General features: G+C 35.2%; 1 protein-coding gene across 1 annotated transcript; it reads right to left on the bottom strand.

The window, feature by feature from the left end:
• Nucleotides 1–40,337: 40,337 nt before the first annotated feature.
• LOC122585459 lies at nt 40,338–40,988 on the bottom strand. The gene has a single exon (XM_043757588.1). The coding sequence runs from the start codon at nt 40,809–40,811 to the stop codon at nt 40,605–40,607; it is 207 nt and encodes a 68-aa protein (XP_043613523.1). The 5' UTR covers nt 40,812–40,988; the 3' UTR covers nt 40,338–40,604.
• Between the last annotated feature and the right edge of the window lie 31,101 nt (nt 40,989–72,089).

Below are 72,089 nucleotides of genomic sequence, written 5' to 3'. Positions count from 1 at the left end.
TACAAGTTTAGATTTAAACTTAAATAAAATTACAAGTTCCTTACAAAAACAAAACCTAAAGTTGTTCAAATTTACAAGTCGCAAACTTGATTGACATAACCTAAATCAAAACCCAAATGAGTTTTCAAGTTCAAAATTAATACAAGTGACGACCTAAACTTGCCCAACTTTAAAAGTTTCGTTTTATTTTAGGTTAAAAAAAATAAACCTCTTATGCAAATCACAAACGGTTCAAAGGCACTAGCATATTTAACAATTTCATTATTAAGCCCCTTAAACTTCAATTTAACTTAGAAACCATTCAAAGGATACCTGCAACAGACTAAATCATGTGTATGCAACCAATTACCAATGACAATAAGACATATGCATATTAGTAACAAAACCAACCAAAGGTTTTTCGAATTCGTAATAATTTGACTATATACTCAAATATGCAGTTTCATATCCAATTCAATCCAAGTCACTGGTTTCAAGTGGGTTGATACAAGCAACGAAGGAGTCAACCTCGTGTGAGGTCAGTCTCGAATGAGTCGAGATCGAGTCATTTGACCCCTAATGAATCGAGTTAATCCTAAAAATACCCATGAGCCACTATGTGAAATAATTAACCCTAATAGGTCGAGCTCCATTAATCAAGATAATCAAGACAATGAAACATGAGTCAATCAAGAAGCTAGGAGGTCGAGCCCAATTATATTGTCAGCAAAATAGGTCGAGCTCGATTACAACAAAAACCCTAAAGAAATCAAGTAAAAGGAAAACCCTAAACAACGACCCAAGTACAAACTTATGGCCAACTGGGTCAAGTGCGAATAGGTCGAGCTCGAGTGAGAAAAAAATCCTAATCACAAGGGAGGTCAAGCTCGAGTGGAGACTAGGTCGAGCTAGGTTAAAGTAACCATTGCAATATTCAAACAAAAAAACCTAATCAAAAGGGTGGGGTTGGTCGAGCTCCATTGTTCAAGAGCTAGGTCGAGCCCTAATACATAAGCTAGGTCGAGCTAATAAACAAAAACCCTAAACAGAAGGAAGGGCTAGGTCGAGCTCGAGTTGCCCAATGAAGTCAGAAGGAGGTCGAGCTCAAAAGAAAAAAAAAATCCTAGGTCGAGCCTAGGGAGGTCTAGCTCAAGTCATCAGAATATAAAAAGGTCGAGGTCGAGCTCGAGTATATGACATTACACATTCCAGTGGTCGAGTTCGACCACACTTAACCCTAATGAAGGTCGAGCTTAGTAATCAGAAGAAGAAGGTCGAGCTCGAGCAAAAATATCCCTAGGTCGAGCCACTATTCATCATCTTCAACCTCAAATAACCTAACATTAATCAAAAGTAAAATAAAAAAGATACTTACTTGAGGATGGATCGAAAACAAGGCGAAACCAAAACAATTCCAAACCGAAATCAACCAATTCGTGTAGATTTAAACCCAAACCAAACAAAGTTCAAACCCTAAAACTCTTGTACTTCGATCTCTGATGTTTGTTGTGTGTGTGTTGTGTGTGATTTCGGTTTTGTGTGTGTGTGTGTGTGTGAGGTCGAGTTCCAGAAAGAAAGAAAAAGGTGTAATCTTTGAGTTTTGTGTGTGTATGAAGTCGAGTGTGTCTGTGTGAGAGGTCGACTGCGTGTGTGTGAGAGGTCGAGGTCGTGATCAAGAAGAAGGAGGGAGAGGTAAGGTGAGAATTTAAAAGGTTTTAGGTGAAGAGGTTTGTAGGTTTTAAAAGGTTTTATGGTTAATTGTATGGTAACTAGGTTAAATTGGCCCAATTAGGTCAAACCAGCCCATTTAATCCCAAAATCAGCCCAAACCTAGGTCGAGGTCAAGCTTGAGTCACTCGAGCTCCGGATTAATTCGTGATACCATTTTTTATGAAAAAAGTACATGTGCAAAACCCATTTAACAAAATTTCAAAACCTTTTAATTTTCCAAGTTTTTCGGAAATTAAAATAAATAATTTCAAAACTAATTAAAAAATTTAATTAAGAACCTTTTAATTATTCAAGTTTTTCAGAAAGTTAAAAAGAAAACCAATTTCAAAACTAATTAAAAAGTTTAATTAAAAACCTTTTAATTTGACAAGTTTTTTTCAGAAATTAAAGAAAAATTGTAATTTCAAAACTAATTAAAAAGTTTAATTAAAAACCTTTTAATTTGACAAGTTTTTCAGAAATCAATTTATTGCACCTTCATTTTTAGACAAGATCAGTCTTTCAACACCGATATAATATATCTTGCCTTTTGCTTAACACAGAATGATGTTCATCCGTAACGATCTTTTGCAGCATAAGAAACACCAAATGTACTTATTATTATCTAACGACAAATAAATAACCAAACACAAACAATTAAACGAATTTAGGTGAGAGTTACTACGAAAACAATCAGATTAGCACTTTAAACCAAGTTTGCACAGAGAAATACAATTCTCTTCATTATTATTCGTATGACCAATGATCCAAGACGATTACCGATATATTTGTCCTCTTAAACACTCGGCACTTCCAGCTCCTACGAACACTTTCGATATACCCGGGCCAAGGATCTACCCATGTAACCGAGGTAACTTACTAATGACCAAATTATTATCTGCGTAATCGTGTGTCCCACAACCAGATATACCCTTACAATTTAGGGATGAGTTTGAATTTCCATATTAAAAGAATATATGAGTATTACATCCTTGCAACATAAGACATCCTTAATAATTGAAGCACTTACTTTAATTAAGGTCAGAGTAGTACACCAACTTAGTCAAGTGCTGAAGCAGTGCTGGTTGCCAAAGACAGAGGTGAACAGGTCGAGGCATCACACCCCGCAAAGAGACATAACTTTGACAGTGCTCCTTTAGTGAAACCCAACACTACTCTAGAAGGATTGCACGAATGCTCACACATCACTACTTCTTCATAGATGTAAAGGCACAAGCCCTGATAGAGAGCATAGGCGAGTACACCCCCGGATGGCCCATATACCCAATTAACACAAAAATCAAACGCAATCTATTTCGTAAGAATTAAGGACCAGTCTCGCTTAATGAGCTGGCATTCTAGGCCATATACCTAGCATGTTTCCCACAAGTACATTGTTAAATTCGAACGATATTAATTAAGTGGAAAACCTTGGTGCTTTGTGCCTACCGATACATCATATGATGAAGTCATTGGTCAAATCAATTTAAAATTTAAATATTAAGGTGCAAACCAGCCGCTAATATCTCGTCATCTTGTTCTCACAAACAGTAGTAACTCCTTATTATATAAATTTTTTTTATTTTTTATTTTTTATATATTTTTTTTATTTTTTAAAATATATATGACTGAAAGTAAAAGACATAAAAGTAAAGAACAGAAAACTAAGACACATACAATACATGTTTCTTATGCAAGATCCGTTACTCGGGATTCCTCATTCCGTTCGCTTGAAGCAAAAAGTCAAAACGTGACCTGTCAAATGCCTTAGTGAAAAGATCAACATAGTTGTAATCAGAATGTACTTTAACCATATGAATCAAACGTTTTTCAGCACAATCACAAATAAAATGGTGTCTGATTTCAATATGTTTAGTCTTACTATGCTTAACCGGGTTATTAGTGATGGAGATTGTGAATTCATTATCAACCATAATAGGAGTGTCAGTAAAATTCAAACCGTAGTCCCGCAACTGTTGTTGAATCCAGAGAACCTGAGAACAACAATTGCCAGCAGCAACATATTCAGCTTCACACGTCGAATTAGCAACAGACGTTTGCTTCTTGCACTGCCAGGACATGATCCTTCCTTCTAAAAATTGACAACCTCCAGAAGTAGACTTTCTTGTCAGATTACAACCTCCATAGTCAGCATCAGAATAAGCTACAAAATCCAAATCATCCTCCGAAGGATACCAAATTCCCAGTTTTGGTCGTCCTTTGAGGTAACGAAAGATACGCTTCACCGCTGATAGGTGTGATGCTCGTGGATCAGCCTGAAATCGAGAACAAATACAAACAGCAAACATAATGTCAGGGCGAGAAGCTGTTAGATACATAAGAGAACCTATCGACTCTATAAAGAGTGGGATCAACAGGCTCATCACTATCTACAACAACTCCAAGTTGATGATTGACCGGTATAGGAGTAGCAATTGATTTTGCATCAGTCATCTTGAACCTTTCTAAGATATCATTCACATACTTAGTCTGATGGATAAAATTGCCATCCTTTTTCGGATCAACTTGCAACCCCAAGAAGAAACTTAATTCCCCCATTGCACTCATCTCAAACTCACTTTTCATTACCTTTTCAAAATCTTTGCGCATGTTTACATCAGATGAACCAAATATGATATCATCGACATATACTTGAACTAGCAGAAAATCCTTATTCTTCCACTTAATGAATAATGTGCTATCAATCTGCCCTTTCTTAAAACCATTCTCCAGAAGATGTTTTGACAACTTTTCATACCTTGCCCTAGGTGCCTGATGCAATCCATACAAAGCCTTAATAAATCGATAAACCCTATCCGAATATTCTGGATCAGCAAACCCTGGTGGTGGATCTACATACACTTGTTCTTGGACTTCACCATAAAGAAAAGCACTCTTTACGTCAAGTTGAAAAACCCTGAAGCCCTTATTCGATGCAAAAGCTAAAAACAAACGAATAGCTTCCAACCTAGCAACCAGTGCAAATACTTCATCATAATCAATCCTTGGTAATTGTGCACAACCTTTCACAACTAACCTTGTTTTATTTCTCACTACAACACCTCGGTCGTCTCTTTTACACTTAAAAACCCATTTAGTACCTATCGGATATTGGCCGTCATGCAAATCAACTAAATGCCACACACCTAATTTTTCAAATTGAGATAACTCTTCTTGCATAGCTTCCACCCACGAATTGTCTTTCAAAGCCATTTGTACATTCTTCGGCTCGACTTGTGAAATGAAACAACTATACATGCATTCACTGAAATCACCTTTCTCCTTAACTTCAGCAAACAAGCTAGTCTGCCTAGTTAGACTTGATTGAGTTTGCATTCCTCCGTCCAAACTACCAATTACATTGGAAAGTGGATGATCCTTATGTACACGAAAATTCCCATAATCCTCTAACGGAACCTTACCTTCAAATTCATCTTCATTCGCCATAGTTTCAACTGAAGGAGATCCAACATCATCAGAAGGTCCAGAAGTACCACTTGAAGATGAACCATCATGTACCGGCGGAGGAGATCCAATTTCAGAGGTGTCAGATACAGAACTCGGTATGCTTGATCTTGGTGTAACTCCATCATCTTCATTTTGCAAAAGACACTCTGGATCATTTCCTGTAGTACCTGCATCCACTGACATAGAACCAGTAAATGGGGTAAAGACAACATCATAATCAAATAATGCCTCGTGTCCTTCATGACCTTCAGGTTTATAACTTGAAACAACTATGTCAAAAACCCATTGAACCTCACGAACTCTTTTGTTCCAAGCTCGCTTTATCGGTGAACCAGACTTATAACCAAGAAAATAACCTTCATCAACTTTCTCGCCAAACTTAGGTTGATCTCTAGTTTTCAACAATGTACATGGGACGCCGAACGGTTCAAACCTTGTTAAATTTGGTTTACGGTTATTCAAGAGTTCATAACTAGTCTTATTAAAACGCTTAACCGTCAAAACAAGATTTAAGACATGACACGCAGTATTCACAGTCTCCCCCCAAAATATAGCAGGAAGTTTCGAATCTGCCAGTATCGTCCTTGCTGCCTCTATTAGTGTCCTATTCTTCCTTTCAGCAACTCCATTTTGTTGCGGTGTGTAGGGTGCACTAAACTGATGTTGAATTCCCTTACTCAAGCAATAAACTTCCAAAGCATGATTCTTAAATTCCGTACCATTATCACTCCTTATTCTCTTGATTTTTGTATTATACACATTCTCAGCTTCAGTGAAAAAGTTGATCAAAACACCTACCGTCTCACTTTTCAAAACTAAGAAAAATACCCAAGAGTATCGAGAATAATCATCTGTCACAACCAAGCAGTAATGTTTACCACCAATACTTTTCACATGGATAGGACCAAAGAGATCCATATGTAGAAGTTCAAACGTAGATTCAATTGAATTTACTGTCTTCAATTTATGAGGCTTCCTATGTTCCTTCCCTTTCAAACACGAAACACATTTATCCTCAGACACAAAATTCTTCAATGGCACACCTTGCACTAAACCATTTCTCGTTATGTAGTTCATTTTTCTATAATGCAAGTGAGCCATCCTACGATACCAAAGAACTGAATCAGACTCAGAAGCTTTAGATAACAAACATGTAGCATCCATATCTGGATCGTCAACACTCATATCCATGATGTAAGTGTCTTTTACTCGTGGTGCTCGCATAACTTTCCAATCTTCAGGTATCACAAATCCCGCTTTGAGTACCACTGCTTCAGTCACATTAAAATGTACCGCATTTCCTTTATCACAAATTTGAGAGACGCTCATTAAATTGTGATTGAGTTGCTCAACAAAGTTCACTTTTTCCAACGTAATCTTGCCATTAGAAACATTCCCTATCCCAGTAATGCTTCCACCATTTTCTCCGGCAAATTTCACATGGCCACCCTGAACTGTTACAAATTTACACAATAACCCCCTTTCCCCTGTCATGTGCCGAGAACAGCCACTATGTACATACCCCTTACTGATAGCCCTCCTTAGCTGTTCCTACACAATCAAACAAAGGATCACATCTTATTGGGGACCCAAGCCACTATGGTCTTGGGTCTTCCATCCTCCATTACAATAATCTCCCTCAGTTCCCCATCATATTGACTCGGAACAGAAGATCTTGTAACAGAATGTGTATTCGATCCTGAAGGCCTCCAAACTGAAGGATTTACTGGCCTTCATAATGGTGGACCGGTATCTATACGCAATTCAGGGACATAATTAGTAGAAGTTCTTAAATCACTAAGTTGACTTCTAATTTGATGAGGCAAAGGGGCACTTGTCACATAGTGATGTACGGGAGGTCGATTCTGAACCATTGTTGGAGGACGAACTTGTTGAGAAGTTCTCCCCCTTAACGGTGTTATAGATCTGCTTGTGCTAGGTCCAACTGGCACATTACCCTTAGTATAAACTTGCGGTTGATTTTTTATAGTGACTCCATGATTCAAATTTTTACCCAAACCATTAGTTAACCCATCAATTTTCTTTTTGGATTCAACTTTTGCAGAGTGTGAAACATTCACAGATTGGTCTGGTGGGTCACTACTTTTGAATAATCTTTGGCTCATCAGTTAAGCCAGACGATGAAGAGTTCGATGTCCCAAGATTTTCAATGTGTGCAACTTTGTTACTACTTTCATCAAAATGTACCTTTCTAGGTAACTTTGACGGCGGAGTTAAGTACAAAACATCATTTTCTTCAACACACCATACCTTATCAATTTTGTCAGGATTAAAACTATCCAAACTGAATTCTTTTTCAGTAAACACTTGAGACTTTCCTTTTAAAGTCAAAACTGTTATCATTTTAGGTTTTTCTAAATTTGAAAACGAACTCTTCACAGTTTCATGAATCTCACTTGGGATTGAGTTAGATTTAACCAGCTTATCATCTTCAGTTGACTTATCACTTATTGGATTTGTCTCTCCCATAACCACTGTCGTTGACTCATCAGACTTAACTTCCTTAGAAGTCGGAACCTCAGGAAGTTCAGTAGTTCTAATTATCTTAGAAAAATCATCAGGCTTAACTAGATTCAACTCTATTTCATCAGTTTTGAGAAAAGAATAATTGCTATTAAAAGGAGGTTCTACTTCTGTAAGGTGCCCTATTGTTGCGTGGATCGTAATAAGATGTGATTCGTTATGTCAAGAGTGCAGACTCCTCATGAGATAACTAGATTGCTATTGCCTTTTGTTGATTAATAAGCAATTAGCCAACCCAAGGAGATGCACAAGGCTTGTGGTTCGTGTAGGTGGTAACACGAAGGAACAAATAACCTTGATTCGTGTATAATCAAAACGATCTAAAATTATTAACCATGATTCAAAACGATTAACCTAATTCCGTAGATTAAGTTTTGTACTTATACTAGTTGATATTGGGTTGTGTGGGCTTCGGCCTTAATCGTGTAATTAAGCCCGAATTAACAATTAGTCAATCCACCTCGTGCTGACGTCAGCATGAGGGTAATCCTTCATGCTGATGACGTCAGCACGAGGGACGTGCCTTTGACTCTTTGTTTGGCTTCATTTGGCTCGTACATAACATCCAACCATCGTTTAAGCATCCTATAACACTTATAAACCTTGGTTCTATGTTCTTGTACCTGCAAAACAATATATAACACACAAACACAATACAAAACACAAACAGATATAATATTGAAGTTCAAACGTAATCATTAAATATCAACACAAGTTCTTATTTAAATGATTACAAACATAGTTCCTAAAACATAAACGATAATCAAATCTATGTTGCGATTGTCACAATGAATCTGCATCTACAGACTCCCCCTTGACGATTGCAACTAGATCTCTTTAAAGTCTTCAAAACTTGAACTTCAAAGCTATCCGTTAAATAAAAGTCTGGTGCTATTCGCATGAATTCTCTCTTGTAAACAATGTGCGAGAATGTTGCGATAGCGTCTTTCTTCAACTCTCCAAAAATCCAATGCTGAGCAAGGTGTATCCAAAAGTCTTCTCGGATCACCTCTTGACAAATTGACAACCTACATTGGATCATACATGCGTAGCAACATTTGTTTTTGTGAATCATCAACAAACATCTGTGCTTCGCCTGACTTGATATCTATCTGCCAAAATGTCATCTCTGTCAGCATATCTTGATCCCATCTAATAGCAGGAACCTTCTTAACACATTTAATCCTTCTCTGGACAAACCGAAATGTGCCATCTGGATTCTTAATCTTCTTCTTCGGTGTACGTTTAATCAACCTATCTTCAGGCTTCAAACCTCTATAGCTGAAATTCCAAATTTTTTCACTTTGGAATCTATTCCAATAGAAATCTGCAAGTCCATTGCTCTGAAGATTAACAAACCATCGTCTTCCCAATTCTATCACGTCTGAATCACTAAGAGAGTGGAAATGTCTTTGACTCATCGACATGTACTGACATCCCTCCTTTCTCTTGATAACAAAGAAATCGATTCTCTGATCATAAAACCAACTTTGTATCACTGAGAAATACTTGGATGCATCCTTGTCTGAGATAAACTCCCAAAACATCGACGGTTTATACGTATCACGTATTACCAAACCAGTATGTCCTCTATAACCTGGAATCAGTCTATTAACAATAAACTCATGATCTTGCTGCACCGGAGGTATATTAAATTTTCCAAAATCAACCTATCGCGTAGCATCTATATTCCAGTATAGATCAAAAATATTATCATGTCCTTCATCAACTATATTTGCATATACAACAAACCTCAAACTTACAGCATTCTTAGGTTCATCTGGACCGTCTCTGATTGGATTGAGATTGAGATGTTCCACTTCAGCTATTGGTTCAACTTGAATGACTTCATTTTCATTAAAGACACGATCAAAGTCATAAGGTATATCAAGCAACCTTTTTCTATCAGCTTCCGAAGTAATGAACTCTCCTTCTTCCATATCTTCATCATTGATACTTTCTAGATCTTCTTCAGCATCAAGATCGTCCAATGCACCTATCCTTTGAAGCTTATCTGCAATTCAAACGATTTACATATACAAAGATAAAGAACATAAATCATAAGTCAAGACATAATAAAATAGTATAAATACATAAAAGAAATTAAAATAAATAATACTATATCATAAATATAATGCAACAATTACATTAATATTTATCTTATAATCTTTATCTATTTTAACTTACAACAATAATATTATATCATAAATATAATGTAACAAATACATTCATATTTATCTAATAATTATTACAAAAACAAAAATCATTAGCACTAAGGTTCATAATCCGAATCTGAATCCGAATCTGACTCTGACTCTGTAGATGTATGAGTTAACCTTGACTGTTCTTTCATTTGATCCCTAAGTGATCCTGGATCATAATAATAATCATAATCCATAATCTCTGCTCTAGCTCTCATATGAGCTTGTGGATCATATCCCAATCTCTTTTCTAGTCTATGCACAATTAAAGGGTGCAAATCTGACTCTGTAGAGGCATTGGTAGTAGAATCAGTCTTAGTTGACTCACTATCCTGAGTAGATGTTCCTTTGCTAAGATTTTCTTTTTCTATATGATTATGAGGATCATTCACTAGCTTTTCTCGAATCTCCCTTTCTATTCTATTAGAATTAGAATCGGAGTTACCTGAATTGGAATCTTCCTTATCATCATTATTTGGATCATCGGGATCTGCATCTGGAGCGGCCATCACAGCTTTGCCTTTATCTTGAGTCCTAGAAGTACTAGCACCAGCTGTACCAGCAATCTTTGACTCAGTTTGTCTTGATGACTCCCCCTGAATATCTGCAGTCTCTGTATCCATAGCATCATCACCAGCATCTTGACCTTGACCTTGATCTCTATTCTCTGGCTCACCAACTGATGGTTGTGCTTGATTTAGACCTTGAGCTGGATCTTGATCTTCATGATCATCATCTCTTGACTTCCTTGCTAGCTCATCATCCTTACAACCACTCTTATCTCCCCCTTGAGCCAAGAATTGGTCAAGTCTAGATCCAAGAGAATGAACAAGAGTTGTCATTACGTCCATCTCTTCTTGATGCTTAGCAGCTTGGAGCTGTAGCTGATTCTCCAAAGCTGTAACCCTCAACTATAACATCTTCTTTTCAGAAAATAAATGACTCAGCCGCACTTGAACAGGAACAACTGGACGTGACGTAGAAGCAACATCAGATGTAGAGGCCTGAGGTGGCATCGTAGCTTCAAAAGAAGGCATACGAGCACCGAAAGTTCCTATGGGAGGCATCTGAGGTCTTAGCAGAGGAGTCAACAGACGTCCCATTATTGTCGAAACAGGAACTGTTGCCTGAATAGGAGTAGACGAAGGCCTAGGAGCAACAAGTGTCGGCTCTGGCTCTTGACGAACTGTAGACTCCGGAGCAGTAGGAATCGTAACAGTTTTAGCCTCGGTAACAACTTGTGCGCGAGAACCAATTCCTCTAATAATAAACTTTGGTCTCGACCTTCTCTCCCCAACAACAACACCAGCAGAGGTAGCAGACGCAGAAACAGGAATCTCAGAGACAGAAGCTCTTAAAGCAGCAACCATTGGAGTATCACCAACATCAGGTGCATGAGACCTCTCCATGGCTTCATTATAAGCAGCATATTCTCTATCAACTTCAGCTTGAGATCTTGCTTGTCTTCTTCTTCGCTTTGGCAATCTCTCTTCCTCTTTTTCATCTTCTGAATCCTCAACAACATTAACAGGGACTTCAGAAGGATCAACATCAACATCAACTGGAGCAGAGGTAGAAGAAGAAACTCCAGTAGATGGTGGTACAAGATTTGTAGGATCATCAATATCCTCCATAAGAGCATCCATATCTGGATCATCCTCCAGATTTCCAGCAAACAAAGGAAGATCATTAAGTCCCTCAAACTGATCAGCTCGCTCTTCCTGAGGATTATCTTGAGCCTGATCTTCCCAACCTTGTCTAGGGGCAACATAGTTAGGATCAATCAAATGTCCGAACAGAGGTGGATTATCAACCTCAATCGGAACATTTCTTCCCGACACGTGCTTCATACTTTCAACAAATGCCTTATATGTAAGACGACCTAAATAGAACGTAGGACCGTCAAATGGCAAATCAGCTGCAAAGTGACGAATTATGATCATCACAAATCTCGGAAACAAGTAAAACTTCTTGTCGGTTCCAAATGATCGCATTTGCCTCTCAAAATTATCAAATATGTATTAAGAAAAGCTGTATGGCTTGTTCAGCACCAAAGCAACCAACTAAGATGCATTCGGGATATTCATCTGATCGTGACCCGTACTCCGATGACTAATAGACCTCAACAAATAGTAAGCAAGTAGCTTCCATTTGCCGCGAAGATTCTTCCTAAAGTATGGGTGTCTAATGTTTCCAGCATAACCCATACGACGTAGAGCATCGTCACAGAATTCTTTTGTAAACTCAGTAGGACCTTGTTCCATGTCATCAACACCTAAGCGTAAAATAGTCCTTAAGTCTCCAGCTGAGAACGAAATAGAACGTCCTCCAATAGTAGTGCGAATGTACAAATGATCACCCATCTGCACTGATCGGGCTGAGTTCCAAAACTCCCGAATGAGACTTATTACCAACGGAGGGTTCTCGGTTAACGCAAAGTTAATGCGACAACGTGCAAGAAACTGGAGAACACCGTGAAACTCTGGAGTGCATCCCGTCTGCGTAATGCTGAGATCGAGTGCAGCATTGTGCTCTTTCGCGAACACACGAGCATTATCACTTTCTCTAGCCATACCTGCACAAAAACAGACAAAAACGACAAGAAAAACAATAAGTTAGAAATTGAAAAACAAAAATAAGGGTTTTGGTTTTTGTAGCAACACGATTTTATCATTTGAATTCACATCAACAATGGCGTTTGGTTAGTGTGTGTGTGTTCTTGGTGTTTGTGTGTGTTTTGAGAGAGAATTTGGATCAAGAGTGTGTAATTCAGGTGTAATGGTATGTGAAATTAAGTGTTAAGTGTTATGTGTTGTTGATTTCTAAGGGATTGAGGGCTATTTATAGTCTAAACAAACTAACAATACTAATTATCACAATTAGCCCCACAACCTTAGAAATCAACTCATGACTTAACAACAAGTAAGTCCATAACTTAAATTACAATGTATCACTACTTTTGGATTTCTAACATTCTCCCCCTTAGTGATATATTGTAAGGTCTGAAGTACGTGTTGTTTTGTCTTGTATGAATGAATTTGATGAGCCTGGTGATGAAGACAATTGGTGAGTTGAAACAAGCCTTCAAAGCTTTCTCATTGTCTTTGGAGAACTTGATTCAGTATTGGTCTTGGACTTCTTGATGTTAAATCATTTGTCGATTCTTTTTGAACAGAGAATGATGAGTGTGTGTGAATTAAATCTTCGAGGATTGTTGAATCAAAGATCAGAGTTGTCTTTTGAAATGCGGAAGGTATGAATTTGTCTTGAATTCTTCAATCTTCGAATCTTGAAGTCTTTTGAATGACTTTTCAGAAACATGTACTCTCCCCCTTGATGTGTGCAATGTAGTTTTTGGTAAAGTGTTGTTGTATGACTTGAAGATCTTTAATTTGATGAAGACTCTTTTTGAAGCTTTTCTTCTTTTGTCTTGAATCTTCAGCCTTTTGTCCTTTGAAGATTTGATCTTTGTCACATCGTCTTGAACACTTTTGAGAGTAAACATTTCAAAAAGGTTTTGGAAATTCTTTTATGAAAGTAATCATGCTCCTCCTCAATTCATGAGTAATCACAGTCTTTGATTGAAGCATTTTTGAACTTTTTGTAACATCTTGAGTGAGCATCCTTTCATTATTGATCTTGATCTTCTTATCCTTAAAATCATTCTAATTTCTTCCCCAATCAAAAATCAATCATACTATTTTCTCCCCCTCATAATGACAATTTTGGGAACCAATGTCATTATGCAAACATTGATTGAATAAAATGTAAAAAGAAATCAAAAGAACCATAGCTCAATGGTGTTTACACAAAGATATATGAACTAACAACTCATCAACCCAAACCATTAATCCAACCCAAATAATCCTATGGGTGACTAAAATGTAAGGTTGAAGTTGTTGATATAAGCATTTTATTATGGTGTTGGTGTTTTCTGTGTTGGGGTGATGAGAAAATAAACCGGATAAGAATGATCCGTTTGCATTCAAAAATCGAAAGGATTAATGAAATGACCGAAAGAAATGTATATCATTTATCGGATTTCCTATGTATCATTGAGAAATGCACAAAGCAAACCTCTAACATAGTTTGGTCTTTTTGCTTTCCAACCACATGATTGCTTCAAAGAATGTAAACCATGGTCAGTGTCACCTAAGCGTTCGATAACCATGTTCTACTATCCTTAAAGACTTTTTAAGAAAAATCCAAGGTCACAATAGACTTCTTGTTAACTCAAAAATTACAAAAATGCAATTATGAGACCTACGTTCAAAGCTGGAAATGATGTTAGGAATGGTAGGATTTCCATTTGATCATCGTGAAATATCAATTAAGATATCGCTACAAATGTTCCGGCTATATCACAAAGATAAGCATGTATATCACAAAGATATGACGCAAATGTGTCATAAAGAATGAATAACGATCAAATTAATGATCAATCATGAGAGCTCTAGACACAAAGTGATCAAATGAAGTCGGGGACCGGAGCAGAGTGTCACCCTTTTTCAATATTAACGTCTTCCTAATGAAGAGTCAATGGAAATGAGAAAATCTCCGTGAGAAGTAAAACAAGCATTTGCTAAGAAACACTTGAGTGGTTAGGCAAAGATGTGCATTGCTTCATTGGGTCCATGAAGGCTTCTTCAATACCGAGATATCAACAAATGACATCCGATAGAAATGTGTTTTACCCGGCGATTTAAGAATTTTAGGGAAGGGTATCAATTCTTTTAACCCTTTTTCTCACAACATTATCACCATAATCTCTCACTTTTCGACTTTACTCCCTCCAACTTAGTTGCACAAATTCATCATCACTCAAAAATACCCTCACTATCTAATGAAAGAAGTGAATACTCCGGGGTTAGAACTCATCGGCGATGATGAAATTCATGGAGTAGAATTTTTTGAAAAAAAAAACCTAGTCGCTCATGTGCAAACTAAACATCGAACTTCCTTTGAAAAAATCATCAAATGTGAAAAAAAAATGTTTAAACTACACATTTGAAGTTTGAAAGAGATTTGAAATCACAAACTCCCCCTTAATCTATGCAAAGATAGATCAAAAAAAATTTCCATAGAAAAGGTGGAGCAAAAATGATTTGTGGGAGATCACAACAAGTTTATGAAAAGTGAACTCAATCAATTGTTCAATATGAGGCAACTCAGGAGTACACAAAGGCGTTCAATCCTTTGCTTCTCATATCAACAATTGAGAGTTTTTTGAAACAGGTGTAACAAAGTTGCAATCAACATCTTGTACTACACATATACATTCATATAAGACCACTTGGAAGTACACAAAGGCGTTCAATTCCGCGTTATCTTATATCAATTTATATGTATAACAACATGAATTAATTAGAATTTTGAAACATAAATAATTTTTCTTTTTAAAACCAGGTTGCATACAGTGTATATGCAAGCCACTTTGAAATAAATAACACAAATAAGCACGGGTTATACACTGAGTGTGCATAAGCCACGAAGTAATCAATACATCATTTAAGTACGGGTTACATACATAGCATATGTAAGCTACTTTTAAAATAAATAGTTCAATGAAGAACGGGTTGCATACAGAATATATGCAAGCCACTTTCAAATAAAAGAAAAGAAAATTAAGAAAATCTTTTTGTTATTTTTCAAAAATTTTATTTTCATATTTGATTTTTGTTTTTCAACTTTTTATGATTTTTGAAAAATGAATCAAGAATTCCTTCCATGGTAAAGTGAATCAAGGATCAAGATTTAGCATACCAAGTTTAGAGATTAAGAAATTAAACCTCTTTTCGTCCAGTGGTTTTGTGAACAAATCAGCGAGTTGGTAGTCAGTTCCCACGAAGTAGAGTTCGATGTCACCTTTCTCAACATGATCTTTGAGAAAATGATATCTCACATCAATGTGCTTTGAGCGTGAGTGGTTGACTGAGTTGACAGCAATTGCAATGGCACTTTGAGAATAAAAATAGATAGGGACACGATCATATTTCAGACCATAATCGGTAAGTTGTGTTTTCATCCATAACACTTGAGCACAGCAACTAGCAGCAGCCACATATTCAGCTTCTGCTGTTGACAGTGATACACAATTTGGCTTCTTGGATGACCAACTGACAATCTTATCCCCTAAGAATTGTAAAGTACCAGATGTGCTCTTGCGATCAAGCTTACAACCTGCATGATCTGCATCTGAATAGGCAGTTAAATTGAATCCAGTATCCCTTGGATACCAGAGACCAAGATTGGGTGTACCCTTCAGATAACGAAAAATTCGTTTCACAGCTTGGTAATGTAAATCAGTCAGAGCGGCTTGATACCTAGCACACATACATGTTGCAAACATTATATCTGGGCGAGATGCTGTAAGGTACAACAACGAACCAATCATGCTTCTATACCTCTTTTGGTCAAATGGTTTCCCATTTTTATCAGTATTAATGTTTGTACGAGCAGCCATTGGGGTTGAAATTGAAGAACATGTAGTCATATCAAACTTTTTCAACATATCCTTTATGTACTTACCTTGTGATATAAAGATACCAGTTGGTAATTGTTTGATTTGTAATCCCAAAAAGTAATTCATTTCCCCAATCATGCTCATTTCAAAATGATTAACCATTAGAGATGAAAGATTTCGGCAAAAAGTTTGACTGCTTGACCCAAAAATAATGTCATCAACATATATTTGGACAGGGTAGGGTCAATAGTACCTTTGGTAAAGCCTCCTTTGAGTAAGAAAGTAGATAAGGAATCATACCATGCTCGGGGTGCCTGCTTTAAACCATAGAGAGCTTTGTCTAAACTGTAGACATGGTTTGGCCTTTTAGGATCAACAAAACCTTCAGGTTGCTCCACATAAACTTCTTCTTTGAGTTCTCCATTCAAGAATGCTGTCTTCACATCCATTTGAAACACAGTGAAGTTTCTGAATGCGGCATAAGCTAAGAATATACGAATGGCCTCCATTCTTGCAACAGGAGCGAAAGTTTCGTCGAAATCCACACCAGGTTGTTGGCAGTAACCCTTTGCAACCAATCTAGCTTTGTTCCTTACTACAACTCCATTTTCATCCTTCTTGTTCTTGAAAATCCACTTAGTGCGAATTGGTTCTTCTTTCCTTGGATTTGGAACCAATCTCCATACCTTCAGTCTCTCAAACTGAGCTAATTCATCTTGCATTGCTTTAACCCACTCTGGATCACAAAGAGCTTCAGAGACAGTTTTGGGTTCGATGTTACTCAGTGAAAGTGCAACAAGACACTAATTAACTGTAGTACGGGTAGAAACACCAGCTTGTGGATCTCCGATGATCTGTTCTGTAGGATGATCTTTGCGCATACGTGACCACTTGTTGTCATGAGGAAGAGGATCTTGTTGATGAATGTCAACATTATCATCATTAAATCCAGAGTTCTGTTGAGAAATGGAATCATAGCTTGGAATAACTCTTTCCTCAAAATTTGGATGATCAAAATCCAGTGGTACATACACATTTGGAGTATTTGATGGATTTGTTGTTTGGGTGATTTGAGAAGGTTGTTCTTGAACATTCTTTTGAGAATAAATATCACTTGAAGATGAATCTTCTTGCTCTTCAGAATTTGAAGATGATTCATGATTGTTGTCAGGAACTGATTCATTTGTTTGAATAGGGTCATTGTTCGGAATTGGTTCATTGATGACTTGAGGTTCCTTTTCTTGAATCGGTTTTGAGTTGTAGAATTCTTCGAAAAGAATATCTAGCTCTTCACTTGTTGGAGTTGGATATTTCTTGAATTTTGAAGCTAAGGTAGACGTCTTTGAGGAAGCACTTGAAGTACTTGGATCACTAATTGTTGGTAGCAAACTTTCTTGTTCAAATATCATGCAAGACATCTCGTCAAACCAAGCATTCATGGTTTCTTGAATCGTGTTTGTTCGACGATTAAAGATGCGATATGCAATTGATGTCTTTGAGTAACCAACAAAGTAACCTTCGTCACCTTTCCTTTCAAACTTTCCAACATTTTCCCGATCATTCAAGGTATAACAGACACACCCAAAAATATGGAAGTAATTGATGTTGGGTTTGCGTTTGTTAATAACCTCATAAGGAGTCTTCTCATGACGCTGATTGATGATGGACCGATTTTGAGTGTGACAGGCAGTGTCAACAGCTTCAGCCCACATGTTTGATGGTAACTTGGAATAAGCAAGCATTGTTCTTGCTGCTTCCACCAGCGTACGGTTTCTCCTTTCAACGATACCATTTTGTTGAGGGGTACGAACAGCAGAGAATTGGTGAGTAATGCCTTTTGATTTGCAAAATTCATTGAAGATGGCATTTTTGAACTTAGTACCGTTATCTGAACGGATATAACGGACTGGAAGTTCAAGATTCACTTGAGTGGAAGTGATGAAGTCTATCAAAATTTGAGTTTTTTCATCTTTTGAAGCAAGAAACTTGACCCAAGTGTATCTTGAATAATCATCAACGATAACCAGAATATATCTCTTCCCGTTTCTACTTTGTACTTTCATAGGCCCACAAAGATCCATGTGAAGCAAATGAAGAGGTGCCAAAGTATGTGGAATTTTCTTTGGTTTATGAGAAGTTCTCTTGATCTTCCCGACTGCACAAGAAGGACAGACATGCTCACTCTCATACTTGTAGTCAGTCAAGCCTACAACAAATTGCTTGTTGACTAAAGCATTGATGGTTTGATAATTCAAGTGAGACAGCCTTCTATGCCACAACCAAGAATTCTTCGAAGTAGCTTTTGAAACAAGACAGATATTATCAATTGGTTAGTTATCATCAAGATTAACTGTGAAAAGATTGTCTTCACGGTCTCCGCATAGGATATCAATTCCATCTAGAGTTTGGACTTTGCACAGAGATTGTCGAAAAAGAACTTGAAGGTTGTTGTCACAGAACTGTCCGACACTGAACAAGTTATGACTCAGGCCTTCAACATAATGAACTTTCTTAATGACAATTCTGTTTCTTTCAATATCTCCATAACCTAGAATTGGAACGAAATTGTTGTTTTCGTGAACAGTTCCCATGAATCTTTCAACAAAATTCTTGAGCAATGATTTATTACCAGTCATGTGTTTTGAACACCCGGAATCGAGTATCCATACACAGATGGTTATTTCCTGCAATCAAACATTTAACCGACTTTAGGTACCCACTTAAAGACGGGTCCTTTGTGGTTAGTTATCACAGGCGGGGGGTAGAACTTAGGAGATGCATACAAACATGCTTTCGAATCAACATACTTATTAACAAGCACATTATCAACAAGCACATTTGGATTAAGCAAACGAATATTAATACACAAATCAAAAGTAACATGTCTACCATCATTCAAACCATACAAATAAAAGCGAGAATTAACATTGTTTACACCATCACAAGGCATTGCCTTGGCATCATTAACATTTGTTTTCAAACATGACTTAAAAGATAAATTGTTTGAAACATCAGAAACAAGCTTCTTCTTACTACCCGCTTTTCTCCTTTGCCTTTTCTTCTTTTTCTCAACTTTAGTGATCTTAGGTACTAATGACTTAGCTACCCATTTAGACTCACTAATCAAGCTCTTTCCACCTGTTGGATTGACACTAAGAAGATTAGAACGAGAGTTTTGAAGCACTTTTATCTTTTTTGACTCTTTTGAAGGTGCAGAAACTTCTTGTTTCTTAGGTTTATCGTGAGAAAACCAGCCATATCTATCCCTATATCTAGTTGCACCATTTGTAGTATCCCTAGTTAGCAAAACAGAGCTAGACCTAGACACTTTAGAAATTGAACTAGAATGAGAGCTAGACAAAGAAACATTTGAATTGATTTCTAGAAGTTTCACTTTGTTGTATTTGATTTTGGGAGTGGTCTCATCTTATTTGGTTTTAACATGCTTTTCCGGGGTAGGACACTTTATTTTTAACTTATTGATTCTTGGTTTGGTGATAGTCTTTGGTTCAGTCTTGATGAGTTTGGAAATAACCGGTTTCTTTGAATAATATGAAGTTGGAGCTTTGAAAAACGATTTTGGAGATTCCTCTTTTGATTCAACTTTGATTTTGGTAGATTCAATCTTTTTCTCAGTTTCAGAATCAAAAACATATTCTCCCTCCATGAATTTATCAAAATCATTTTTGGTGAATGGTGAAACGGGAGAGATTTTTGAAAAATCAGGAGTCTTGTTTTCCAACTTCACACTATTGGTAATCTCAGGAATGTAATCAACTTGAACTGAAACATCCTTGGTTTCACAAGAAAATTGAGTAGAAGTATCAACACCTATACTAGCACAAAGCTTAGGGTGAACAACTAACTCTTCAAGAAACTCACAAGTGAAAAACCTAAAGTAGTACCATATCAAAACTAAACTATGCGCAAGTTCGTCATAAGATAAATCAGATTGCACATAATCATCAGCTATTACAGTAGCAGCATTTTGACATGAACACTCAAAAGAATCAGTCAAGGTTTGGGTGGAGGAAACAGTAGATGAAACACAAGTAGTCTGAGTGGAATGGTCTACTAAAAGACTGAAATCAGTTTGGGTAGAAACATTCACACAGACCGTCTCAAATTAGACGCAATCTCTTCTAATTTAAAAATTGATGACTTTTTCGTCGTAAGAAGTATTGATGGCATCATAATTAACCAAAAATTTATTGTTTTGAATTTTCTCAACTTCATCAGTCTCAAATTCGTCATCCAATGGACGAATGAATTGTTGAACCATACCAAGTCTCAAAAACTTTTCATCATACAAGGGTTCGATCTTATTTTTGGCTTTTTGCAATGGAGTGATATTCTCAAATCCCAACCCAAGAAGAAGTTCTGATTTATCAATCTTTGACTTATTGAAATAGGCAGTGAAATCCAAAAGAGGGTTTTGTTCAACTTTGTATAACTTTTCTTGATAGAAAAGTATATTCTTTTTAAGTTCCTCAATTTGTCTTTCAAGATTTTCAATCTCAATGCCTTTTAAAAAACAGTTATGATTTAAATCAGAAACTTTTCTTTCAAGTTCAATTGTTTTTGGTGTAGCTTCTTGAAGCTTCTTATTCAGAATATCAACATCCATTTGTCTCGCATTTGCACGAAGCCATTCATTGGTCTTTTGAACTTCAAGATCTTGATTGGCTTTTTCAAGATCAAGAATGGTCTTTTCTAAATTATGACACTTTTCCAATAACTTAGAGTCAGGAGACGCATTCATTTCACATTCTTTAACCAACATATGTTCTTTATAGTTTTGAAATTCTTGTTTCATAGCATCATACTCAAAAAGTAGTTTAGAATTTTCTTCAAGAAGTTTTGTGTACTCCCTTTTTGAAAATAAAATGCTATTTTTCAATTTCTTGTTTTTGTTGGCTAAAGAAGTGTAATGATTCGTCAAGTTTGATTAGGCAATTCTACAAGACTCTTTATCCTTAATTGATGAAAAAGTAGAGTCGAGATTTATCTCATCATCGGGATATTCCTCGTCACTGTTGTCAGCCTCCAATGCTTTGTCTTTGCTCAACCTTGCCATGAAACATACATTTGCAGACAGATCTTCATCTTCATCATCAGTCAGTAAAAGCCACTTGTCATCTTCAGCAATCAAGGCTTGACCGGCTTCAACTTGCTTTGCCAAGAGCATCTTCTGCTTGTAGTATTCATAATTCTTCTTGCGAGGCAGCTTGCAATCCATAGCAAAATGACCAGGAATTCTCCACGATTTGTTTCTCAGTTTCTGCTTTCTTATCTCCTTTCTTGGAACCAGTTGTTTCACCTTGTTCAAAACTCTTGTGATGATATTGTTCTTTCTTTGGAAATGCACTTGTTGATGAAGTTCGAAAATTGTTGTTAGTTGGCCTCGCTTTGAAATATTTTTTCTTGAAATGCTTAGTCACAGCGGCAAGAGCTTGGTAGAATTCATCAGGAACACCATCTCTTGGAGCCAAGTAATCTTCTCCCTCCTCATCAGACGAAGAAACAACAGTCATTTGTCTTTTAAGAGCCTCAGAAACCTTTCGTTCAACAATCAATGCCAAAGGATCAGTAGATACAACTTCTGGCACTTTGTTGAGTGAATAATTGCTTAGAACTTGTGGCTCATTCAACTTGAAAGATTCATAAAGAGCATGAATGGTGAATTTGGTCAGATCTTGATGTTGTTTGATTTGAGTTCCATAATCTTCCCATTGGGGACCAAGTGCTTTGATAAATTTGATGTTCAGCTCAATCTCATCTTTCTTGACCTTGTTCTTTCTTAGTTCATTGATCACATTGCAAAATCTGTAGTACACGGACTCAAGAGATTCATTTGGTGATTTCTGAAAATTGTCAAACTCAGTTAAGACATTTGTCAGTCGAATTGTTGAGGTTACATCAGAACCTTCCATTTGTCTAGCAACTTCATCCTAAATCTCCTTTGCTGTGTCATAAGAATCAACTGAGCCATAGATCTCATCAGGAAGTGCTTGATATAAGCATGATCTAGCTCTGTTGTCAGCAGCAGTACGATCTCTTTGTTCGGCATTCAAAAGATCAGGAGTCAAAATAGCACCGGTAGTAGGATGACGATGCATAGCAAGTCCATTCATGATTAAATCCTTAAGCATGTGACCATTAGTCTGACGTTCCACATAATCCATGAACCTTTTCTTCCAAAGTCCATAATTACCACGATAAAGAACTGGAGGTCTTGTATCAGTACCCAGAGACAATGCTTCACGAGTAGTCATTTGAAATTGATTTGAATTCAAAATTGAATTGATTTTTGAAGAAGAATTGAAATGATCTAATTTTGGAATGAAATCAAACGATCTGAATTGAAATGAAATGAAACGATCTGAATTGAAATTGTTTTAAGAAAGTGAAATGAAACAATTTAGAAGAAGTGATGATGAAACGATCTAATTTGTGCAGGAATGAAATGATCTCAATGTTCAGGAATGAAACGATCTAATTGAAACGATCTAATATTTAACTAGGAATGAAACGATTTAAAATTGAAATGATCTTGAGAAGAAGAAAAATTCTAAGTAATCTGAAATGATTTGGGCAGAGTTTTGTTATGAATTGGAATGAAATGAATTGAGCAAAACCAATCACGAAGATCAGTTACCCAAGAATATTATGATTCCCAAACACAACTCTTCACGGATTACTCAAATCAGATAATGTTCCAGTAAAACTTGAAACGATCTAAAAGAGATCGTTCTGGTTTCACAAAAACTGAAACGATCTAAAAGAGATCGTTTTGGTTTCTTATCAGGATTTCTCAACAACTTGATTAATTTCAAGAAATTGAATTGACCAGAACCAATCCAAAGGATCAGTTATCCACAATCAACTATTCTCACCACAACCACACTTGTCAAAACGATCAATTTTGAATCGTTTTACAACCCACAACACTGAAATGAACAACTCTGAACATGAACAACTCCATTGACGATTTTTAAAACTTCAATATCTTTTGATTTTCTGAGAATTGGAACATGAAACCACCGGCAAACAGTTTGTTTTCACCTCAGCAACGATCCTATTAACACAATTTAGCTTATAACACAACAGAATCAAATCCCAAATTTTAGCGCCAAAAACTTAAAATCTGAACTTTTGATCCAGATCGAATTAGAACACGAAACTTGAGAGGATTATGTTATTAACTATGAGAAATCGATCGGTGAACAAACATTTGTGATTTTATGTGATTTGAGAGGTTATTTCTGAATTTTCAGTGAGAAAAAAAAACGAACAGAAATAGGATTAAAAAAAACGAATTATAAGGTGATAGTTTGATGAATTTCGATTGAATTCAGTTATGGATCGAGATCAAAATGATGTTTTGCTCTGATACCACATGTAGCAACACGATTTTATCATTTGAATTCACATCAACAATGGCGTTTGGTTAGTGTATGTGTTCTTGATGTTTGTGTGTGTTTTGAGAGAGAATTTGGATCAAGAGTGTGTAATTCAGGTGTAATGGTATGTGAAATTAAGTGTTAAGTGTTATGTGTTGTTGATTTCTAAGGGATTGAGGGCTATTTATAGTCTAAACAAACTAACAATACTAATTATCACAATTAGCCCCTCAACCTTAGAAATCATCAACTCATGACTTAACAACAAGTAAGTCCATAACTTAAATTACAATGTATCACTACTTTTGGATTTCTAACAGTTTTCTGGTTCGTGATGACGTCATCACGAGGAGGATTTCCCTCGTCGTGATGTCAGCACGAGCCAACATGAAACCCAGATTTGTCAAACTATAAACAGCTTCATATCATGATTAAACGAATTAAAACATGATCTTGAACTTGTTTTATGTAATAACATGCCCCAAAACGAAACAAATTCGATTAAAGATCAACACGAAGTGAACATCCTTCGTGTTCTTCGTCTGGTTCGTGTGAATAGTGACCGAAACACATAATCTTCAATTAATCTTGATCTAACACTTATTAACTTAATTTTTTGTTAGATTTAACATGTTAAAACATTGATTAATCCAATTTTAAGTCCAATTTAAGTCCAAATCATCAAAAATCAAAGATTTAATGCATGGTTCGTTCGAGTTACTGTTCACGCGGGAGAATTCAAAAAATCAAGCATTATAACGACTTAAAATCGTTAATTTGCATAGTTAAAACATCAAATAATCATCCTAGATTATGAATATACCAACAAATCTGAATGATGAACACAAAAAGGTGGTGAAATCAATCGAATTAGAGGACGAATGAATAGTGGCACGAAGGAGAGGAAGTTCGTGTGGTGATTTAGGGTTTAATTTCGGTTAATGGTAATTAATGAATAGTAAAAACCCATATTTATATTCGAATCCTCATGGGCCGGGCCGAAGGACTAACTTCGTGGGCTTCGTGATGACGTTAGCGCGAGGCATGCTGACGTCAGCACGAGGTGATTTCGAATTTTCAGATTTTAAACCACATAAGCTGCATTCCTTAGTCAAATTTCGCGAATTTTCCGGAAATTTAAACAAGGAAATATTCCAGAAATTCCAGAAACATAAACCTGTAGATACTCGTTACTAAAAACCTGTATCAACTCGAATATGTAATCATAAATCATCCGTACTAACTTGTCATCACAATAATGTATCAAATAAATCTTACATTATTATCTTGACATAAAATCGATCATTTCTTCATTGATGTTTAACTCAACAAATGCAAACTTACATTAAAACATATTTAATGTATAATGCATTACAATACATCAAAATATCATATCAACAACCTATCACATTACATCTTCGGTTGTGATATTGATAAAATTATAACCTATCACACTAAGTCTTAGGTTAATAAATACAAGGCAATCCATCCTTGTAGCACAATTCTTTTAATTTCTGAGACACTTTTATTGTCCGTCGCAATGCAATTCTAATAAGCAAGCGAAAACAATTTTGCCTTCAATCACAATCTGAAATTTTGATGCCAATTTCATTTAAAATAAGTTTATTATCTGTAACCTGCACACTTAACAAATTTAATCGATGCATCAAAAACAATAAAAATATCATAAATATGCAAAACATTCAAAATCTTAACCTAGCAATCATTACAAGATCTAAGGTAAGTCTAATCTTTGTCAAGCATACTTATCAACCAAAAACAATTGAAATTTCAAAAATTTACTTGAAACACATTCAAAAATATTTGACTTTTCAATTTTCAAAACATTTCATTTTCTAAATTAAACAGCTTATGTATTAATTAGAAAATCCATCTTTTAAACATTTATACCGTAAGCAACAAGATTTATATAATTCACTAAGAATTATAACTTTTAATGCTTATCAAATCTCTCGTGCAATAAGAACTAGTTTGACACACAAACTGACACATATTACAAAAATAAAAAAATAAAAATAAGGACGAAACAAAATAAAAATAAAAAAATAAAAAATAAAAAAAAAAACTAAGCTACTTTATATATTTATAAGAAATTCTAAATTTCTGCAGATTAGATCAGATTAGCATTTACATAAGTCTGCATGTGAGAAATAATTCTCTTATTATTAGTTATGAACAGTGACTCAACCACGATTACCGGTATATTTGTCCTTTTAAACACTCGGTACTTCCAGTTTCCTTTGAGTTATGACACTTTCGACATACGCTGGCCAAGGACAGTCACCATGTAACCCGAGTAGCCTAATATGCCATTGAGTAGTTTGCGAACTTATGTGACCCACATTCAGATATACTTCCGTAATCGATACAAGCACTAAGATAACAAATATTCAATATATATTCAAAAACATCCTTAAACAAATCATGAGACACTTTTTAGATAACAAAATTTAATTACTTTGTGATTTAACTTATTTGCTTTTGCATTTCATTATTTATAAGGAACCCGTGATTTTCTATGAGACCCATGTAGCGAACTTTCTGACAACCTATCCCAAGTTGGAAGCTTTAGGTAGGCTAGGTATACAAAGACACCCCGCGGACATACTTGTCCGAATCTCAAAGACCACATTAGCCCCTTAATTTTCATTCATTTCATTTGCATAAACAATATTACATTTAACTTTCATGCTCATGATTGGTAGAGGTTTTTGCTGATACATTGAACAAATCTTATAGTAATGCTAGATCTTTCACAAAATTTAAGGACTAGATCAATTCATTACTGAAAAGCAAGCATTCTCAGCCATATATCTGAATATGTTTCCCACAAGAACATTGTATAATTTAAGTTCAGATTAAGGAAACCTTGCTACTTTGTGTCTACCAATATATTCCAAATTGTAATCACTGAACTAAGCAGTTATATTACTATTAAGCAGACTTAAAAGCTAAGTATCCTCACTTCTAATCATCTGACATCATTAGCTTAAATCTCTCCCATATTTTTGTCATTTTCTCATTTTTCGCATTTTTATGGTTTTTATGACACTAAGAACTCTTTTTGTATTTTTATGACTCTAGCTATTTACAGACAAAAACTTACAAAATTAGTTCTTTGAGAGATTTAATATGAATCAGCATTCTTCATCCCATTGAGAAGAATTAACTTCTCAAATCTAGTCTTATCAAATGATTTGGTATACATATCAGCTAAATTATCATCGGTTATAACCTTTTCCAAATGAATTAACTTATTTTGGGCACAATCATGCAAGAAATGATGTCTAATATCAATATGCTTGGTGACCTTATGCATGACGGGGTTATTTGTAATGTCTAGAGCTGACTTATTGTCTATTCTAATAGGAGTATCAAGAAAATCCATACCGTAGTCACGAAGTTGTTGCTGAATCCACAATACATGGGAACAACAGCTACCAGCAGCCATATACTCTACCTCACATGAAGACTGAGCAACACATGTCTGCCTCTTGCATTGCCACGATACTAATCTTCCTCCATATCGTAGACTTTTTGTCATTGTTACAACCGCTAAAGTCCGAATCAATATATGCAACAAAATCAAACGTTCCTCCCATTGGATACCATAGACCAAGCCCTTGGTTTCCCTTAAGATAACGTAGAATACGTTTTGCTGCAGTCAAATGTGACTTTTTCGGACTAGCTTCAAATCTAGCGCAAAGACAAACAGCGAACATAATATCTGGACGCGAAGCAGTCAGATACATCAATGAGCCAATAATAGCACGATAATAAGTTGCATCCACAAGTTCATCTTTCGGATCAAGAACCCCTAAACCATGATTTTGTTGAATAGGAGTACCATATGTCTTGGACTCTAGCATTTGAAACCTTTCCAAGATGTCATCGACATACTTAGACTGGTGAATAAAGAATCCATCTTTCCTTTGATCTACTTGTAGTCCGAGGAAAAATTGTAATTCCCCCATAGCACTCATTTCAGATACATTTTTCATGCTCATTTCAAACTCTTTGCACATCTTTATATTAGATGAACCAAAAATGATATCATCCACGTAAACTTGTACAATTAGATAATCTCACTTCTTCCACTTGATAAACAATGTGTTGTCTATCGATCCTCTTGTAAATCCATTTGTCAACAAATGCGTCGACAACTTTTCATACCACACTCTGGGTGCTTGATGCAATCCATAAAGAGCCTTATCCAAACGATATGCTCTTCTTGGATAGTTCGGATCTTCAAACCCCGGTGGTTGGTGAACATACACTTTTTCTTTGACTTCACCGTATAAGAAGGCACTCTTAACGTCTAACTGATACACCTTTATAACTTTGAAACTTATATAGGCTAAAAATAACCTTATAGCTTCAATCCTAGCAACTGGTGCAAAAGTTTCGTTATAGTCATATCCTTCTCGTTGTGCAAACCCCTGAACAACCAAACGTGCTTTATTTCTAGTAACAATCCCTTTGTCATCTCGTTTGCATTTATATACCCAACGAGTTCCAATCGGTTCTTTACCTCTAGGCACATCTACTAACTCCCAAACTCCAAGTTTTTCAAATTGAGCTAATTCTTCTTGCATAGCTTCAACCCAACATGGATCTAAGTGCTGCCTTAACATTCTTAGGTTCTACTTGTGAAATGAAACCAGAATATAAACACTCAGTTATCAATCCAATGTCTTTCACTTCACAAAAGAAACTAGTCAGATCCTTATTCAACTGATTTCTAGTTCGAACAGGTGCTGTAGCATTTCCAAGAATATTCTCAACTGGATGATCCTTATTAATTCGATATTGAGGAACCGAATCAACATTCAGACTTTCTCCTAAATTTGTTCTAATCTGAAACTCAGGAGAGCTAAAATCATCTTCCGATTCTTCAGAAATAGGATCATCATCAGGCAGTGTAACCTTCGATACATTACATACATTCTTCTAAACTATCTCAGATGCACTTTCTTCACTTGAGTATACAGCATAATCAATTGTTCCAGCTACCTCATCATATAATTCTACCATGTAGGCATGATTCGAGGTATCATCAGATTGTGTATCCCATTGATAAGTACCATCTGGATTTTGAACAACAACAGCCTTTGACTCCGAATATGGTGACGAAACTGGCTATTGTGGAGTAGCAGGATATGTAATCATTGCTTGAGTTTTATGATTACTTGGAGTAATACCGCCTTGATTGTAATTTTGACGACCAGCAACGGTATTATCAATCCTCTTAGGTCGCTGACACTCTCTTGCAAAATGACCAAATCCATCGCAGTTATAACATTTCACCTTGGATTTGTCAAAGCCCTTAGTGCCATTACCTATAGGTCTCCCAGTTCTCTGAGTGAATCTTCTTACCTTAATAGTAAGCATAGCTAGCTGCCATTGTAGATCCATTTCTTCCAAATCATCAGGATCTATTTGAATGTAATCCTCATCAATTACTGCCAGATCAGTAATCTTTCCTCTGATAAATGCTTCATGAGCATTACAAAAGGCTGAGTAAACACTCATTCTTCCTTCTGCAGAACTCATACTCATTGGCATAGAGTGAAAAGATTGTACATTGCTCTTGACATTCGAATGTGTATTGTCATAAGCAACATATCCAACAATACCTTCAGCATCTACTATTGGTGTAGCTTCTGCACCACTAAGAAATGCATTGTTTCCCGAGCTCGAACTTGCTAAATGAATAGATTTCGCATGATATAAAGATGGATCTTGTGTGAAATCCGAGTGAGTATCTTTAATTCTTCTCTTCATGTCTCTGTTTTTCAGCTTGGAAACTACCTTTTCAAAGTCCCATGTACTGTATTCCAGATCATCTTGAAGTTGATGAACATAATCAGTCCATGTCTTAGGCAATGAGTCCAAAAACTTATCAACTAGCTCAGTTTGAGGATAAACAACCTCAAAGTACGACAACTCAGTGGTCAAATGACTGAATCGAATAATAATCTCGTCAAGAGATTCTCCTTTCAGTCCATTAAAGGCTTCATATTGGCGCTTCAGAAGCTTGATACGATTCTTCATCAAGGTTACATCGCCCTCACAATATCTTTCAAGAGCGTCCCATAAATCTTTTGAAGTAGTGTACTTTTTGAACAAATGTACACTATCTTGAGGCAAGGCCATAGTAAGAGTGGACAAGGCCTTTCCCTCAATTGCGTATCTTTTACGTTCTTCAATCGGCATATCAGCATAAGTATACCTACCGATCACTCCATTCTTCTCATACGAAGGCCAATCAAAACCTTGAGTTATCACAAGCCACATTTCCATGTCAGTGAGACGAATGTAGTCTTCAAAACGTCTCTTCTACATCCAATAATTTTCCATACGGAACAATTTTGGAGGTGTGTTTCCACGACCAACCTCATGATCATGCATAATCATCTGGCTGATAAGTAGAGCATTAGGAGAGTTTGCGGCAGCTGGTATAGTCGTCATTTCGAATCTTTCAGTAAACAAATCAAACAAAATAACACTAAGTTTGTGTGATATGAAGTACACGTGGCACGAAGTACGAAGTATACATGGCACGAAGCACGAAGTATACGTGGCACGAAGCACGAAGTATACGTGGCACAAAGCACGAAGTATACGTGGCATGAAGCACGAAGTATACGTGGCACGAAGCACGAAGTATACGGACACTAGTCATGACCTAAGTCACGAAGAGTGGTTCGCGCTGACGTGGCACAAGGTTAACACGAAGTCAACAGATGACGTGAACACGAACACGAAGTTCACCTCGTGCTGACGTATGCACGAAGTAACACGAAGAAGAGCACGAAAATCCTTTTTAACATGAATTTCGAATCGAATTTGCAATCAATAGCCAATCAAACGATCTTAAACCTTCTGGTAATCAACCTTAGGGCTCTGATACCACTTGTAAGGTGCCCTATTGTTGCGTGGATCGTAATAAGATGTGATTCGTTATGTCAAGATTGCGGAATCCTCTTGAGATAACTAGATTGCTATTGCCTTTTGTTGATTAATAAGCAATTAACCAACCCAAGGAGATGCACAAGGCTTGTGGTTCGTGTAGGTGGTAACACGAAGGAACAAATAACCTTGATTCATGTATAATCAAAACGATCTAAAGTTATTAACCAAGATTCAAAACGATTAACCTAATTCCGTAGATTAGGTCTTGTATTTATACTAGTTGATATTGGGTTGTGTGGGCTTCAATTAAGCCCGAATTAACAATTAGTCAATCCACCTCGTGATGACGTCAGGACGAGGGTAATCCTTCATGCTGATGACGTCAGCACGAGGGACATGCCTTTGACTCTTTGTTTGGCTTCGTTTGGCTCGTACATAACATCCAACCATCGTTTAAGCATCCTATGACACTTATAAACCTTGGTTCTATGTTCTTGTATCTGCAAAACAATATATAACACACAAACACAATACAAAACACAAACAGATATAATATTGAAGTTCAAACGTAATCATTAAATATCAATACAAGTTCTTATTTAAATGATTACAAACATAGTTCCTAAAACATAAACGATAATCAAATCTATGTTGCGATTGTCACAATGAATCTGCATCTACAACTTCACCATAACCCAACCCATTCTTCCCTTTTTTGTTAGGTAATGGTTCAAAAGCATCTATCCTCTTTTGTTTCAAATGAAGATGATCTATTTTAAGTTTTAAAGCAGTAATTTGAGCATTCGCCTCAACTAATTCCTTTTGAGTTGTGCTCAATTCTTTAAATTTGTTTTCAAAAGTTGTTGTAGCCAGATCGATGATTTGACCTTGCTCACAAACTTTAGCTTTCAAAATAGTACGATCTTTTTCATCTTCTCTCATTTTCGACTTTAAATCTTTAATTCTTTCTCGAAAAATAGAGTTTTCTTCTAGTAAATTATGAATAGCTTGCATTCCCAAAGCATATTCATCATTGAGTCTAGTCAAGCCCTCATTTCTTTTAGACAGATTAACATACATGGCACAGATATCAGCAATAAAGTTAAAGTTGAAAGGTACCTTTTGGTCTTCTGGAGCAGAAACTCGAGCCATATAGCCAATGGCTTCTTCAATTTTTAATCCTTCAACAATATTGAGCTTAAAGATTTCTCCTCCACCATTCTTTTCACTAGTACTTTCAATAACTTTATTTTCAGAAGAAGATTTTGACTCTGTTGACTTAGGTGCCTCTTCTTCAGCTGATGTTACATGATCAACAATTTCGGCCATAAAAGCGTTGGCTGAGTTTCTCGATTCATCTACGAAAGTACTCCAATCAAATTTCTCAACCTTTTCTTGCGCAACCAAAGCTTTAGATCCAGTAGAGGACCCAGAATTTTGATTTCCAGCAATTTGATTTGGTTTCGAGAAACTAGTGGTTGCCTCTTGTTTCGGTCGATGACACTCTCTAGCAAAGTGACCGAATCCATTGCAGTTATAGCACTTAACTTTAGTTTTATCAAACTTTACTTTTCCATTTGTCAAGTCTCTTCCAGTACTCCCCATAAATCTTCTAGCTCTACGAGCAACTATTGCCAGTTGCCATTTGAGATCCATTTCTTCAAGATCATCAGGATCCAATTGCTCATACGCTAGATCAGCCAATTCCGGGTCTATCAGATTTCCAAAAACCAGTGCCTCGTAGATGTCATAAAAGCAGCCAATAAACTAACATGACTTTCAGCGGATTTGACACTTAGAGGCATAGACTTTAGAGTCCTTTGAGAACTTCCAACTAAATCTGATGAACCGTGATTTTTCTCCGTCGAAGCAGCGACGAAGCAATAACTATTCTCATCTCCCAACATCTCAGTTTGCTCAACAAAATTTGAAAAGAAAGCACTTGCTCTTGACCCAGATGGTTCAACCGTATTTGGCTTCTTAGCTCGATAAATCTCCAGATTTTGTATGACATCAGTTTGAGTTTCACGTTTCTTAATATTCAACTCAAACCCCCTCAAATGCGCTATCACCGTATCGAGAGTCATTTGAGCATATGTAGGATCACGTTTGATCAAAACCGAACAAAAATCCCACTGTGATGGTAGGGCATCCAGGAATTTCTCATTCTTTTCAGTGTTCGTTAGAGTCACTGTATGACTTCTCATCTCCGTCATGAGATGGTAATATCTATTTACCAACTCATCAAGTATCTCATTCTTCATCGCCTTGAAAACTAAGTGTTGAGCTTTCAGAAGTTCTTGTTTTCCCTTTTTCACTGCGTCATCTCCTTCATACCTATTAGCCAAGGCATCCCAAAGTTCCTTTGACGTAGACTATGATTCTTGCTCAAAAGTGTGCAGAATATCCTCTGGCAGACACATAGTAATACAAGAGAATCCAAACAAAAGTTCAAATTCCTAGCTCATAATTGGTATCAATGAGTAAGATAAAAGAATCCAAACTTGATCACGATTACAAGTCCAAAACTTGTTCAACCGAAATCAAACTTAAACTCAAGAGAATTATATGTTCAATAATCAGCCAAGTTCAGACCTAAAGGTGAGCAAGATAGCAAATTCTCGAAAAGTTCTTTTTTTCAAAAGAAGAGAAACGAGTTTATATAGGCACACCCCTTAATAACTACGAAAAACAGAAGATGGAACGAACTAAAGTAAGGTCAAGGTCGAGCTCGGGCTAGTACTAGGTCGAGCTAGGAAGATCGAGCTCGAGCTAGGAGCCTGATCGAGGTCGAGGTCGAGCTAAAGAGGAGGTCGAGCTAAGGAGGAGGTCGAGCTAAAGAGGAGGTCGAGCTAAGCTGGAGGTCGAGCTCGACCTGGTCGATCTTGACTTGATCTGGACGAGCTTGACAGTAACGTATGAAGCTTGATGTTCCGAATACTCAATTGTGGTTGAAACCTTTAATCCTAAACCAATAGAATACCTCCAGTGGCTCTGATACCACTTGTAAGTCCCTTTACCACCGGATCTAACAAGATTAAGTATCTAATGTATAAGTGCGGAACTTCTTATACAAAAGCAATCAACACAATATATTAACACGAACACGAATATGAATATGAATAAACTGGAACCGTATATTACTTAAATAAATGCAATTACAAGTAAATACCAAGTTCCTAAACACGAGAATATGAATAAAACAAAAGCTAGAAGATTAACCTTAAACATAAGGTTTAATCTCTATTTATACTAAACTTAACGGACTTAAACGGACCTAGTATGTAATGGGCCAAAGCCTTGACTTGACCTTGACCTCAACTTGGTCAAAGGTCGAGCTTGACTTGGTCAACAGTCAAGGTTGACTTTATTAAACACATGATTAATATTCGACTTTACATAAACGAAAGATTCAAACTACTTTTCACGAATGCTGTTGTCACTAGGAAATGCACCAACAGACTTCTGTTGCTGTTGGTAAATCTGAAAGAGTACCAAGGAATGTTGTTCCTGAGACTACATAACCAAGGTCACAATCAAGTGAGGAAACTACTTTTGGTGATCTGCAGAGATAAATGAATGAAATGAGAGGTTTAATCACTCGTCTAACTGATGACTTGAAGGTTGTTAGTGACAAGAACATGTTTCTTGAAGACAAATTGGGCAAGGCCGAGATGGTGGTGTCCAACATGTATAAGAAGTATTTGGCTCTAGATGAGAAGGTTGTCAGGATGGCAGATGCATTGAAGAAGGGAGTCAAATTTTCCGAAGAAAAACTGCAGGAGATCATCAACAACTATCTGAAGGTTAGAGCTGAGAGAGACAACTTAGGTTGCAGAGGTGATTAGTTGGCTAAGACACGGCATGATGATGATCATAATGAATATCCAGATGCAGCCAAAGCTACTCAAGAGCTAGGAGGTAGTTCTATTTTGAGAACAGAGACTTAAGGAGAGTCTAGCTAGGCTGGTGTTGCTGGCAAGGCAACCTCAAAAGCTCCACAAGCTCAAGAACAGATGTCTACTGAGATAAACATGGTAGTTGAGCTTGAGGCACCTGAAACCAAAACCCTTACAGAATATGTTGACGTTGATCGATTAAACAAGGGTAAGGGTTTGGTCGAGCAATCTGTTGCTATTGCTCATGATACTGAAGATGCTAGTGCTCAAGATAGTGAGTCAACCAAGACCGATTCTACTACCAATACTTCTACAGAGTCGGATTTGCATCCAGTAATTGTGCATAGACTAGAGAAGAGATTGTGTTATGATCCACAGGCTCATATGAGAGCTAAGGCAAAGATTGTGGATTATTATTATGATCCAGGATCTTTGAGGGATCAAGAGAAGAGACGGTTAGGGTTAACTCATACTCCTTCAGAGTCAGAGTTAGATTCTGATTTTGAGACTAAGACTAAGACTGAGAAGGAGAAGAGCAAGAGCAAGAAGAAGGCTGATGCTAGAAAGCAGAAGCAGTAGATTGATGACAAAGACAAGATGAAGACATATATTTTAACGTCTAGAAGCTATTTCTAAGGGGGAGTCTGTAAGTGCACGTCTATGTTAATAGCAGTTTAGATTGTTTGGGTTTATATTGTAATATGTCTTTGTAATGTGATTGTCATTAATGAACTTAGTATTATGCATTACTTGATTAAGTTTAAGTATTAAATGTGTAATAAATCTGCGAAGTATGAAATGCGACCTCGCATTTCATAGTGGAAATACGACCCCGTATTTGCATGGACAAATACGAGGCTAGCGCAAAATTACGACCTCGGAATTAGGTCGAGCTGGGCCAGAAATATAAGGCCGATGTGCTGAAGCCTTTTTGGGTGTTTTCCTATAAATACCGAACCCTAACAGAGATTAGGGTTGAACATTTGTCGAAATATCAAGCAGATATTGCAGGTTATAGTCGTAAAAGGTTGTTCCGCTAGCCTGAAGAAGATCTGCGAGGCAGCAGATTATCTAGAGGCTTTGTTGTGAATCACCAAGTTATAGATAGGGATTCTGCACCTCTAAATAACTGGAGCAAACTATTAATGATCCGTTTCAAGGGGACTTACATGATATATATAAAATACACCACGTGACCACACAACTCTTTATCTCCATCCTCCTTCATCTTCATTCTTCAACCACCACCATTCATATCCCCCTGTATCAAAAAAAATAAATTAAATTAAATTAAAAAAATAAACTATGAGGTGATACTAATGACAATGAATTTTAATCATAACAAGTTGTATTCTATTCCACACACATAACAAAAACCTAATTTAATTTCTCTATTTTCCTGAATCTCGTTTACAATGGATGGTGGTTGTTGGTGGCGTTATAATCGCCAGCTGTTGAGGGAGAACTTATCTGGTGGTTAATTATAGTGGTTAATCGAACGGAGGTGTTTAATCATGGTGGTCTTGGCTGTAATCTAATAATTCATGGGTGGTGGTTGGTGGTAATCTAATCACCGGCGAACGGTGGTGGCTACCATGACGGAAGGGAGGTAATAAGTCAGCGGGTCCGGTGATTGTTCGCGGTGGTTGGTGGCAGCATGTCAAGCAGAATTAGATGAGGTTTGTATATACTTTATGGGTTTGTGAAGGTTTTTTTTTGTCAATTTTTCCAATTCCAATGGAATTCTAAACTTTCCATTGGTTTTGAGAAGGAATTATGAATTCTGTGATTTGAGGAAGTTGAAGGAAAATTCTCAATTCCAATTCCATTATTTTTTTCAACCAAACAAGAAAATGAATGGAATTCAAACTTCAATTTCATTGAATTCCCAAGAACTCTTTGAACCAAACACACCCTAATGGTCTAAAAACTGGATGGTAACCTGCAACCTGTAGATTAGCAGGTAACATGCATCATTAGAACGCTTTTGGAAGTTAATTACGTAACATAAACCCTTGACTAGATCAATACATAACATAGACATTTTTCATAGTCCACAACACTCACAGGTCATTATCCTTTATTATTACCTTACACAAAACAATGAATTTATTGGTTTTTATGACGCAGCGATCAAAGGGTTGAATTGCATACATTCACTCGTATCAAATAAATAATTAATCAACATCGCTCATACCACATGTTGATCAATTATTGTATAAACTAAACACATAATGAATTAGGATGTGTACCTGATCATCCAAAAGCTGTAGAGGGGAGACGACATGGCTCGGTTGAGGGTCGGGTTACCGTTTAGGGTATGTTCTAAAAATGGGTTATGAGTAGAGAGGGAGAGGGAGGTATTGGTGTTCTTATGCTAAGTCTCCCTAATGATCTCTATTTATAAACACACCCAAAGGAAAACCCTAATTAATAAGTAAGGGTAATTACGTCCATCAAATAGTTACCTATTAGATAAATGATTATAAGGGCCACATATAAATATATGAAATATATTTTATTCTTACAATAAGGGCTTTTTTTTTTATGAACGGCAAAGGCGAAATATTATTAATAAAACCCAACTAGCAAGAAGTTACTAGTGACATAGTACACGTCAAAAGACTAAATAGAAAAATAAATCAAGTAATACAATGTTTGTTGTATCAAATTTCCCAGTTGAATTCTACTTTTCTAGCTCTATTTAAAATCCATAAGAATGCCATGGAATGAATTTTTTCAAAGATCATTGCAGCCGTAGAAAAAATCCTATTGTGAACCGCATAATTTATTGCTTTCCAAAGACCCTAAATAGCAATAAGAATAATGGCATTCAACATTTTTCTCCATTTTTTTTATCTCCCACATGAGAATGATGAATGGTATATATGTAAGTCATGAACGTGAAAAGCATGAAGCGGGTTTACCTTGCACCAAGACCCAATTAACTCCCAGACTTCCATGGCAAAGGGACAGGCAGTGAGAATATGATCAATAGATTCATCAGCAAGATGACACCTAACACATGACAAAGACTCGATCAAAATCCCTCTCTTATTGAGTTGAATTAGAGTAGGGAGTCTATCACGGTTTGCCCTCCAATTTCTTATGGTCACTTTCTTTGGGACCCAGTTATTCCGTTGATAGTTGTGATGCATATTGTGACCAGTAATCGAGTCGAACTTCAATCTTAAATCTGACACCATGAACTCATTTGCACATAGCATAGGCTGTAACTCAATGTTTCTTTTGGAAAATACAACTCTGGCTTTAAAGATTGATTTCCATATTCCTCCCATTTTCATGTTGACTGGTACATCGTTATCCTCAGTTGGATTTCTATGTAAAGCCGCCACCACTTGTCTCCAAATTCTGTGCACTCATGTTTTAAACGCCACCACCACTTCAAGAGTAATGCAACATTGGCACCATTCAAGGACCCCAAACCGAGGCCACCCAACTCTTTTGGTGCCATGAAATCAGCCCAAGCAACCCAGCTAATATATTTTCTGTTGTATTTATCTGCCCAAAAAAACCGTCTTTGGATCTGTTCCAACTGGTCAATAACTTTATCAGGGGCTTTAAACAAAGAGAAAAAATAAAATGGAAGACTTGATAATACAGATTGCACCAAAGTAAATCTACCTTCGATTGATAAACTTTTTGGCTTCCATTTTGTGAGCCGCTTGTGGAAGGTGTCAATGATTGGCTACCAATAACGACATAGGCCCGTGTTCACGCCAAGGGGGAAACCCAATTAAGAAAGAGGGAATGTATCTTGTTTTATGCCCCATGCCAGGATGAAGAAATCCAAGTTTAGTCATGCTCATGGAAGTATTGACTCGTTTAACGCCGCTCATACCAATATGGCCTAATTCCAGACCGGTTAATGCAAGAACTATAAATAAAGGACCAAGATCCCCTATAAAATACAAAATCTGATTAGCAACATGTTCTACCTTCGCTTGATCAATTCCGAGTCCAAATAATGACTTTTGCACATTCATTTTATGACCAAAAATAAGACCAAAATATCTCATGATCCTAACAATACTGATGAGATTCTGAGTCAAGCATTCCCCCAACATCAACACGTCATCGGCATACAACAAATGATTAATGTTTGGACCCTCATCAGATAATTGGATCCCATTCATGTGACCCTCGGTGATAGCTTTGTTCAAGAAGCATGTTAATGGCTCCATGGCAATTGTGAAAGTCTTCCAACTTGTCAAGGGCTATTTGATTAGAAAGTCTTCCAACTTGTCCATAAGTTCTCTATTACAGGATCAAAACCGACTAAAATTTCTTTAGAGGGTCTGTACCACTTGTGATAAATTTATATTATTTTTTAGATTTAACGGACCAACAACAAACTGTATCTGTAGATCTTCCTGTATAAAAAAAATTGTAAGTAATTTGAAAAAGAGAGTTCAAATGCCAACAAATATAAACAATCGAACATAAACGAATAAATGTTTAAGAACAAACTATCTAATGTTTATGAACACGTTATCGTTTAATTCACCAACATAAATGAACGAATTTAAGCTATGTTATACGATCATCTAACTAAACGTAAGGATTTTTTCTATTGATACTCGTTCCATTAGTAATCATTTGCGAATACTTTATCCAATGTTCGGTTTATTTTATCTACGGCCTTATAAATTAGAATGTGTTGATAATAAAGTTAATAAATTTTAACGGCAAGTTGGATTCTCACATGGTGCAAATTAAATATGTTTAGGTAGTTGAATTTACGTTCGATCGGCACTACGCAGATGATGAAGACATCAAATGTCCCACATTTATAACACCATTTTCATGTTGCGTGTCTTCTTTGGTTACCTTCGTTGTGCATTCAATGGTTTTGGTGTCAACAGCTCTTTTTATCCAGTGTCGCATAAACGAAGAAATGTTTGATATATATTAAGCTATCCTGTGTTCACAACTTCACATACAGATTAACGAACGTGAACAAACAAAAGCTACGTTTATGTTCGTTCGTTATTTAATTTATTTTTTTAATATTCATTTCTTTTTATAAATTAAGTTCATGAATTCTTTATCACGTTCAGTTTATTTTCTTTACGGCCTTATAATATAGACAAGGCAAGTTGGATTTCCACATGGTGTAAATTAAATATGTTTCGGTAGTTGAAACTTGAAATTATGTTTGGCTGTGATGAAGACATAAAAGTCCAACTTGTATTACAACCATTTTCATGTTGTGTTGTCTTTTATAATTACCTGCATTCAATAGTTTTGGTTCAAACTAAATGTCACCAGCTCTTTTTATCCAATATCGTGATTACATTACCCCTGCCATTACTAGCTACAATGCAAATAGACACCACACATGAAACTCGTAGATTTGTTTTTTCTACAATGCAAATTAGCTGACTCAAATATCCGTATTTGTTTTCTATAAATCCAAATTAATCAGGGACAAACAGAGCAAAAAGTGCTCGAATGTGTAATGTGGTCAATTGTGTTGATAAATAGATTTGTAATAATACTATACAAGAATTACTTCAAAACTACACTAAAAGATCAAAATATGTGATTGTGTGGATTTAATTGACCCTATTCATTGTAAACGGCCTTCGTTTCAAGTTCAAATATATTTGAATTTCCATACATTATGGGAACAAAGAAAATTAGAAAACTTAGCGGAAAAGATTAAAAATTAAAAAAAATGGTACCAATGGCATTAATTAAGCACCAATGATTAATTAATTAAAATCGAAGTTGAGATGCAAATAGATGTTCAATAAGATATGCAAAGCCAATACATATAGATCACTCATCTTGCTCAAACAGCATATAATTATTTTTAATGAATGCCGATTTCAACTATAAAACCTAGCTACATGAAATCAGAAGAAGATAATTATAAATTAAAAAATAAATTTCATAAATAATGACTCTAGTATTTGTTAAGCCTTCCATCTGCATAACTAAATCTTTTTTTTGACTGAAAAATGAGTTATTATCATCAGTGATAAGATTTAAGAACTGCACCACAAAATGTACACATGATGGCTTTCCATGATTTCCAATAGAAGGGAACATGGCAGAATCTCGTGGCGGTCTTCATATCCGCAACACTTGCACCACCACCGCACCTTGAACAAAGACCGGCTGCAGGCTTGCAACGCCTCACTTGGCAAGTTTGGTCTACCAAAAAGCAAAAGCACACCATTATGTAATTAGATTGTCTATACCGATCCTAACGTTCAAAAATAGTATTCAGATTCAGATGAACTTATTGTGAAAAACAAAAGGGGCCTAACAATACAAGGAATGTATGTAAGCGTGATATATATGGAGAGTATGAACAGAAGTTGAAGTAGTTGGGAAGTGAGAATTTGATGAAAAATAAAGGCATGATCGTTACATCTATATAGGCGTCAGTAATATGCGCTTGTGGCCATTAGTAATCTGTTGCTACAATATTTTTAGCATACCTTATTTTACAATTTTATTTTATTTTATGGAAAACGATAATGACAACACTAAGGGCTATCACTAACAACTTATTACATGTTTAAAAACTTGTACATTATATATTAAAAACCGGCCTAGGTTTTTTAATAGCAAGGTACAAATCTTTATGCAACCAATTAGTTTTTATTGACAAATCATTAACAAAACCCTTTAAATAATAATCAAAATTCAAATGAAATAACGAAAGTAGAAAAACGGAACTTGCTTTTGCTAAAAAGTTACAATTACATTAAAATTCTATCTATATGGTATGTTTATCCGTATTTATTGATATAATACTTTTTTAATTAGAAAAATAACTATTTTAATTGTATAAAAAAACACATGTTGTTCAAAGAATGTGTCATGTGTCGATTAAATAAAGCCACAATCTTGTTTTAGTTTATTGGTAGATACTCTCTCTGTCCCAATTTAAATGTCATAGTTTGACATTTTGGGTCTTTCGTGTTCAACTTTGACCGTCAATATATTTGTTTGTGTTATATAATACTTAATATAAAATATATGAATGAATAAGGTTTAAATATATTTTATATTGATATAACTTTCATCAAATATTATATAACAAAAACTAAAATTTACTGTCAAAGTTATGAAAGAAAGACTTGTCAATTCAAAATAGAACATTTAAATTAAGACAGAAAGAGTAGAATTCTTTCCGACCTCAATACACCCTGCTTAGATCCAATAATAAGAAGAAATAGTAAATAAATATTTATCAAGTTAATTAAGAATATCTAGCAAGTATTAAGCGGCATAGGCGGACCTACATACAAAGTAGGGGCAGCCCGCTATGGGTCTGTTAAATTTATGTAGTGTAAATTTGTTTAAAAAAACGATGTATTCTTTATTAGTGCTACGGGTCAAACATATGGGATACCCGTCAATATAACTAGTTTTAAAATTTCCAAAGATTATCTTAATAATAAATTCATAAAAACGTACCTGTTCAATTAAATGATAAAAGGAAACTATCCAAGTGTCAAAAATCTGTTAAAAATCATTAAAAATAGCCAAAAATCTTATAAAAACGCTAAAAATCTTAACAATTTAATCGGTATCGTTATTTTATGTTGATATAAGGACATCGAAATAATCTTTGTTACCCATCCCTTTCAATCCTGGTTCTGCCGCTGTTAAGCGAGTGGTGACTGGTGAGTCGGAAATCAACAGGCCATGAGTCCATGACCCCATACTGCCATACCTTCTTTTTTTTTTGAAAAGTACCTTTTATTAACAAATCGCCAACTCGCTCAAAATAAGGAATGGCCACCAATATACACCAATAATTACAAAAAACTACAGTTAAATAGCGACATTGAAAGAATTCCAATCTTCTAAACTAAGTGAGCGATTAGACGTCCTATTCTTGAAACATAAGAAACTAATGGCCTCTATGTCTTGAAAAACCTTTTCGATTCTAACCGCCTCACCTTCAAATCTCTTATGGCGCGTTTTTTTCGCAAATTTTGACGAAATTGGGCGGAATTGTAATCAAATTCCATTCCGTTTGCTTGTTTGGTTGCTAAAATAGGAAGGAATTCAATTCATATGGAATGAAAACATTCCACATTCCATCCTTTGTATAAATCTGATTCTCTGGGTGGGTGTGATGGATTTAGATTCCATCAAAACTTGAATCTGGTAAGACCATATTATCCCTATAAAATATCATCCTCTTCATCTCTATTAATCGTTCCAACTTCTAGTAAACCTCTGGCTAACCTGTAATTATCAACCTCTGACCAACCTTTCTCTTCCTCCACCACCACCACCACATATAACCACTGTTGCCCAAATATACAACCATGTGATTACAGCTTAAACACTACAAGAAATAACCATAAAGTAAAGAGGAGAAACTTGTACACACCAACAATGTGATTCCGACAAGCCAATCTCCAACCAGCCAACCTTGAATGCTCCGAATTACAGTTGGGTCACAGCCACTATGGCACCATTTTCGTTTACAACCAATGTCGCACCATCGTCACTCACAACCACCACCGTAAAGCCATAAAAATAGGGGTGACTTATCATTTAATTTAATTATTTGTTGCTTCATAAATGGATCGGGAAAAAAAGATAGAAGAAATCGATGGGGATATGGGAAATTGGGAATAAATGGTGATGGTGGTCTGATGGAAAGGCATAAAAGTAAACTTGGGTTAGGTAAGTTTATTTTTAATTTTAATAAGAGGGCTATTTATGTCATTTCTTAATATGTGGATTATGATTCTTTGTAGAAGTTTGCATACCAAACATACTAAAGGAATTAAATTCAATTCCATCAAATTCCATTCCATCAGATTTAATTCCATTCATTCAGAAAACATTCTGCGAACCAAACGCGGCCTTAGCATTCATTGCTCTCCAAAAGCACCAACATGTCACAAATACTATACCTTTGAAAACCTTCCTGCTATTATTCTCTAAGCCCACATGTTTCTCAATATTAAACAAATCCTTGATTGAGAAAAAGAAAAGGGGGGAACCTTGCACCAAAGTCCAATTCTATACCAGATTTCAACTGCCATAAGCTACATAAAATGTGCTCAATTGTTTCATTAGTGTTCCCACATAGTCCGCAAGCCAAGTTGTCAATATCACACCTCCTAGCTTTGAGAGACATCGTTGTAGGTAGTCTTTCCATTAAGACTCTCCACATGAAGACGTTGCATTTCTTGGCAACCCATTTCGACCATTTGAATACAAATCTATCACTGTAGTCAACCCCGTTACGTATAAAGTTCTTGACACCCTTAACCGAGAGCACCCCATCTTTATTCCCAGCCCATTTCCACTTATCCTTTTGCTTGGTCAAAACAACATTCGACATAAGGCTAGCCAAGTTACTCTACTCCACTAGTTCTTCCGCAGTAGAAGGTTTTTGAGACAAGTTACAGTCATTCCCAAAGTTATTGTTAGTGTCATCGAACCTTTCCTTTACTCGACACTTCTTCTCATTGTCCAGTTTGAACAAGGGAAACCGGTCCTTAAGAGGCTCATCACATGCCCAAGTGTCGACCCAAAAATTTATGACGTTGCCATCACCAATCACACCTTTGAATAATCTGTTCAGTATAACCCCATTAGCCGATACCTTGTTGATTGCACCAACCAGGGACTTCCAGGTCCATGTGAGGGCTCTATTATAGGGTAAGGAGTCCCAATATCTTCTTGTATTATGTAGTGCATCAATAACTCTTCTCCATAGCACCATCGGCTCAGCCCGATATCTTCAGCTCCACTTAAGAAGAGACAGATTGCAATCTTTAAGTTTGCATAACCCGATATACCTCTCACATAAACAGGGGACGCCACCCAGTCCCATGATACCTAATGGATTTTTTAACTCTCCCCCGTACCCCCCCCCCCCCCCCAACCCCTAAAGGAATCGTCTAATTCTTGACTCAAGACAATTTAGCACTGTTTCTAGAACTTTGAAAATAGAGAACTAATAGGTCGGTAGACTCTCCCAAGTGTAATCCTTCCGGCTATGAAGACACAATTCGACTTATAGAGAGAGACAGCCTGGAGTCAAAAAAATGAACAAAAAAACCCTTTTCACCGCTCGATTCATCTTACCCCGAATCTCATGCTGCCATACTGATACATGGTTTAAATGCTTTAAAAAAAAGTTTTATACACCAAGTGTACGTCCAGGATCAGTTGACTTATCATTTTCTATACAGTTGGAAATTCCAACCGTAATTCCGTCGTATTTATGATCTTATCTTTCAAAAGTCAAACTCCAATCTAATGTTTAACGAAATTGGAAACGTTGAAAAATAAGGTGACACATATATTAGCTAGTTCCAATAAATCACCTCAATTGTTTGTCCATGATTTTGAAGTATATATAAATAATGAATTGATAATGATGATTAATATCACTATGGTCTATGAAATCCATATACTCCGTAATAAAAATCATTTGTTATTGACAACTTAATATTATTTGACATATATATGCTTGTTTACTAAAACACATTTAGTAAAAATAGTTTTGATACAAACCTAAAAATATGTTTAAAAAGTATAGTGGTGACACATATTGATTACATTAATTCCATCATTTAACTTAAGTTTTGATCTATCATATGTTAAAACCAGATTTTTAGACATATATGTACGTAGATTTATCAAATCAGTTATATTTATTATAATTATCATATTAATTAAAATAAAAGCTAACTCTGATTCAAAGACAATGGAAGTAAATATCTTTTAGATAAGTTTGCAACTTAGTATCATTTTCCTTATTTTTATTACACTTATCATTAATGTAAATTTTTTAATGTTTTATAAAATCAAATGGATTTTTAGACATATAAAATTAGAGGATTAATCATTATTTTCTTTTATATAAAGATAATTCTTTTAATACTGTATCAGTGTATTTTAATAATTAAAATGCTATAATTAAAATCTCCATCCACCCATCTATATATTTTCATATACAATGTATCTATTTTTATTTAGCTTTTACGATAATTTAATCATAAACTCATTGTTATGATGTATATATATTAATCATATCGTATATCACACTAGATTTTACACCTGTGTCTAACACTAAACACGAGCTTATGATATTATCAATATTAGTTCTTCATACATTTAAGTCATAAAAGCTTATAATGTTGAAAATATATTTTCAAGTAATAGTACAATAATCACAGGTTCGTCACTGTTATTATTAGTTAAGACATATTGTTGGAATTGTTTGCCGTAGTCATTCTCTATTATAGAATTTTTTTTAAAACAGTTGCACCAATAATGTAATATTATTATGAAAGATAACTAAGAATTAAAATATAAACATACTTGTGATCTCGTACTTAACATTCAAGAAGATGTTTTTAATTATGATGTGGGGCCATAACACAGAGAAGTTTATTTCAATCACTTGTCCTATGATAACTTAGAAAAAAATTTTAGTTTTTTTCCTATTCTATGATAACAATTAAGACTTTTAATTTGAGTGACAATAATAACTTTAAACATTAATACACAAAACTAATATCTATATATATATATATATAAAGATTTTGTACCTTTTTGATTGACAGATATAATGAATTTTTAATGGAGTTCATATTAATTTGGATTTAGCTTTCAACTAACTCTCTATTGTAAATCATGTTTTGCTCTGTGATCGTCTCATGTTCTGTGATTCCTATAGGTATCAATTTATAATATTTTACTTATAAGAAATATTATCTTTAGTCATATAGTCGACATTGATATTTATATGTATAAATCTATATTTTACTTTTATATAATAATAAGTCAAGAAAAGTTAAAATTGAAATCTTGAGAAAGTCGAGAGATGTGATTACACGGATTGTTTATAGCGTTTTAGAGATAAGATAAATTATTAAATATATAAATTTAAATGTAAAAATGTTAAGTAAAAACAAATTTAAAAGAATATACTTCTAAAACATTAAACACATATATTATATTTAATCTTTTGAAATAATTTTTTGTGCATAATATTTCATATTTTTAAATTGTTTTAACTAATTAAATGATTAAAATTTTTTTAAACCCTATTCAAATTGATGGCTAAAAATAATTATAATTAAGTATTAAGGGTTAAAAATTGTAAATTATTGATGGAAAATCAAAAAGTGTAAATTAATGAGACTTTCTCGATAAATACTAATAAAATAATATATTTGGATAATAATTATTAGAATTTTTAATTTATAATTAAATTCAATGATGACATAAGCGAAAGTCGATTTGATAAAATTAAACGATTTGATTAGTTATAAATCATTAGTTCAACTGTCTTATAGTATATATTAAGATAATAATAATTACATAAAAATTCAATGTTAGATAATAAGATTAAACATGAACAGAATATATAAAAAATAATTTTTGTTTGTTGAGTAAGTCGAACTTGTTGAAAACCCATGAGGTAGTCAAAGCCTTTTTTGGTGATAATTCGTGAATGTTTTTTCTTAGGTTGTATATATATAAAATATTTTTTGGGAGAGTTATAATAAGATTTGTTTTTTATTTTTCAATACGAGATATAATGCCCGCGCGTTGCAGCGATGAGATGGTGGGGTGGTAGGTAATAGGAGATGATAAGGCATAAAGTGTGATAGCCAAATGCCTTAGTTGTACGCCCTCGAAATTGAAAATTCGTCAAAGGTATGTCGAATGACATCTCTAATGAAAGAGAACGAAATTTTAAGAACACCCATACAATTTTTATAGTTTATCGATATACGGTTTTTGAGATAAAAGATCTTGAATAAGTTAGAGGAATAAAATGATTTATGAAGGAGAGAGAAAAAATGAGTGATTGAGATTTGAGAAGAGAGAGAAAAATGAATAATTGAGATTTAAAGGTATTATAGGTATATTAGGTAGAGATGTTTAAATTAGTGAATAAAAAATATGGGCAATATAGGTACTTCAATTCATCTTTTGAGAATTTCAAAAAAAGGGGGTCTTCCTTTATAATATAGTATTAGATAAGATAGGTCGGCTAAGAACGTTTTAATTAAAAAAATATAGAAAGTTATAGGATTATTTAGAAGGGAAAATTAGGCTGAAGGTGGGTAATTAGGGGTGTCAAATGTACCCCAACCTTCTCTTTTAGTTATAATATATATTTCAAGACAAATTACTAACTATACACTACTAACATGTTTCCATCTAATAAAGAATCATAACGTTTGCAATGAAATTTACTGTTAGAAATCCAAAAATAGTGATACATTGTAATTTAAGTTATGGACTTACTTGTTGTTAAGTCATGTGTTGATGATTTTGGAAGTTGAGGGGCTAATTTTGATGATTAGCATAGTTGGTTAGTTTAGACTATAAATTGCCCTAAATTCCTTAAAAATCATAACATTGACATAACTCTTGACATATTCTTTCATACCATTACACCTGAATAACACACACTTGATCCCAATTCTCTCTCAACACACACACACAAACACCAAGAACACACACACTAACCAAACGCCATTGTTGATGTGAATTTGAGTGATAAAATCGTGTTGTTACATGTGGTATCAGAGAAAACATCGTTTTGATCTCGATCCATAACTGAATCCAATCACAATTCGTCAAACAATCACCTTTTAATTATGTTTTATTATCCTGTTCTTGTTCGTTTTTTTTTTCACTGAAAATTCAAAAATAACCTCTCAAATCACATAAAATCACAAATGTTTGTTCACCATTCGATTCCTCAGAGTTAATTACATAATCCTTTCAAGTTTCGTGTTCTAATTCGATCTGGATCAAAAGTTCAGATTTTGAGTTTTTGGCGCTAAAATTTGGGATTTGATTCTGTTGTGTTATAAGCTGAATTGTGTTAATCGGATCGTTGCTAAGGTGAAAACAAACTGTTTGCAAGTGGTTTCATGTTCCAATTCTCAGAAAATCAAAAGATATTGAAGTTTTAAAAATCGTCAATGGAGTTGTTCATGTTCAGAGGTTGAAGACGACTTTGTAAAGCTAAAACGATCTCTTTTAGATCGTTTCAGTTTTTCTTTCCTTGGTACTTACATTTCAGTGTTGTGGCTTGTAAAACGATTCAAATTTGATCGTTTTGACAAGTATGGTTGTGGTGTGAAGAGTTGATTGTGGCTAACTGATCCTTTGGATTGGTTTTGGTCAATTCAATTTCTTGAAAATAATCAAGCTTTAGTAAAATTCTGTGAAGAAAACCAAAACGATCTCTTTTAGATCGTTTCAGTTTTTGTGAAACCAGAACGATCTCTTTTAGATCGTTTCAAGTTTTACTTAAACATTCTCTGGTTTGAGTAATTCGTGAAGAGTTGTGTTTGGGAATCATAATATTCTTGGGTAATTGATCTTCGTGATTAGTTTTGCTCAATTTATTTCATTCCAATTCATACCAAAACTCTGCCCAAATCATTTCAGAATACTTAGAATTTTTTCCTCAAAATTCTCAAGATCATTTCATTTTAGATCGTTTTATTCCTAGTTCAATTTAGATCATTTCATTCCTGCCCGTTTAGATCGTTTCATTTTCACTTCTTCTAAATAGTTTCATTTCACTTTCTTCAAACGATTTCAATTTAAATCGTTTCATTTCATTTCAATTTAAATCGTTTCATTTCATTCCAATTTAGATCGTTTCATTCCTTCTTCAAAAATCAATTCAATTCTCAATTCAAATCAATTTCTAATGGCTACTCGTGAAGCGTTGGCTCTGGGTACTGATACAAGACCTCCAGTTCTTTATCGTGGTAATTATGTACTTTGGAAGAAAAGGTTCATGGATTATGTGGAACGTCAGACTAATGGTCACATGCTTAAGGATTCAATCATGAATGGACTTGCTATGCATCATCATCCTACTACCGGTGCTATTTTAACTCCTGATCTTTTGAATGCCGAACAAAGAGATCGTACTGCTGTTGACAACAGAGCTAGGTCATGCTTGTATCAAGCACTTCCTGATGAGATCTACGGCTCAGTTGATTCTTATGACACAGCAAAGGAGATTTGGGATGAAGTTGCTAGACAAATGGAATGAGCTGATGTAACCTCAACAATCCGACTGACAAATGTCTTAACTGAGTTTGACAATTTTCAGAAATCACCAAATGAATCTCTCGAGTCCGTGTACTACAGATTTTGCAATGTGATAAATGAACTGAGAAAGAACAAGGTCAAGAAATCTGAAATTGAGCTGAACATCAAATTTATCCAAGCACTTGGTTCCGAGTGGGAGGATTATGGAACTCAAATCAAGCAACATCAAGATCTGACCAAATTCACCATTCATACTCTTTATGAATCTTTCAAGTTGGATGAGCATCAAGTTCTAAGCAAATATTCATTCAACAAAGTGCCAGAAGTTGTATCTACTGATCCTTTGGCATTGGTTGTTGAAAGAAAGGTTTCTGGGGCTCTTAAAAGACAAATGACTGTTGTTTCTTTGTCTGATGAGGAGGGAGAAGATTTTTTGGCTCCAAGAGATGGTGTTCCTGATGAATTCTACCAAGCTCTTGCCGCTGTGACTAAGCATTTCAAGAAAAAGTATTTCAAAGCGAGGCCAACTAACAACAATCTTCGTACTTCATCAACTAGTGCATTTCCAAAGAAGGAACAATATCATCACAAGAGTTTTGAACAAAGTGAAACAAGTGGTTCCAAGAATGGAAATAAGAAAGCAGAAACTGAGAAACAAATCGATGAAAAAGGAAAAACATCTGACAAAAAGTGTTACAACTGTGGAGTTCCTGGTCATTTTGCTGTGGATAGCAAGCTGCCTCGCAAGAAGAATTATGAATACTACAAGCAGAAGATGCTCTTGGCAAAGCAAGTTGAAGCCGGTCGAGCCTTGATTGCTGAAGATGACAAGTGGCTTTTACTGACTGATGATGAAGATGAAGATCTGTCTGCAAATGTATGTTTCAGGGCAAGGTTGAGCAAAGACAAAATGTTGGAGGCTGACAGCATTGACGAGGAATATCCCGATGATGAGGTAAATCTCGACTCTACTTTTTCATCAATTAAGGATAAAGAGTCTTGTAGAATTGTCTTATCAAACTTGACGAACCATTACACTTTTTTAGCCAACAAAAACAAGAAATTGAAAAATAGCATTTTATTTTCAAAAAAGGAGTACACAAAACTTCTTGAAGAAAATTCTAAACTACTTTTTAAGTATGATGCTATGAAACAAGAATTTCAAAGTTATAAAGAACAAATGTTGGTTAAAGAATGTGAAATGAATGCGTCTCCTGATTTTAAGTTATTGGAAAAGTGCCATAATTTAGAAAAGACCATTCTTGATCTTTAAAAAGCCAATCAAGATCTTAAAGTTCAAAAGACCAATGAATGGCTTCGGGAAAATGCAAGAAAAATGGATGTTGATATTCTGAATAAGAAGCTTCAAGAAGCTACACCAAAAACAATTGAACTCGAAAGAAAAGTTTCTGATTTAAATCATAATTGTTTTTTAAAAGGCATTGAGATTGAAAATCTTGAAAGACAAATTGAGGAACATAAGAAGAATATACTTTTCTATCAAGAAAAGTTGTACAAAGTTGAACAAAATCCTCTTGAAGAAATTATACCTTTGTATGATGAGAAATTTTTGAGACTTGGTATGGTACAACAATTCATTCGTCCTTTGAATGACGAATTTGAGACTGATGAAGTTGAGAAGATTCAAAAGAATAAATTTTTGGTTAATTATGATGCTATCAATACTTCTTATGAAACAAAAAAGTCAACAATTTTTGAATTAGAAGAGATTGTGTCTAATTTTCAAAACTAAGAATCTGTCATTTCTCCACCAAAACCAACTAAATTGTATATTCCATCCACATTTTTGGAAAAACAAATAGAAGGTTTACAACAAACAGTGGAATCTCAACAAAAACTCATTCATAATCTACAGTCTCAAAGTCCGAATTCAAAGAATGAATCAGTTGTTGTTGATGTCAAGAAAGTTTGTGTGAATGTTTCTACCCAAACTGATTTCAGTCTCTTAGTAGACCATTTCACTCAGACTACTTGTGATTCATCTACAAGTTCATCCACTCAGACCGTGACTGACTGTTCTGCATATACTTGTCAAACTACTGTTACTTCTTTAGCTGCAAATTATGTGCAATCTGATTTATCTGATGAAGATCTTGCGCATAACTTAGTTTTGATATGGTACTTTTATAGATTTTTCACATGCGAAAATCTTGATGAGCTAGTTGTTCACCCTAAGCTTTGTGCTAGTATAGGTGTTGATACTTCTACTCAATTTTATTGTGAAACCAAGGATGTTTCAGTCCAAGTCGACCTTATTCCTAAGATTACCCGTGGTATGATGTTGGAGAACAAGATTCCTGATATTTCTACATTTTCGAATGAATTCACCAAAGATGATTTTGATAAATTCATGGAGGGAGAATATGTTTTTGACTCAGAAACTGAGAAAAAGATTGAATCTATCAAAATCACAAATTTTGAAAAAGAAATAAAAAGAGAATCTCAAAAACAAAAGTCAGTGTCCAAAGCTCCAACATCATATTACTTCCAAGAACGAGTTAAATCCAAACTTTTTAAGACTGAACAAAAGAGTCCTAACCCTCCAAAACCTGACAAACATGTTAAAAAGAAACAAGCTGAGACCTCACCAAAACCAAAGTATCACAAAGTGAAACTTCCAAATGACAATCCAAATGCTTCTTTGTCTAACTCTCAATCTAGTTCAATTTCTAAAGTGCCTAAGTCTAGCTCCGTCTTGCTAACTAGGGATACTTCAAATGGTGTAACTAGATATAGGGTATATATGGATGGTTTTCAATTACCAAACCTAAGAAGCAAGAAGTTTCCACAACCCCAAAAGAGACAAAAAAAGATGAATAAGTCTAAAACCCCTCGTTCTAATTTTCTTAGTGTCAATTCAACAGGTGGAAAGACCAAATGAGTTCCTAAGTCATTAGAACCTAAGATCAATTTTAAGCAATTGTCTGTTGAGGAAAAGAAGAAGAGGAGGAGGAGAAAGAGTGTTGGTAACAGAAAGGATAGAATTTATGTTGATTTAAACAATTCATCTTTAGTAAACAATGTTAATAAATCCAAGGCTATGCCTTGTGGGGTTGTAAACAATGATAATGGTCATGCTTGTTTGAATGCTGTTAAACATGTTACTTTTAACACAAATGTGAATGTGCGTACTTTTTATACGAATGTGCTTATTGATGGTGTCCTTGTTAATGCTCATATTGATTCTAAAGCATGTTTGTATGCATATCCTAAGTTATACCCCCTGCCTGTGTTAACTAACCACAAAGGACCCGTCTTTAAGTGGGTACCTAAAGTCGGTTAAAATTTTTGATTGCAGGAAATAACCATCTGTGTATGGATACTCGATTCCGGGTGTTCAAAACACATGACTGGCAATAAATCATTGCTCAAGAATTTTGATTGAAAGATTCATGGGAACTGTTCGTTTCGGAAACAACAATTTCGCTCCAATTCTAGGTTATGGAGATATTGAAAGAAACGGAATTGTCATTAAGAAAGTCCATTATGTTGAAGGTCTGAGTCATAACTTGTTCGGTGTTGGACAATTCTGTGACAACAATCTTCAAGTTCTTTTTCGACAATCTCTGTGCAAAGTCCAAACTCTAGATGGAATTGATATCCTATGCGGAGATCGTGAAGATAATCTTTTCACAGTTAATCTTGATGATAACCAACCAACTGATAATATCTGTCTTGTTTCAAAAGCTACTTCGAAAAATTCTTGGTTGTGGCATAGAAGGCTTTCTCACTTGAATTATCAAACTATCAATGCTTTAGTCAACAAGCAACTTGTTGAAGGCTTGCCTGACTACAAGTATGAGAGTGAGCATGTCTGTCCTTCTTGTGCAGTTGGGAAGATCAAGAGAACTTCTCATAAACCAAAGAAAATTCCACATACTTTGGCACCTCTTCATTTGCTTCACATGGATCTTTGTGGGCCTATGAAAGTACAAAGCAGAAATGGGAAGAGATATATTCTGGTTATCGTTGATGATTATTCAAGATACACTTAGGTTAAGTTTCTTGCTTCAAAAGATGAAACAACTCAAATTTTGATAGATTTCATCACTTCCACTCAAGTGAATCTTCAACTTCCAGTCCGTTATATCCGTTCGGATAACGGTCCTGAGGTCAAAAAAGCCATCTTTGATGAATTTTGCAAATCAAAAGGCATTACTCACCAATTCTCTGCTGTTCCTACCCCGCAACAAAATGGTGTCGTTGAAAGGAGAAACCGTATGCTGGTGGAAGCAGCAAGAACAATGCTTTCTTATTCCAAGTTACCATCAAACATGTGGCTGAAGCTGTTGACACTGCCTGTCACACTCAAAATCGGTCCATCATCAATCAGCGTCATGAGAAAACTCCTTATGAGGTTATTAACAAACGCAAACCCAACATCAATTACTTCCATATTTTTGGGTGTGTCTGTTCTACCTTGAATGATCGGGAAAATGTTGGAAAGTTTGAAAGGAAAGGTGACGAAGGTTACTTTGTTGGTTACTCAAAGACATCGATTGCATATCGCATCTTGAATCGTCGAACAAACACGATTCAAGAAACCATGAATGTTTGGTTTGACGAGATGTCTGGCATGATATTTGAACAAGAAAGTTTGCTACCAACAATTAGTGATCTAAGTACTTCTAGTGCTTCATCAAGGACGTCTACCTAAGCTTCAAAGTTCAAGAAATATCCAACTCCAACAAGTGAAGAGTTAGATATTCTTTTCGAAAAATTCTACAATTCAAAACCGATTCAAGAAAAGGAACCTCAAGTCATTAATGAACCAATTCCGAACAATGATCCTATTCAAACAAATGAACCAGTTCCTAACAACAATCGTGAATCATCTTCAAATTCTTCAGAGCAAGAAGAATCATCTCCAAGTGATATTTATTCTCAAAAGAATGTTCAAGAATAACCTTCTCAAATCACCCAAACAACAAATCCATCAAATACTCCAAATGTGTATGTACCACTGGATATTGATCATCCAAATTTTGAGGAAAGAGTTCTTCCGAGCTATGATTCCATTTCTCAACAGAACTCTGGATTTAATGATGATAATGTTGACATTCATCAACAAGATCCTCTTCCTCATGACAACTCAAATTTTGATAGATTTCATCACTTCCACTCAAGTGAATCTTGAACTTCCAGTCCGTTATATCCGTTCAGATAACGGTACTAAGTTCAAAAATGCCATCTTCAATGAATTTTGCAAATCAAAAGGCATTACTCACCAATTCTCTGCTGTTCGTACCCCTCAACAAAATGGTATCGTTGAAAGGAGAAACCGTACGCTGGTGGAAGCAGCAAGAACAATGCTTGCTTATTCCAAGTTACCATCAAACATGTGGGCTGAAGCTGTTGACACTGCCTGTCACACTCAAAATCGGTCCATCATCAATCAGCGTCATGAGAAGACTCCTTATGAGGTTATTAACAAACGCAAACCCAACATCAATTACTTCCATATTTTTGGGTGTGTCTGTTATACCTTGAATGATCGGGAAAATGTTGGAAAGTTTGAAAGGAAAGGTGACGAAGGTTACTTTGTTGGTTACTCAAAGACATCAATTGCATATCGCATCTTTAATCGTCGAACAAACACGATTCAAGAAACCATGAATGCTTGGTTTGACGAGATGTCTTGCATGATATTTGAACAAGAAGTTTGCTACCAACAATTAGTGATCCAAGTACTTCAAGTGCTTCCTCAAAGACGTCTACCTTAGCTTCAAAATTCAAGAAATATCCAACTCCAACAAGTGAAGAGCTAGATATTCTTTTCGAAGAATTCTACAACTCAAAACCGATTCAAGAAAAGGAACCTCAAGTCATCAATGAACCAATTCCGAACAATGACCCTATTCAAACAAATGAATCAGTTCCTGACAACAATCATGAATCATCTTCAAATTCTGAAGAGCAAGAAGATTCATCTTCAAGTGATATTTATTCTCAAAAGAATGTTCAAGAACAACCTTCTAAAATCACCCAAACAACAAAGCCATCAAATACTCCAAATGTGTATGTACCACTGGATTTTGATCATCCAAATTTTTAGGAAAGAGTTCTTCCAAGCTATGATTCCATTTCTCAACAGAACTCTGGATTTAATGATGATAATGTTGACATTCATCAACAAGATCCTCTTCCTCATGACAACAAGTGGTCACGTATGCGCAAAGATCATCCTACAGAACAGATCATCGGAGATCCACAAGCTGGTGTTTCTACCCGTACCACAGTCAATGAGTGTCTTGTTGCACTTTCACTGAGTAACATCGAACCCAAAATAGTCTCTGAAGCTCTTTGTGATCCAGTGTGGGTTAAAGCAATGCAAGATGAATTAGCTCAGTTTGAGAGACTGAAGGTATGGTGATTGGTTCCAAATCCAAGGGAAGAAGAACCAATTCGCACCAAGTGGATTTTCAAGAACAAGAAGGATGAAAATGGAGTTGTAGTAAGGAACAAAGCTAGATTGGTTGCAAAGGGTTACTGCCAACAACCTGGTGTGGATTTCGACGAAACTTTCGCTCCTGTTGCAAGAATGGAGGCCATTCGTATATTCTTAGCTTATGCCGCATTCAGAAACTTCACTGTGTTTCAAATGGATGTGAAGACAACATTCTTGAATGGAGAACTCAAAGAAGAAGTTTACGTGGAGCAACCTGAAGGTTTTATTGATCCTAAAAAGCCAAACCATGTCTACAAGTTAGATAAGGCTCTCTATGGTTTGAAGTAGGCACCACGAGCATGGTATGATTCCTTAACTACTTTCTTACTCAAATGAGGCTTTACAAAAGGCACTATTGACCCTACCCTGTTTATTCGTAAGCATGGTAAGCATGTTTTACTTGTCCAAATATATGTTGATGACATTATTTTTGGGTCAACCAGTAAAACTTTTTGCCGAAACTTTTCATCTCTAATGGTCAATCATTTTGAAATGAGCATGATTGGGGAAATGAATTACTTTTTGGGTTTACAAATCAAACAATTACCAACTGGTATTTTTATATCACAAGGTAAGTACATAAAAGATATGTTGAAAAAGTTTGATATGATTACATGCTCTTCAATTTCAACCCCAATGGCTGCTCGTACAAATATTAATGCTGATAAAAATGGGAAACCATTTGACCAAAAGAGGTATAGAAGCATGATTGGTTCGTTGTTGTATCTTACAACATCTCGCCCAGATATAATGTTTGCAACATGTATGTGTGCTAGGTATCAAGCCGCTCCGACTGATTTACATTACCAGGCTGTGAAACGAATTTTTCGTTATCTGAAGGGTACACCCAATCTTGATCTCTGGTATCCAAGGGATACTGGATTCAATTTAACTGCCTATTCAGATGCAGATCATGCAGGTTGTAAGCTTGATCGCAAGAGCACATCTGGTACTTTACAATTCTTAGGGGATAAGATTGTAAGTTGGTCATCTAAGAAGCAAAATTGTGTATCACTGTCAACAGCGGAGGCTGAATATGTGGCTGCTGCTAGTTGCTGTGCTCAAGTGTTATGGATGAAGACACAGCTTACCGATTATGGTCTGAAATATGATCGTGTCCCTATCTATTGTGATTCACAAAGTGCCATTGCAATTGCTGTCAACTCAGTCAACCACTCACGCTCAAAGCACATTGATGTGAGATATCATTTTCTCAAAGATCATGTTGAGAAAGGTGACATCAAACTCTACTTCATGGGAACTGACTACCAACTCGCTGATTTGTTCACTAAATCACTGGACGAAAAGAGGTTTAATTTATTAATCTCTAAACTTGGTATGCTAAATCTTGATCCTTGATTTACTTTACCATGGAAGGAATTCTTGATTCATTTTTCAAAAATTATAAAAAGTTGAAAAACAAAAATCAAATACAAAAATAAAAATTTTGAAAAATAACAAAAAGATTTTCTTAATTTTCTTTTCTTCTATTTCATGGTGGCTTGCATATATTCTGTATGCAACCCGTTCTTCATTGAACTAATTATTTTAAAATGGCTTACATATGCTATGTATGTAACCCGTGCTTAAATGATATATTTATTACTTTGAGGCTTATGCACACTCAGTGTATAACTCGTACTTATTTGTGTTATTTATTTCATAATGGCTTGCATATACTCTGTATGCAACCCGGTTTTAAAAAGAAAAATTATTTATGTTTCAAAATTGGATTAATTCATGTTGTTATACATATAAATTGATATAAGATAACTCGGAATTAAACGCCTTGGTGTACTTCCAAGTGGTATTATATGAATATATGTGTAATACAAAATGTTGATTGCAATTTTGTTGCACTTGTTTCAAAAACTCTCAATTGTTGATATGAGAAGCAAAGGATTGAACGCCTTTGTGTACTCCTGAGTTGTCTCATCTTGAACAATTGATTGAGTTCACTTTTCATAAACTTGTTTTGATTTCACACAAATCATTTTTGCTCCACCTTTTCTATGAAAATCTTTTTGATCTATCTTTGCATAGATTAAGGGGGAGTTTGTGATTTCAAATCTCTTTCAAACTTCAAATGTGTTTATAAGTCCCAACTATTACTAGATGGGTGCTGAAGACACCTCTATGTCGATGGTGAGTGAACTTTGCAACACGATCAATTAATCTGGATGTGACCAGTTTCGATTGATCGTGTACCAGGTTAACTGGAATTAAGCATCAAGGTGACAGAATATTAATACATGCAATAATATAAATGACGAGTATATAAACTGGTGAGACAATATGTAATTTTCAAGTGTATTTTATTTATTACTTGTTTAAATAAAATACAAGGTTGTTGCGGAACCAAGATAATACAAGAATGTAAATATCCTAACAACCCATGAATTACAATTGATCTAAACTTGGAAATTCTCCTAAACAATCGAAACACTTAGAGTTGTGAAATGTTTCTTTTTGCGATTGAGAGAATATTGCACAAGTTCACCAATATTGCAGAATATATGTATTTTCAAAGTTATTGTAAAAGCTTGTGCAAGGACCTCTATTTATAGTCGAAGATTGAGCATGGGGATCTCAACTTTGATGTACAAATATGGTTGACAGCACACAAAAGTATTGTTAAAATAATCCTTTGTGTGTGTTAAATAAAGTAAGACAAAAGGTTACTTTATTCAACCACTCTACATCTTTGTATCTTTATCCAAAGACAATATCATTGTCCGGTTAAAAGGATGTAGAGTAAAAGAGGTCCTCCTCGTAATCAGTGTAAAGCTTTGTAAGAGCATTTACACTGGAGGATTCTCCAGTTGATTAATCTGGTAGATTGTCAACTGGGCTTCGCTGCCATTGCCAATCTCTATCTTCCATTTGTTGTCTTTGACTTCAACTGGAAGGCCTTCAGATTCTAGTCTTCTGATCTCAACTGGAGGAAGTCATCAGTTGCTAAACCTGTACAATGCAACTGGACTTCTAATATTTCGGACAATTCCTCATGCTCTCCAGATGTCACTGGAGAGCTCCAGTTTAGTTAAAACTGGACCTAACAGTGTTGTTTAATTTTTTTTTTTCACATTTGATGATTTTTTTCAAAACATTTGCTTCAAAGGAAGTTCGGTGTTTAGTTTGCACATGAGCGACTAGGTTTTTCTAAAAATTCTACTCCATGAATTTCATCATCGCCGATGAGTTCTAACCCCGGAGTATTCACTTCTTTCATTAGAAAGTGAGGGTATTTTTGAGTGATGATGAATTCGTGCAACTAAGTTGGAGGGAGTACAGTCGAAAAGTGAGAGGTTATGGTGATAATGTTGTAAGAAAAGGGTTAAAAGAATTGATACCCTTCTCTAAAAATCTCAAATCGCCGGGTAAAACACATTTCTATCGAATGTCATTTGTTGATATCTTGGTATTGAAGAAGCCTTCATGGACCCAGTGAAGCGATGCACATCTTTACCTAACCACTCAAGTGTTTCTTAACAAATGCTTGTTTTATTTCTCACGGAGATTTTCTCATGTCTATTGACTCTTCATTTGGAAGACGTTAATATTGAAAAAGGGTGACACTCTGCTCCAGTCCCCGACTTCATTTGATCACTTCGTGTCTAGAGCTCTTGTGAATTGATCATTAATTTGATCATTATTAATTCTTTAGGACACATTTGCGTCATATCTTTGTGATATACATGCTTATCTTTGTGATATAGCCGGAACATTTGTAGTGATATCTTAATTGATATTTCACGATGATCAAATGGAAATCCTACCATTGCTAACATCATTTCCCGCTTTGAACGTAGGTCTCATAATTGCATTTATGTAATTATCGAGTTAACAAGAAATCTATTGTGACCTTGGATTTTTCAGAAAAGTCTTTAAGGATAGTAAAACATGGTTATCGAATGCTTAGGTAACACTGACCATGGTTTACATTCTTTGAAGCAATCTTGAGGTTGGAAAGCCAAAAGACCAAACTATGTTAGAGGTTTGCTTTGTGCATTTCTCAATGATACATAGGAAATCCGATAAATGATATACATTTCTTTCAGTCATTTCATTAATCCTTTCGATTTTTGAATGCAAATGGATCATTCTTATCCGGTTTCTTTTCTCATCACCCCAACACCATAATAAAATGCTTATACCAACAACTTCAACCGTACATTTTAGTCACCCATAGGGTTATTTGGTTTGGATTAATGGTTTGGGTTAATGAGTTGTTAGTTCATATATCTTTGTGTAAACACCATTGAGCTAAGGTTCTTTTGATTTCTTTTGACATTCTTTTCAATCAATGTTTGCATAATGACATTGGTTCCCAACATTGTCATTATGAGGGGGAGAAAATAGTATGATTGATTTTTGATTGGGGAAGAAATTAGAATGATTTTAAGGATAAGAAGATCAAGATCAATAATGAAAGGATGCTCACTCAAGATGTTACAAAAAGTTCAAAAATGCTTCAATCAAAGACTGTGATTACTAATGAATTGAGGAGGAGCATGATTACTTTCATAAAAGAATTTCCAAAACCTTATTGAAATGTTTACTCTCAAAAGTGTTCAAGACGATGTGAAAAAGATCAAAGCTTTAAAGGACAAAAGGCTGACGATTCAAGACAAAAGAAGAAATGCTTCAAAAAGAGTCTTCATCAAATTAAAGATCTTCAAGTCATACAACAACACTTTACCAGAAGCTACATTGCACACATCAAGGGGGAGAGTACATATTTTTGAAAGTTCATTCCAAGACTTCAAAGAAAAGATTTCAAGATTCGAAGATTGATGAATTCAAGACAAGTTTATATCTTCCGCATTTCAAAAAGACAACTCTGATCTTTGATTCAACAATCCTCAAAGAGTTAATACACACACACTCATCATTCTCTGTTCAAAAAGAACATTGAGAATCAACAAATGATTTAACTTCAAGAAGTCCAAGACCAAGACTGAATCAAGTTCTCCAAAGACAATGAGAAAGCTTTGAAGACTTGTTTCAACTCACAAATTGTCTTCATCACCGGGCTCATCATATTCATTCCTACAAGACAAAACAACACGTACTTCAGATCTTACAATATATCACTAAGGGGGAGAATGTTAGAAATCCAAAAATAGTGATACATTGTAATTTAAGTTATGGACATACTTGTTGTTAAGTCATGTGTTGATGATTTCTAAAGTTGAGGGGCTAATTGTGATAATTAGCATAGTTGGTTAGTTAAGACTATAAATAGCCCTCAATTTCTTAGAAATCATAACATTGACATAACTTTTGACACATTCTTTCATACCATTACACCTGAATAACACACACTTGATCCCAATTCTCTCTCAACACACACACAAACACCAAGAACACACACACTAACCAAACGCCATTGTTGATGTGAATTCGGGTGATAAAATCGTGTTGTTACATTTACTTTACAATGGATAAAGTCATTTAATATTATCTCAATTGTCTAAAATAAGTGTTCATAATAAAAAGAAATACACTTTACAAATATATATAGTCACTATAAGTTGTTATTTTAATATTGTTGTTATATTATGATTCATTTAACACCGTTCATTCGTGTTGCTTGTGTAATTAACGTTATTTATATGGCTATTTGGATACGACGTGCTAAATAATAGCAGATACATTCATTGTTTATTAATTGTGTTTATCATATTATGATTGTCCAACTGTGATTTTTAGAAAGTGTTAAAAATGTCAATGAATAATACATAAATATTACGTTATAAAATAAAAGTAATGTTTCACGAAATAACAACCAAATGACATATATCAATAAATTGATTTATGTGATTATCAATATTATCTTTGACCAATTAAAATATTGAAGATAAAATCGTTAATATGCTCTCATGATTCTTAATCAAAGTTGCCAACATAAGAAATTTAAAAATATGAAAATTATTATATATAACAGTTAAAGTTAGCTTAGCTATTGTAATTTTGGCTTTTTTAAACTTTGGCCACTAAATATTTATTTTTTTAACATTTACCACCAATATTGCCACCAACCTATATTAAGTTTGTTTGTTTATTGGTTTTTGTCATCAACCTTTGTGTTTTTAGACTTTTTGCCCTTTAAACTTTTGGATTAAGTTGTTAATATCCTTGACTTTAGAGACAGAGGTCAATTTTTTTTATTCTCTTGTCTTGTAAGACTTTGTAACATCCCGAAATGTTAAAGTAAAGAAAATAAACCTTTATTATAGTTTTAACATTAAAATAATTTCCTGGTATTTTATTTTTAGATGCGGGTTTAATTTAGTTGGAACTTTAGTAGATAGCGGGTATTTTACCCACCAAAAATATTATGGGACATGGCATGTAGAAAGGATGTCCAACCATCTTCACCTTGTGAATCATTCTACTTTTGCTTCAAACAACTTCTTCTTTATCATTCTTCCAATTTCTTCTTCTAATCTTCTTCTATGTCATTGTATAATAATTCTCATTTAAATCAAATAAATCCCCAAGAAATGATAATAATAATAATAATAATAGTCATCATCTTCTACTTGATTCTTGAGATTAAGAGGGAGGTTAAATCCGAAAACTATAAAGGGAATTAAGAAGAAAGGTTAATTGGCTTGCATGAATTAGAAATCACCATCTATAATTGCAAATTGAGGTATTATTCTTAATTCTTGTATTATATTTTTATTAGGATTCTTGAGTATATAAATTGGGAAATTTGGGGGTTTTCATATATATGAGTTAATTTCTATAATACAAGTTAGGGTTATTGTAATCTAATCAATTTAGGGTTTTTTTTTAGTAGGGTGCATGTTAGATTTTGATGAGTATTAGTGATAACAAAGTTGGACAGATTCTGTCCCTGTGTTTCAAACGAGTTAAACACCCTCATGATAGAGTTTTCACTTGTTGAGTCCTAAAAAGAAAATGTACCTAAGTGTGTTAAGCAAATTTTTCCACTGGAATGAGTTAAAAATACGAAGTAGAACTCCAGTTATGAATTTTTGAATTCAGTAGCGTCATGCTGATCTTTCAGCAAAAATGATTCTGTGTCAGTTTTTAAGACGAGTAAAACTCACGTATATGGGTCAAATCTTGCGTTGGTCACTGAAGATAAAATGTGCTAAAATGTATTAAGTAGAAGTGGCCACTAAAATGAGTTCAAAATATTGTGTAGAACTCAAGTTATGGTCATTTGAAGTCAGTAAGGTCAAAGCTGTTTAACAGCAGCAGTTATTGTTTTTAAAACGACCAGAAGTCACCTTTGAAGGACAATTCGCGTACTGGTAACTAAAGATAAAAGGTAGGTATACGTGTCATGTAAATTTGTCCACTGGAATCATGTTAAAAGAGTAAGTAGAACTTGAGTTACACTCATTTGAAGGCAGCTTGGTCAAATGATGAAAATGGTACTTTTTGTATGAAAGTGAGCTGGCCATATGAAAATGATATAAGAGATACATGTTATGTGAACTAACCCAAGATTAATATAAGAGTGTAAATGATGGGTTGGGTGTTGGAATGCTAGTGACTATGGCTAGGTGACCTTATACGTGATGAATGACAATATGTGTGTTTTTAATGTGAATTGATAGGTTGATTGCAAATACGTTGTTTTATGGTCATCTTGCAATTGTGGTCGCAAATAAGGTGAGTGTATATGCATATAATCTTATTCTGGTTATTGAGGTCATAGGTGGGTAAATTCCTATGACCTATAGTTGATTGTTTGTAAGAACTAATAGGTGGGTAAATTCCTACTAGTCATGTTGTATGTAAGAACTAGTAGGTGGGTAAATTCCTACTAGCCAAAATATCTATGGCCATGTTGAAAATGATTATGTGAGCTAGTAGGTGGGTAAATTCCTACTAGCCAAATTGATTTTGTGAGCTAGTAGGTGGGTAAATTCCTACTAGCCAAATTGTTTATGAGAGCTAGTAGGTGGTAAATTCCTACTAGCCAAATTGTTGATTACGACTAGTAGGTGGGTAAAGTCCTACTATTATTATGAATGATATGGATGAGATGCCTATCAATTGATGCACTTTTGTATGGTAACTTGTTTATGATTATATGTGTATGCATTCACTAAGCGTTTAGCTTATTCTTTTAGTTGTTCACCCTTTTTATAGGTTGTCCTGGATGCGGAAGAAAGTTAAGTAATGTAAAGATTGAAGTTAAAGATGCTTAATGGATATAGGTTGCTTTGGTTAAATGAGGATAATGGTATTGGTAATAGGACCCATAGTGACCCCTTCGAACTATCGGCTCATTGTACTCTTGTTATGTCTTTTTGGAAAATTATTATGATGTCTAGTGTTAGACTCGAGTTTTGGGTATTTTCAATGGGTCGTTTTATAGTTGTAATGTATTGATTTTGTTTAAAAGTTTTTTGGAGAAACTCATAATCCGTAACAGGTTTGGATAATGATTTTACGAATGGATCATGCCAAAATTTCCAATTTTGAAAGTCGTCTTTTGTAATGTGTTAACTTAGGTAAAATGACCCGTTTCGTGGTAAACTTGTTCTTGAACTTTTGAAACTTTTTTTTTAAATGTTTAGTGAAGAGATTATGTCCTATTTGTATCAGTGATTGGTAATGGGAAGTTTGGATTTGAGTATAAATGTTTTAAAATGTCATTAAGAAAGTTTTTGGAAGTTCAGCAAAAATGGTTAGTGTTTGTGATTAGTTTTACTAGTTGTTAATATGTGGGAATGAATTTTTGGGTGAAAATGAGTTTGTATAGAAGTTTGTGGAGTATCAGTCTGTTGTAGAGTAATATGTAGAGTATTAATCTGTTGTTGAAAAAACAAAAACAAAAACAAAATATCCTTATTTTTCTATTAAATTGAGTCGTGTTGTTACAAGTGGTATCAGAGCCAGGTTTAAGGGATTTAGGTATTTTATTTTTACAAGGATACCTAGACTTAAACCATAGACGTGACTTGGCCTTATGTGTATAGTTTGGTTTCTAGTGACATACGGAAGTATTTAGCGAAGTTCACTTGAGGTGTTATAATAAGTAATTATAATAATGACTGCAGCGTTATTATGATCACATATTATAATAGCTCAAGTTAAGTGTGATATCCGTCACCAAAATTGGTAATTTATTGTACTCTCTAACTTACATTCCAAATTTCTTGACTAATCAATATGCCTATATAGTATAACAAGCATATAAATGTGGCGATCAATTCCAATATGGGATTTCTATTACTTGGATTTCAATAGTTTAGGAATTAGATATTTTATCTTCCTAAACGTAGATGTCTATAACTATCCTCGTAATTCCTAGACTTGTAGTTGTTAGTCATATTTATTTTTAGACATTGATAAATTACTATACGCTATTTAATGGTGAACAAAATCAATAATTATAAAAATAATATATAATCAGTATAAGTAGTAAGATGGTAATAGTAATTGTAAAATATCATATGTTTAGTAAAAAAATTTCGGTAATATATATATATTACAACAATTTACGGTGAGCAAGGAATTTTAATTCCATTAGAATTCTTATGATGCATTAAGTCTAATCATAAAGTAACTAAAACACTTATCTCCATATATATATATATATATATAATAACTATACCCTAAATAAAAAAAAATAAAACCCTTTTTGATTTTTTTTCTCTTCTGTCGATCAACAAACCAAACAACACAAGATCAAATATATTTTTTTTTATTATTATTAATCATCTCATTGTCAAAGCAAACTTTGGTAAGTTTAAATAATTTTCTTTATTATTTTAAAGATCTTTTATATAAATTTATGGTTAAAGTTCTTATAGTATTATAATTTATTTATGTTGTCAAGGTATCTAAGGAGTGATCTTCAATCTTAAGGTAAATTATTAATCTTTTCTCTTTTCATAATACACATATATATATATATATATATATATAAGCATATCTTTTTATTTATTAATCTTTATTTATAAGTAACCTATTTGATGAATATATATTATGGCAAATTTATAATAATGAATGAAACGGTTTTTTTTAGGGTTAAATCAAAAGCTTGAAGTATAAATCATATTAATGTTAAAAGTTTATGTATTTATTGTATTATAATAATTAATGTAATTAGAGAAAATCAATTATGAAAGCATGAAAATCGTAATAACAGATGTAAATAGGTGTTGGAAAGATTTGAAAGTTTATATATGAATATATTAGTTGTAGTAGTCTTTAAAAGTTTATCTTGGTCATGGAAGATGGTTAAGTCGTCTAAAATTAAGTTCAGGAAGTCTACTTTCTGGTGGAAATGGTTTCGTGTCAAAATATGAAGTTTAAGGTCGTCAAACGAATTTTATAACAAAATTGCGCAAAGCTGCGTTTTCCGAACAGATTTAGGTGGATTTCAAATAGTCATATCTTGGTCGATTTTATGAACTGGAAGAATATGTTTTTTCCAGAAACATTTTTAAGATATTACGAGTGTACAGTAAAAATTTGGAATTTTTTTGAAGCTTCGAAGGCCCTGAACTTTTATAAAACTTTTCTGCGCGCAAACAGTGAATTTTCTAACTAGTCTGTGATTATGGAATTTTTAAAAATAGTTAACGTGCGAAATAAATTAAGTAAAAATTTATGTAAGTTTATAACACTCTAAAGTTACCGTACTTAAGATTTGAAAACTTAAATTGGTCGTTTCATCTTAATAAAAAATAGATAAAGTTACCAAAAATTTCAGTGAATATGAGCTTATAGATATCAATCATAAATCATTAAAACAAATACTCTATATTAAGTTATGTGACTTCTAACTTAATAATAAATGACAAATCAGTTGTGAATATTTTTGAAAGTAGCCATATATGTACATCATCAAATACGGGTTACAATGGACGGTTATTGACCATGTCCATAATTGTAACTTGTTCTTATATATGTGTTGTGTAGATTCTAGTGATCATTTTGGACCTCGCATAACTACTTGCTTGTTAAAGTGAGTTTCGTGGCCCCTTTTTATTTTATTTATTTGGGGGAAAATGATGCTCAAAACACTTTTCATTTCTTTACTAGTTGTGCCAAAACTTGTTTGTTTTATTGGACAAATACGTGTAATTATGAAATGTGTATGCTAGCTTGTTTGTGTTGATTCTATGATGCAATAGATGTCTGTTGATATCTATTGAAGACTATTTGAAATCTATCGACCAACTATATACTCCAGCTGGTAGTTGTTGGTATTATAGAGTGTGATTGAGATGTTGGCAAGTAGTGATGTGATTGTGTTTTGGCAAGCAGTGATGAGTTTGTGTTGTTGGAAAACTATGATGGCATTGATCGGTATTTGGTATGCATACATGCTACTACATGTTTATATTTACATTATTATCCAAACCTCATATATCATGCACAACAAACTCATTTGTATTCCTTTAAACCTACGAACTCACCAACGTTATGTTGACATTTTCGAGCATTCATTTTCAGGTAATAACAATGCTTAAGGAGAGTGAGCTTATGGACTTTAGGAAGACCAATAAAGAGATCCTTCATGGACTCCTAGATTGCATTTGAAACATTGAACTCTATTTGCAATTTGCTACTTCTTTTGATATTTGAGGCGTGTTGCCTAGACTTTCCGCTTGTGGAATTTACATTTATTTGAATTTCATTTAGTATGACTCTATTATAAAGTCCATGTACTATTGCTATATCTTTTCGTCATATCCTACAATTCCGTCTAAGGTGGGGTGTGACAGATTGGTATCAGAGCCGTGGTTATAGAGAATTAGGTGGTTTAGCCTAGACTATAACCTAAGTACCCTCATATAGTGTACATTATAGGAACTATTTGTGCATCGTATATGTGTGAGTACTTTCATAAGACAGCACTAGTTATGTCAGCCTTATATATGCGTTTAATTGCTAATTATGATGAAGCTTTATGTGCATAGAGTAGTGCAAAGTTTCAACTCTTACATTAACGTAACTAGTTTTACTTAGCTATGGCACGTACAAAGAAAACAGCCCGTAAGAGTTGCATATGGAGGGACATATACGCCCGTCGACAACGTAAAAGGGACGCCGCAGCTAACAAGGAAAACCCCGCTCAAGAACCGTCTTAGAAGCCTAGGGTTCCCTCTGAAAGTGAACCGTCAGAAGACACTAACTACTACCCTAAGACAGTTATAACCGTCAACTCTAAGAGTGAGCCGGAAGAAGACCCGGACTATGATTTTAAGGCAGAACCCAAAAGAGTTCATAAGGAAAAGACAACGAAGGCTGCGATAAAAGATAACGGAAGCTATAGTCCTACTATCTCAGTAAGCTCTCAAGAGAGCCGGATCGGACCAGCACGACAACAAGCTCCTTATCCTCCCACCATTTCCTCCAACTCCCCTTATGACGCCACTTGCACGTGGGAGGGCTAGCCTTTAAGGACTAACTAGGAATCCTATCAACTTGGCATTAGCTTCTTTTCTTACTTTCTTAGATTTTGGATTTTATTCTCATGTCTTGGATTCCTTCTTTCGAATTTGGATATTTCTTGGATTTATGAAATTTTTAGGTTGATTGATTAATGGAAATGTCGTGCTTGGTTTATGGATCTATGTGTGTTGTGGCATTTATTTATGAAGGATGTGTTGAATTTGTGATATGTGAATTTGGACGGTAAAAACATGTGTGGTGGGATGTAGTTTTAATTACGGTGCGCAACGTAATTACAAATGCATCACAACACACATGCACTTATATGACCAAGTTTGCTGATCAAACTCAACACAATTAACAAATTGGACAAGGTGTAAGAAATTTTGCCATGTGTAGTAGTTATTCATAGAAAGTCTTCATCAAGTACTTATAAATCCTTTCTCTTTGTGTAGAAAATGAATAGAGGAGGAAGAAATGGAGGACGTGGAGGTAGAGGTGGTGGTCGTGGTGGAAATAATGGGGTTAATGATGGAGAAGGTGATGGTGGCAATCCGGATATTGCAAACATGATCGCTCGGCAAATAGCTGCCGCTATTCCTGCTATTGTTACTCAAGTGACCGCTGTTGTTCTTAATGCGAATAACAATAATGAGAATAACAATAACAACAATAACAATAATGAAAATGATAATAACAATAATGAGAACAATCAGAATAATAATAATGATGTCGGTGTTGGTAATTTGGATGGCAATAACAACAACAATATTGGAGGAGGTAATAGTGGATGCACCTATAGGGAGTTTCAATATTGTAAGCCACCGGATTTTGATGGCAAGGGAGGAGCATTGGCAACCACTAGATGGATAGAGAAAATGGAAGTTGTTATGGATATTAGCAACTGTGCAGAGAATCAAAAGGTGAAGTATGCTGTAGTTTCACTGACTAATAAAGCATTGACATGGTGGAACACTGAGTTACAAGCTAGGGGTAGAGTAGCGGCTGTGGGGATGACATGGAACGAGTTTAAGGAATTACTGCTGGAAGAATTCTATCCAAAAAATGAAATGCAGAAGTTGGAAAATGAATTTTGGAATCATTCCATGGTAGGAGCTAAACATGCCGCTTACACTGATCGGTTTGATGAACTTGCCAAACTAGTACCTCATCTAGTTAGACCTGAATCAAAGAGGATCCAGAGGTACATCTATGGTCTTGTTCCCCAACATCGTGGGCTTGTGTCAGCAACTGAGCCAACCATGATTCAAAGTGCACTTCAGAAGGCAGGATCTTTAACGGATGAAATGGTAAGGAATGGGTCATTGTCTAAGGTTAATGAGAAAAGGAAGGATGCTACTGAGACAAGTGGGTCAAAGAATACTGATGGAAATAACAAGAAGGCTAAAGTGGCAAAGGGGTTGATGGCAACAGATACGACTAAGAATGGATATACAGGTCCTGCTCCAAAGTGTGAAAAATGTCATTTCCATCATTTCCAAAATTTACCTTGCCGTTTGTGCACAAATTGCAACCAATTTGTGCACCTTGCTAGGGATTGTCGAGCGGGAGTCAAGCAGGTGGCTCAGGTGAATGTTGTTAACCCGATAAATAACCGTGGAACGTGCTATGAGTGCGGTGGGTATAACCATTACCGCAACACGTGTCCAAATTTAAACCGAGCATGGGGTCAGAGGGGTAATAATCCCAATCAAGTACTAGCAATTGGTGGAACTCAGAATCAAGGAAATAATCAGGGACAAAGAGCTAACAATCAGAATCAAGTGGTAGGTATTGGAGGGAATCGGACTCAAGGGAATAATGCCAACCAAGCCTGTGGGAGAGCATTTGTCATGGGAGCAAATGAAGCTCGTCAAGACCCAAATATTGTGACGGGTACGTTCCTCTTAAACAATCACTTTGCTACAGTATTATTCGACTCTGGTGCTGAGTACAGTTTTGTCACACCTAGAAATTGAGGCCAATAGTTTGAATACTTATTACTTAGTTGAAGTAGCTAATGGGAAATTTATTAGAGTCGATAAAATCATTAGTGATTGTGCCTTAGAAATAGAGGGTCATCTGTTCAGATTTAACCTTCTGCCTTTCTCGCTAAGAAGTTTTGACGTAGTTATTGGTATGGATTGGCTATCGAAGCATAGAGCCGAGATAATTTGCTATGAGAAGGTGGTCCGTATACCGTTAGGGAATGGTGACATGTTGCTTATATATGGTGAGCGGGCGGAGGAACATCAGAAGCACCTCATGGGAATTCAGGCTAATGAGAAGAAACTCGAAGATATTCCTATCGTATGGGATTTCCATAAGTTTTTCCCGAAGATGTAACAGGATTACCACCTATAAGACAAGTCGAATTCCGTATAGATCTCATTTCCGGAGCGACCCCAGTTGCCAAAGCTCCATACCGTTTAGCACCTACTGAAATGCAAGAGCTGTCAAATCAACCCCAAGAGCTCCAAGAAAAAAGCTTCATCAGACCTAGTCATTCGCCTTGGGGAGCACCAGTATTGTTTGTCAAGAAGAAAGATGGTTCGTTTCGAATGTGCATTGATTATCGGGAGTTGAACAAACTGACAGTTAAGAATTGTTACCCTCTTCTAGATTCGACGACTTATTCGATCAACTTCAAGGTGCGAAGTTCTTCTCGAAAATAGACCTTCGGTCCGGATATCATCAACTCAGAGTTAATGAAGCAGATATTCCAAAAACATCATTCAGGACTCGATATGGACATTTTGAATTCTTAGTCATGCCTTTCGGTTTGACTAATGCACCCGCAGTTTTCATGGATTTCATGAACCGCGTATGCAAACCATATCTGGACAAGTTCGTTATAGTATTTATTGATGACATCTTAATCTATTCGAAGTCTAAAGGAGAACATGAATCTCATTTGAAAATGATTCTTGAACTACTTTGGAAGGAGAGATTGTTTGCTAAGTTTTCGAAGTGCGATTTTTGGTTACAAGAAGTTCATTTCCTTGGTCATGTTGTGAATAGTGAAGGAATCCATGTTGACCCCAGTAAGATAGAAGCGGTGAAGGATTGGAAGACTCCTAAAATGCCATCAGAGGTTCGTTCATTTCTAGGTTTGGCCGGGTATTATCGACGATTCATCGCTAACTTCTCGAAAATCGCACAACCACTTACTCAGTTAACCCAAAAAGATAAGAAGTTTGATTGGGGAGATAAGCAAGAAAAATCATTCCAAACACTGAAAGAAAATCTATGTAACGCTCCTATTCTTACCCTTCCCGATGGTCCGGACGATTTTGTAGTTTATTGCGATGCTTCAAATCAAGGGTTGGGATGTGTACTAATGCAAAGGGGTAAAGTGATTGCTTATGCCTCTCGGAAACTCAAAATCCATGAGAAAAACTACACCACCCATGACTTGGAGCTTTGTGCAGTGGTTTTTGCACTCAAATGTTGGAGGCATTATCTCTATGGAACAAAAAGTGTGATCTACACTGATCACAAGAGTCTCCAACATACTTTCGATCAAAAGGAGTTGAATATGCGATAGAGGCGATG

Source organism: Erigeron canadensis, chromosome 1, assembly GCF_010389155.1.
Source record: "Erigeron canadensis isolate Cc75 chromosome 1, C_canadensis_v1, whole genome shotgun sequence".
Lineage (NCBI taxonomy): Eukaryota > Viridiplantae > Streptophyta > Magnoliopsida > Asterales > Asteraceae > Erigeron > Erigeron canadensis.
The sequence above is the reverse complement of the archived record's forward strand: the minus strand, read 5'-3'. Positions and strand labels throughout refer to the sequence as shown.

What these genes read in the sequence shown, in the direction of transcription:
- LOC122585459 (XM_043757588.1), bottom strand. Translation starts at nt 40,811, where the DNA reads ATGGTGTGCTTTTGCTTTTTGGTAGACCAAACTTGCCAAGTGAGGCGT.